The sequence below is a fragment of the Nicotiana tomentosiformis genome, chromosome 2, assembly GCF_000390325.3.
Source record: "Nicotiana tomentosiformis chromosome 2, ASM39032v3, whole genome shotgun sequence".
NCBI classification, from domain to species: domain Eukaryota; kingdom Viridiplantae; phylum Streptophyta; class Magnoliopsida; order Solanales; family Solanaceae; genus Nicotiana; species Nicotiana tomentosiformis.
The window spans coordinates 189,780,602-189,852,690 of NC_090813.1; the positions used below are offsets into that span (position 1 = coordinate 189,780,602).

At 39.0% G+C, this 72,089-nt stretch overlaps 2 protein-coding genes and 1 long non-coding RNA gene across 10 annotated transcripts; 1 reads left to right on the top strand and 2 right to left on the bottom strand.

Annotated features, from left to right (window-relative positions):
- Nucleotides 1-6,934: 6,934 nt before the first annotated feature.
- Nucleotides 6,935-29,224, bottom strand: LOC104104646 (cyanogenic beta-glucosidase-like). Of its 2 annotated transcripts, XM_070194363.1 has the most exons (7): nucleotides 28,927-29,224; nucleotides 23,402-23,471; nucleotides 23,193-23,251; nucleotides 22,998-23,073; nucleotides 18,095-18,172; nucleotides 17,921-18,008; nucleotides 6,935-7,170 (listed from the first exon to the last, which is right to left on the bottom strand). In XM_070194363.1, the coding sequence occupies exons 1-7, from the start codon at nucleotides 29,098-29,100 to the stop codon at nucleotides 7,164-7,166; spliced, it is 552 nt and encodes a 183-aa protein (XP_070050464.1). In that variant the 5' UTR covers nucleotides 29,101-29,224; the 3' UTR covers nucleotides 6,935-7,163. The 2 variants fall into 2 exon arrangements, with proteins under 2 accessions (XP_070050464.1, XP_070050465.1); XM_070194364.1 differs by lacking the exon at nucleotides 6,935-7,170 and having other exon boundaries at nucleotides 17,685-18,008.
- On the top strand, nucleotides 25,483-28,485 carry LOC104104654 (uncharacterized). 7 transcript variants are annotated; one of them, XR_011414461.1, is made up of 3 exons: nucleotides 25,483-27,393; nucleotides 27,943-28,010; nucleotides 28,235-28,485. It is a non-coding gene; the product is annotated as an uncharacterized lncRNA (long non-coding RNA). The 7 variants fall into 7 exon arrangements; XR_011414462.1 differs by having other exon boundaries at nucleotides 27,951-28,010; XR_011414456.1 differs by having other exon boundaries at nucleotides 25,483-28,010.
- Nucleotides 29,225-31,292: 2,068 nt separating the features above from the next.
- On the bottom strand, nucleotides 31,293-32,814 carry LOC104116233 (uncharacterized). The gene is made up of 4 exons (XM_009627046.3): nucleotides 32,725-32,814; nucleotides 31,786-32,064; nucleotides 31,580-31,699; nucleotides 31,293-31,499 (listed from the first exon to the last, which is right to left on the bottom strand). The coding sequence occupies exons 2-4, from the start codon at nucleotides 31,807-31,809 to the stop codon at nucleotides 31,293-31,295; spliced, it is 351 nt and encodes a 116-aa protein (XP_009625341.1). The 5' UTR covers nucleotides 31,810-32,064; nucleotides 32,725-32,814.
- Nucleotides 32,815-72,089: the final 39,275 nt, after the last annotated feature.

Genomic DNA, 72,089 nt, shown 5'->3' on the forward strand with positions numbered 1-72,089 from the left:
GCTTAGTGTATGAGTGATGAACTTTCTTGGAACGTCAAGTGATGATTCCAAATGGTTGAGAGATGACAAGCCAATACAACGTAAGGTATTTATAGCTACGAAATCTCAGTTATGAATTTAAAAATCGTGGCTAATACCGAACAATAGCCACAAAAATTAGAATTTTCTGTCTATTTACAAATTCGTAAAATTTTCTAGCCACGAAAATTAAATTGGTAAAGCCAATTCCTTATTTTTGTTATAATTGCTAAGAATCGTAGCAATAATTGCCTAAATAGCTACAAATTTATTGCTACAATAAAATTGCGTAGCTAATTCATACATTTTAGTCACACATTAAACGTTATTGTAGCAACTAGCAATAGTAACCTTTTAGCCACAATAAATTATTTGAAATAAAATATTGTAGCTAAAGAAATTACATTTGCTTTAAATTATAAAAACTTGTGGCAATAGGTAAATGGTCTAGCCACAAATTTATTGTTATGACAAAATATTGTAGCTAATTTTTAGTTTTTTCTACAAACTGAAAGTTATTGTATCAAAAGTAACCTTTCAACCATAATAAATTACTTAAAATAAAATATTATAGCTAGATAAATATTTTTGATTCAAGTTCTAAAAAATGATGACAATAATTGACTTAATAGCTATAATTATTTTTCATTACAGACTGACCTAGCCACAAATTTATTGCTCTGCTAAATTTTCGCAGCCAATCATTAGCTTTTGCCACAAGTTGAAACTTGCTATAGTAATAATAACCTTAAAGGCCTATGAAAATATTCGAAACAAAATCTTGTAGCTAATAATGAGTATTTTTACTTCAAACTAGAAAGAAAATGAAAATAGTTGGCTTTAAAAAATGAAAATGGTTGCCATGACAAAATAATGAATATTTTTGCTCGATTATGAAAATCATGACAAGAGTTGTCTAACACTATTAGGTAACAAAATATTAATGTTAAATGTAACAGTTGTATTTTTCTTATAAGATAGAAAAATAGTAATTGTATATGATTAAGGAAGAAAATAGTAGTTGTATATTAGATTAAATAATTATTTAAAATGCAAAATTAATCTTCATTCTCAAATAATATACCATTTGTTTATCTGCTTATAGCAGCAAAATTTATCAATTGACTTTTTAGACTTATCAAATTCATATTTTATATTATTGCAATGTTGTTAATTATATATTTTTTTATGTAAACTTTAATTTATTATTAATAGTTGTGGATATTTATGTATGCCATATACTCTATTACTTTTAAATAAGTGTACCTTTTTACTTCAAAAAAGTATTCATATTGAGGACTTTAATTGTTGTAGGATATTTATGTATATGTTCCTTAATAATTTTTAAATCACTTAATCATATATATATATATATATATATAAGAAGTCATTTTTAAATAAGTGCTCATATATTAAAGAGCTTTGTTGGGGGAGGGTTGGTACATTTAGTTTTGATAAATGACCAAAGGCGCCAATTATGTACAAGAAACATATTTAACACTACAAGAAAATAATAATCTTAATGAAATTGATATTTTGTAGCTACATAATTACGGATATACAATGAATTGATGGTTTCATCACTAATTAAAATTTTTATATTGAAATAATAAGTTTTGCAATGAAAAATAAAATTTATTGCTAATTTTTGCCCATATATATGATGAAAAATTAAATTTAAAAACAGGATCTTTATTGATAACATTATTATTTGTATTAACTTAATTTTTTATATCTAGTTACACTAAAATATCTAAGTCCATACAAAAATTAATTATACTGTTATTCTGGTTAAATTAGTATTAGTTGTAAGTTCTAATTTTATTAAAACTATTGAATTATATCTAATTAATGTGTGAATAACTAACTATCGAAAATTAAACAAATTAATATATTTATTCTAGACGATAAAATACATTATGATATGGTTTTTGCAATCTTAATAAATATCTTAAATCAAATTATACGCTGAATCTATAAATTAAAAATCTAATATCATTCTTATACATGAAAGAGATCTTGTCTTTCTTGTGAGTATTGTTTGCATTTAAGAATAGTCACATATTTTCACTATTCTTATGCTTATTTTTGAGTATTATTTGTATTTAAAAATAGTTACATATATTCTCTATTATTAAGTTTATTTCTGTAAAACAAATTAAGAACTTAATATGACTGATATAGGGGTGTATAATAATTTATTTTTTGGTAAATAATAAATATCATGATGCATATTAAACAAAGTATTACTTTAAAGTTGTTTACCCTAAAAACAGATAACAATTGAATTTATATGCGGTTTTAAGGATACATGATATAACTTGGCACAAATTGAGGAAATATATATATTAATGTTAAAATTGATTGTGAAAGAAATAAATGCAAACCAAACGAATCGAATAGCCTTTGCCCTCAAGTTCGATCACCCTCAAACCAAGTGAAGATTCAACTGATATAAGAACAGAGTAGCAATATATTGAAAGCCAGAAGAAGGCAGTATATTGCTTTGTATTGCATAAATGTGATGTGTCTTACAAATGATCAGATCCCCTTTATATAGTAGGGGAGTCCTAATCTTGATATAATTCTAAATAATGTAAGGAATCTCATGATAGGCTAATTAATCGGCCTCTTTTTGATACGTACCGGAATTTTTGTCGTGATTCTCGCCCGATTGCGGATATTTCGGCTTTCTGTTATTTGGCTCGGTAAGCTTCCCTTGGTCTTGTTCGATCTCTATCTTGCTCAGTCTCAATCTTGGCCGTTCTCGATCTTGATCGATCTCTGAGTTACGAGCTCGGCAATCTAACTTCGCACCATGGTTCGATATAACACGAGTTTGAACCTTTCCCTATCATGTTCTAGTCTCGATCAGTCATACGAAGGACAAGCCCAGTTTTGACCATATACAGATAGTCCCTTCGTTTTTCGGAGAGAAGATGACGAGAAACGATATGAATATCCGAGCTCCGTCTCAACGGGTAATGACATAAATGACGAACGCCACTAGTACACCCGATCATGACATAAGCAATGACTCGAAATATCCCGTCGGTCCAGTTATCAAGGTATTAAATGCATGTCAGTCGCTGGTCGACCACTACCGCTTTTGAACCGTCACCAGCAAGCTATAAGTACCCTAGCGTTTTCTCATTCAAACTTTTACGTTCAAAGCTCTTCCTACTCTTGCTTTTTCTTCAAAAATCCCTTTGCTTTACAACTTTTGCATCCAAATTTCTTGAATTCTCATCAATCCACATACTATCTTAATTCTCTTTTCTCCTGTTCTTCAATGGCGAAAACTTCTAAGACTGTACCGCAAAAGGAGGCTGCTTCTTCATCACGGCCCGTCGGCGGTGAGGCTGCGGTGGAACCCTACCCTGAGGAATTCGTTCCGGTAGGGCTCCCGACTGTTACTGATTTTAGGGTCGAAAAGGCCTCCTTGGTAACGGGCCAATGTGAGCTGGTCTCGTGGTACATATGCACAATCACCAAAAAACTCTTCGCTAGTGTTAAATAGGACTACAATTGGGTCAATAAGCATGTGGTGGTTCCTTCGCCCGAGGAATTGATCACTACCCACGTGGAGGGGTTTCTAAGTATTTACACTTACCCCTTTACGTTGGGTCCCTTAGACCCCATCATCATTGCCTTTTATAGGAGGTATAATGTGACCCTTGGCCAGATCCACCCCTCCTTCTGGAGAATAGTGATTCTCCTCCGATATTTTGTAAGCAAAATCGAGGGATGTCCCTTTACCCTCGACCACCTTATGTGCCTTTACAGTCCCCGACTCTATCGAGAGGGGCTGATCAAGCTTGCTTGCCGAGCCAGTAAGACTCTGTTCTCGAGCATAGATGAAGGTCGGGACCGAGGTTGGATGTGCTGATTTATTCGAGTAAGGACTTCGGACCTGATCCCTGCTGAAGACATGCCATTTCCCGAGAAATGGAACATGAAATGTAAGTAGTACTTCGCTTTGAAGGTTTAATCTTGTTGCTTTTCTTCGTATTTTTTCTTCATTGATATTTTTTGGCGTCGCAGCTGTGGCCCAGATGCCGGACCCAATTCCAGAACTTAAAAAATGGATCGAAGGCCTTGTTTTACAGAGGCCGTACTTAGAGCGTGCTTGGATGGAGTTATCAAAGGGTCGATGGGAGGCCCGCAATCATGGTAAGTTTCTTTCTTAGAACGATGATCATTTGGGATTCTTCTCGAGCTTACTCATCTTTTTTCCTTTGTAGGCCTCGGAAAGGATGTTACAATGAGGCCCCCATCTGGTGACGAAGAAGTCTTTCCCCACCCTCCTACTCCTAAGCAAGCCAAAGAGAAGAAGAGGAAAGGGGCTCCGAGTTCCCCAGGCTCGGAAAAGAAAAGACCGGCGAGGAGGTCTCGCAAGCCTAGGGGAACACCGGTGTTATGTCTTCAGATTCAATCTGCCAATTAAGGGACAATTCTGAAGAAGAAGAGGAAGATAATTCCAAATTGGTGGCTCGTGTATGGGTCGGCGTCACCATACAAGAATTTCTCGAACCGGCGAGCGCTGAAGTTGAAGCATCCCGACATGAGGAGGTCGGTGAGAGAGCTCTAGTTGAAGCTTCCAAGCCAGAAAAGGTCGAGCCTATTCTTCCCCAAGCTAGGGGGGTCGAGAGAGAGAGCGAGGAAAGTTCCCCAATAGACGAACTTGGAGAGGTCGAGCTCAGTGGGTCTTCTCAGATTTCGGATGCCATGATCCGTGAGGCCGGTATGTTGAGTCCTCATGGGGTGACCGATATCCACGGATTCTTGGATGGGGTTGAGTCCGCTGCTTTGGAAGACGTCACTATGCTCGGTGACCTACTATTATCAAGAAAGGAATCATCGTCGGGTGCCACTGGTCTATTCAATGAAGCCCGACAAGCATTAAATCTGGTAAATTGGAGTGTTTCTTTATCATATATTCTAACTTTTAAAGTTGTAAATAACCAAAACATCTTCCCTTATGCTTGTAGGCTTTGGTGCTGCATCACAAGGCTTTCCTCCGATGTCGGGAGGAATTGACTCATCATGAAGCCGAGGTCCGGGACCTCACTGAGAAAAGTGACACCTACAAGCTTCTCAGTGAGAAGCTTCAGGCCGATTTAGTAACGGCTCGAGACAAGCATGCCGAGATGACCGAGCAAGTATTTCGAGTGCTTCACGATAATGAAGATGAATTGGAGATAGTAACTAACAATCCGATCCTGCAGGTCCATCGGAGGCTCGAACATCCGGGGAGCTTCATAAATAAGTAGATATAATATGAGCCGAGGCTGAAAAGTTCAAGAAGAATATGGACATCTTAGCCTCGAAAAAGGAAACCATCCAAGCACAACTGGAGTCGGCCAAGACCCAGCTCCAAGCTGCAAAAGAGAAGGCCTCGGTGTAGGTCGAGAAAATAAAGGAGCTTCAATCTCGATTGGACTTGGTTGTTTCTGATAAGGTAAACTTGGCTAGCGAACTCGAAGTGGCCAGATCTGAGGTGGTCGTGGCCAACACCAAAGCTGATGCCAAAGTGGCCCATTTTAAGGTCGATGTCGAGGCCATCCAGGCAAAGGCTAAGAGCATGGTGGATCATGCAAAATGACAAGCTCGAAGGGAAGCCCTCGAGAGAGTTCATTCTCAGGGCTTTGATGTTATGGCCGAAATCGAGAACGCCAAAGCAGAGGAAACCAGGGCCCGAAAGCTGGCCTTTCCTGAGAAAGACTCCGACGACTTAAGCGAGTCCGAAGATGGGGAAGATCCCGAGGATGTAGATGTTACCCCCGATGAAGACCAGGCCACTTAGGCCTTTATATATATATATAAGGCTTTTCTTCCCATTTTGACTCTCAAATATTTCTTTTGCTTAATCACTTGTATTCACAAAGGTCGAAATGTGTTAGCATGAAATAATGAGGTTGTGTTCGAGGGTTCGAACAAATATTACTTTTATTGCCTTTCTGGGTTAAGGCGTTATTGGGGTTCGATGTTACCAAAGTCTTTTTCCCCGAAAATATCTTAAGTTTATGACTTTGCCGAGGGCAGCCTTTAGAATCAGCTGTAAATTATTTTCTCTATTTCGAAGGCCTGTTTTTTGTTATGGGTTTCGGACGTCTCCGAGCCGTGTTAAATTAGCCGTAGACTTTTAGTTCGAGAACTGCCCATTGGGCTTGTTTTCCCGAGTCATCCGGGCTTGTCTGAGATAACAGTCCCCGAGTGGGGTGGCCGTGGCCTTTAGAAACCGGGGAGTTGCCTAATAGGTCTTTTTCACCCGAGGCCCGATGACTTGGGCTGTTTGAGTTGGACGGCAGTCCCTAAGTGAGGGGTGGTGGTTCACATTCTGGTTATGTATTGCCCTTTGGCTTGTTATTTTCGAAAGTACGAAGCTCTTTAAGGGGATGTAAGGAGGAAATTGTTTTTTTAAACATAAGATGATTGCAAGGAAAGTACTTCTCTTTATTCTCAATCGAAACAATCATACATGCGTACATGTTTTATGCCGGGGCTCGAGCAATCTACATGGGCATGGTTCGTTTTGACCGTTTGGCCCTTATAATAAATTCTTTCTATCGAGACCCTCCCTTTATGAAGTAGTTTCTTTGCTAGAGTTAATATTTGAAGACAATGCATATCCGAGGATAGCCCCCCAATATTCGAGGTTGATTGCAAAGGAACCTCGGATTTTGTTGAGCTGATCTTCGGTACCGATTCGTAATTGGGCTTGATTCTAAGTTAGCACGATTCATTGTTGCCTCGTTAATGTCACGACCCGAAATTTTCCACCGACGGAATTGTGATGAAGCCTAACATTTCACTTGCTAGGCAAGCCAACGTTAGAAATTTTTTTAAACCAATTCCTTATTTCCATTCAGTAAATAACAATAATTAACTAAGATGAAATATAATAAATGCGAAATATTATAAAACTGTATTAATTACTACCACCCGGATCTGAAGTCACAATTCACGAGCATTCTAGAATTTACTACAAGTAATAATCTGAAAGAAATACAACTGTCTGAATGAAAGAAAATAGTAGAACATAAAAGATAGACGGGGACTTCAAGGTCTGTGAACGCTAACAGATCTACCTTGAGTCTCCGGACAGCGGACTAGTAGCAAATCTCGATTAACCTGAGCCGGTATCAAAATCTGCACAGAAAGTGCAGAGTGCAGCATCAGTACAACCGACCCCATATACTAGTAAGTGTCGAGTCTAACCTCGGCGAAGTAGTGACGAGGCTAGGACAAGACACCCACATATAACCTGAACAGTATAACCATGCTAGTGGCAACAATAGTAAATAAAGCAATAACGCAGAAATAATGGGAAGGGGACATACAGTGGGGGGGATACAACATAAAGAGTGAGAATAATAAAAAGACAAAATTAAACAGAAAATCCTTAAACGAATTGAGCAATTAAAATAGCAAAGGAAAACTGCACGGCATCACCCTTCGTGCTTTTACTCTCAACCTCACCAAATAAATAAATAGAACGGCACGGCATCACCCTTCGTACTTTTTACTCTTCCTCACAATATAAATAATGCATGCATGACATCACCCTTCGTGCTTTACACTCTTCCTTATAATATAAATAATGCATGCACGATATCACCCTTTGTGCTTTACACTCTTCCTCACAATATAAATAATGCATGCACGGCATCACCCTTCGTGCTTTACACTCCTCCTCAACAATCACAAAATCAATAACAATGGATAGATAAGAGTATCACAAAGAAACCAGTATTTTACCCATAATCAATAGCACAATGTAATCTCAACCTTGAATCAATATTCGAAAGTTACCAAATCTCAGTGAAACCAGATATGAGTCACCCATCATTTCAAATAACCCGATAAGCATGGATAGTAGAATTTAAGGCTACAAAATAGACAAGAATAGAATTTCACTCGCATGCTATGACTCGACAATGACGCATAGATGCTCATCACCTCACCTATACATCGTATTTAACAGCCAAACACGTAGCAAATGAACACATAATACCTACTCCCTCAAGCCAAAGTTAGACACGACACTTACTTCGCTCCGAAGGCCACTTAATTTTCAATCACAACATTCCCTTTGGAATTTACTTCCAAACCACTCGTATCTATTAAGAAATGACGACCTCACTGTTTTTTAGGCTTCGGTGCTCTATCCTGAAAGCTTCCTTAGGTCCCACATGGAAATCAGCCAGCTCGAGTTCGAGCTCAAAGATCAGATATAGAAGAAGGACATGTACATGGCTCTCAGTGAACAACAAGATGAGGCTCTTAAGGATCTCTCAACTTTCCGGGCCGAGCTGGAAAAGGCACAGAAAGAGGCCTCGTCTGTGAAATGGGAACATGCCGATCTGGTCGAGAAGGTAAGGATCTTTGAGGCTAAAAATGAGAAGCTACTCGTGATGACTAACGATGCAACTTTGCAAGTTCAAGAGAAGATAGACTTGATTGACTAACTTCGGGCCGAGATGGATGAGGTCAAAGCCATGACCGACGCATTGAGGGCAGGATAGACATGTTGGCTTCGGAAAAAGAGGCTACAAAAGAGGAGATGGCATCGGTCAAGGACTAGATCCGCATGGCAAAGGACAATGTCGACAAGTAGTCACAGTTAAATGATGAACTCCGGGCATAACTGAACTCATCCGTCACAGAACGGGATGCCCTCGGCTAGGAATACACTTCACTGAAGTCCAAATTAGAGGCAACTTCGATCGATTCCTTCGAAGTCAAGAAATGTTTGCCCAGTATAAGGCTGATATGGAAATAGCCGAGGCCCGCTTAAAGACGAAGACCGAGTATGTAAAATGTCTATCCAGGACGGAGACCCTCGAGGAGATTCACGGCCGAGGATTTGACCTGTCGGCCGAGATTGAAGAAGCCAAGAGGCTCGAGGCCGAGGCAAAGGAACTCTATGAGCCCGAAGGTCCCGAAGGCTCCGACGATTCTGATGCTGAGTCGAGCCCCGGTGAAGATTAGGCATAGGTGCCTTAGTTCTTTTTTGGTTTTCTCTTGTATATTTTCTTTCTTACTTATTTTGAGTCCGTTTTATCGTACCTTTGTAAATAATTTTTGAAATATATAAAATTTTCCCTTTGACAATACCATATTTCTACTTTTCATCATCTATTCGCAATCTTTTATTTGTGTATCGTTCTTAAAGCCTTAGCATAGAATCAAACGTAATCTAGAGCATCTATTCTTCGGAGGCCTGAATAGAGCCCAATTTCGATGGAAACTCTAGATTACTCGTGGCTTCGAGATTTCAATAAAATCGAAGGCCTTTAAGATGCTTAAATGTTTTAGTCATATACGACGATGTGTTTGCCGAGGGTAATCTTTTAATAGGTCTTATTATACGTAAGGGCCTTTCTTTTCGAGTACGAACGTCGGATGTCTCCGAGCTATTTTAGGGTTACTGTAGCCTTTCATATTCGAGCACTGCCTTATAGGCTAGGTGCCTCCGAGATTCGATGGCCCGAGCCATCCGATTTTTTATCGGACGACAGTCCCCAAGCCGGGGTAGCCCGTGGGCTTTAGGATCTAAGATCCGTTGTGAAGCATCGACGAAGCGAAATGCGAAATGTGAAATGCGTAATAATAAAGTATGTGGGAAGCAAAGTTTTCTTTCATTTTTTATATATAGGGTACATAATCGGAGGCGCATAAGCCTTGTGTTGTGGCTAGAGTGGGCTACATAGGCACGATTCGCATGGCCATTTGACCATTATAACGAATCGTAATCACCAAGCCTTGGCTTTCAACATACAAAATTTTCCCTTTCTAAGGATCTTAACCTAGGGGTAATGTCCCCCAGTATTTGAGGCCGAACTTGTGAGGGTTCAGATACTGTTGGCTCGGTGCAAACGATCAACGATTCGGGTTTAAGGTCGGTCTTCAAAACTAAGGTAGCACATTTTACTATTTCCTCATTAAAAACCTTGCCGAAAAACTCACTTCGGGACAAAATCAGTTCAAGGGAAAAAGAGTACAACCTATTCTTTCAAACCTAATAGTCACATTCGCCCTTGGCCGAGTACCTGCATACGTTAGTCCGTAATGTAACAAAATTAAAAAAGGAATTAAGTTCGTACCTTAGCAGTAGTAGCGCTTTAAGTTTGCCACGTTCCAGGTTCTTGGTAGTTATACATTGTTTCCCGATTCGAGTTTATACGAGCCTTTGTGAGTTATTCCGGTGACTCTATACGGTCCTTCCCAATTCGGGCCCAGTTTCCCTTCATTTGGGTTCCTGGTGTGTAGTGATACCTTTATCAATATCAATTACTCAACTTGAAAATGTCGGAGGTTGGCTCTTCGGTTATAGTACCTCCCTACTCATTGCTTCTGGGCGGCCAATCGGACCAGTGCGGTTTCCCATCTTTCGTCCAATAATTCTAGGCTTGTGGTCATGGCCTCGCCATTTGACTCTTCGGTAACATAGTGGAAGTTGAGGCTCTGTTCCCCTACCTCGACTGGTACTAAGGCTACCGCTCCATAGACTAGAGAGAATGGGGACGCCTCGGTACTCGACTCCGAAGTCGTACAATATGCCCACAAGACTCCATGCAAGATTTCCTTCCACTTTCCCTTCGAACCGGTCAATCTCTTTTTCAGGTTTTGGAGTATAGTTTTGTTCGTCGATTCTTCTTGCTCATTCCCACTAGGGTGGTAAGAAATTGATAATATCTTCTTGATCTTCTAGTCTTCGAAAAACTTACTTACCTTGCTGCCGGCGAATTGTTTTCCGTTATCGCAAATAATCTCGGCCGGTATCCCAAATCGACATATTATGTGATCCTAGATGAAGTTGATGACTTCTTTCTCCCGAAACTTCTCGAACGCCTGAGCCTCAACCCATTTGGAAAAATAATCGGTCATGAATAGTATGTATTGGACCTTACCCGACGCCCATGGAAGGGGACCGACGATGTCTATTCCTCACTTCATAAATGACCATAGTGACAGGACCGGGTGGAGCATCTCTCCCGGTTGATGAATCATCGGGGCGTGTCTTTGGCACTCGTTGCATTTTTGTACGAAGTCTTTCGCATCCTTCGCCATTTCATTCCACTAGTAGATGGCTCTGATTAGCTTCTGAACTAAGGATTGTGCCCATGAATGGTTCCCGCAAGTTCCCTCGTGGACTTCTCTCATGGCATATTTGGTCTCTCCCGGACCTAAGCATCTAGCAAGTGGGTCGAAGAAGGATCTTCTGAACAATACTCCTTCGACTAAGCTAAATCTGATAGCTTTGGTGTGTAGGGCTCTCGATTCCTTGGGACCCGATGGCGATTTTCCCATCTTCGGGTAGTCTATATATTTGTTTCTCCAAACCCAAGTCAAAATTATCGAGTTTATTTTGGCATGACCTTCTTCTACCACCGAGTTCATCACCTGCACCAATATTTCCCCCGAGCTGAATTCATCGGAGTCGACAGACGACCCAAGTTGGCCAGTGCATCGACCTCACTATTTTGATCTTGAGATACATGTTGCAGAGTCCATTCCTTGAATTGGTGTATAATTACCTACAATTTGTCCAAGTACCTCCTCATCCGTTCCTCTTTTACTTCGAACGTTCCGTTGACTTGATTTACGATAAGGAGGGAATCACATTTGGCTTAGATCACTTCGGCCCCGAGGCTCTTAGCCAATTCTAGACCTGCAATCATAGCTTCATACTCAGCTTCGTTATTAGTAAATTTTATAGTTTTAATAGATTGTCTAATTACGCTTCCCGTGGGAGATTCCAATACAATACCAAGCCCGGACCCCTTCACATTGGAGGCACCATCTGTGAATAGGGTCTAGACCCCCGAATTAGCCCCCGAAGTGAGCAGTAATTCCTTTTCAACTTCAGGTATCAAGGCCGGCGTAAAGCCGGCCACAAAGTTTGCCAAAATCTGAGATTTTATTGCAATTCGGGGTCGGTACTCGATATCGTACCTGCTAATCTCCACGACCCATTTGGTTAGGCAGTCTGAGAGCTCGGACTTATGCATGACATTCCTCAGCGGGTAAGAGGTCACGACGCATATGGGGTGGCATTGAAAGTACGGTTTAAGTTTCCTCGAAGATCTTAGTAAGGCGAGCGCTAGCTTTTCTAGGTGAGGATACCTTGTTTCGGCATTGCCTAGGGTTATACTAACATAACAGATAGGGAATTGTGTACATTCTTCCTCCCGGACTAGGATACCACTTACCGCCACCTCGAAAACTACAAAGTAAAGGTATAGTTGTTCGTCTGCCTTCAGAGTGTGCAACAAATGGGGGATCGATAGTTATCGCTTGAGTTTCCCCCAAAGCTTGCTGGCATTTCGGTATCCAAGAAAAACTATTCTTCTTTTTCAATAGTGAAAAGAACCGATGGCTCTTATCCGACGATCTCGAGATGAACCGACATAATGCGGCTATCCTCCCGGCCAGTCTTTGAACCGTCTTGAAGTTGTCGACTACAGTGATGTCCTCTATGTCCTTTATTTTGTCGGGTTTGGTCTCTATCCCTCGATTAGATACCATGAACCTAAGAAACTTGCCCGAACCGACCCCAAATGCACACTTCTCCTGGTTTAGCTTCATGTTGTACTTCCTTAATATGTCGAAGGTTTCCTGCAAATGTTTCAAATGATCCTCTACTCGCAGGGCCTTGACCAACATATCGTCAATATAAACTTCCATTGATTTTTCTATTTGTTCTTCAAACATACGGTTTACTAGGCATTGGTAGGTGGCACTACTATTCTTTAATCTGAGTGACATTATGTTATAGCAGTAGGTGCCGAATTTTGTTATGAAAGAAGTTTTTTCTTGATCGTCCGGGTCCATCCAAATTTGGTTGTACTCGGAGTAGGCATCGAGAAAATTGAGTATCTCGTACCCGACCATCGTGTCGATCATTCGATCGATGTTAGGCAAAGAGAAATAATTCTTTTGGCATGCTTTGTTTAGATCCATATAATCCACACACATCCTTAGTTTATTTCCCTTTTTAGGTACTACCACTACGTTAGCTAACCAATCCAGGTACTTAACTTCCCGGATGGATCCTATTTTTAGAAGTTTGGATACCTCATCCTTGATGTACGCGTGTTTGATCTCAGACTGTGGCCTTCTCTTCTGCTTAACCAGATGGAACTTCAGATCCAAAATCAGCTTGTGAGTGGTTACCTATGCTAGGATCCCTGTCATGTCAAGATGGGACCAAGCAAAACAGTCGACGTTAGCTTTAAGAAAATCAATAAGTTTTTTCCTCAACTCATGGGTTAACTACGTGCCCAGGTATACATTTTGATCCAGTAGATGCTCGATTAATATAACTTGCTCTAACTCTTCGACCGTTGATTTGGTGGTGTCGGTGTCATCGGGAGCTATGAATGATCTCGGGAAGCTGTAATCGTCCCCATCGTTCACCCCTTGTTCTTCCTGTTTATCCGGTTCGACTGAGGCCGTTATCATTGATTTCTATTTAGCCTCTTCTTTCTTGGTTGGTTCCGCGCTCTTGATGTTGAAACCACGGGCACCGGGATCACTTCATCGACGGAAAACATTTCCCTTGCGGGGGGGGGCTGTTATTTGTAGACCGTATTGACTCCCCCCGCTGTGGGAAATTTCAACGCCTGGTGTAAGGTTGAAGGTACCGCCCTCATGTTGTGGACCCATGGCCTTCCGAATAAAGCATTGTACCTCATATCCCCTTCGATCACGTAGAATTTCGTTTCTTGGGTTGTCCCGGCAGTGTTTACCGACAAAGTTATCTCTCCTTTCTTGGTCTCACACACCATGTTGAACCCATTAAATACCTAGATCGCGCTATGATTTGATCCCGTAACCCTAGTTGCTTTATGACCCTTGATCTGATGATGTTGGCTGAGCTAACTGGGTCGATCAAAATATGTTTAACCCGATATTTATTGATAAGTTCAGATATTACTAGTGCATCGTTGTGAGGCAGTACGATGCCCTTAGCATCTTTGTCGCTGAACGAAATAGCTCCCCCTAGAACGTAATCGCGGGTGCATTTTTCCCTCATAGTAGACACTTTAGTGCATTTTATCATTGTCCCTTGGGGGACATAGACTCTTCCAATGATCATGTTGATCATGTGCTGAGGCTCCTCTAGTTCGACCTGTTTATTGGTGTCCTTGTTTCTGAAGTGGTCTTTGGATCACTCGCTTAGGAATACTCGTAGGTGCCCATTGTTGAATAAACGAGCAACTTCTTCTCTTAACTTTTGCCAATCTTCGGTCCTATGACCGTGAGTACCGTGATACTTACACATCAAATTAGGATATCTCTCAGCTGGGTCGGACTACAATGGTCGGGGACACTTGGTCTATTTGATGTGCCCTATGGCCGACACGATGCTTGTAGTGTCTACATTGAAGTTATACTTCAATAATCTTGGCACTTCCCTACTCTCGAGCGACTTGTCGAACCCGTTCTTGCTCATCAAGCCCCGGCCGCTCGGCCCTCAATCGCTTCTCTTCTCATTCCTTACTGGGTGACGCTTGTATTCGTTTCCCCTCTGATCCACACTGTATGGTTGATATCGATCTTGGACCGGTATTGGCTCCTAATCAATGGCTCTCTTAGATCTATCATCGTTTTGATGGGGTAAACAGATCCAGAAGGGCCCCCAAGTTGTTCATCCTTGACCTTGATCTTCGACTGGTACCTGTTGTGGACGTGACGTCAGCTTATTTTACCATCGGGTACTCCACCAAATTTTGTTTTAGCTGTTGAGAGGTCACGTAAGTTCTAGGGTTGATCCCCTAAGTGAATGCCTGAATGACCCAATCATCCGCAACTGGTGGCAGATCCATCCGCTCCATCTGGAATCTTGACACGAACTCCCTAAGCATCTCGTTATCCCTTTGTTTGACCTTGAAAAGATCTGACTTTCTGGTCTCAACCTTGATGGCTCCGGCATGGCCTTTACAAAAATATCCGCAAGCATAGCAAATGAGTCAATGGAATTTGGAGGCAAGTTATGATACCATATCATTGCTCCCTTGGACAAAGTTTCCCAAACGTTTTCAGCAACACCGACTCGATTTCATCATCTTCCAAATCGTTCCCTTTGATCGTGCATGTATAGGAGGTTACATGCTCATTTGGATCCGTGGTCCCATTATATTTGGGAATGTCGGCCATTCGAAACTACTTCGGGATCGGCTTTGGTTCCATGCTCGGAGGAAAGGGCTTCTGAATAAATATTTTGGAGTCTGGTCCCTTCAATATTGGAGGTGCTCCTGGGATCTGATCGACCTTGGAGTTGTATGTTTCAACCTTCTTGTCGTTGGCCTCAATCTTTATCTCGCCTGACTCCGCCTGTTTTGTTAACGCTTCGAGTATCTTCATTACCTCTGAAGTTTCCCCGAGCTCGGCTTCACCCGGTCTCTCGCTAATTTGTTCGTCTCTCCGAGTACTTTCCCAAGATTGCTCGGGCTCGACCCTTTTAGGGGCGTGGCTTTGATTATGAAGTTGTGTTATCATCGCTTGGTGAGCCTGCAACATTTCAAAAATCAGTCGTAGGCTCACCCCATCACCTTCACCTTCGGGCGCTTCTCGAGCTATTGGTCGGGGTCCTCTGTGAACAGTGTATTTGAGATCAGTTGACAAATTGATGTTGATGGCCATCTGCGAGTTAACATCGATGGGTCGGCGGCTGGGACATCATTGGGATCGACAGGAAGCACATTATTACTGGACACCACATTATTATTTTTGCCATGATAGCCTGACTCAGCGTTAACGTTCATGTGAGAGTTTGACATTTTTAGGCTGGCCTGAAATTAAGATTTCAAAGAACAAGCATAAAATAGGGTGTGTTATGGAGATTCGTAGCAAATCACTTCTATTATCCTTAAGCCCCACGGTGAGTGTCAAACTGTTTACCCCAAAAATGAGTAACAATTACGTCAATTTGTACGCGGTTTAAAGGATACATGTTTTAATTTAATACGAACAATTAAGAATAAAAGATAGATGAATTAAAGACGAAATAAATGATCAAACCAATCGTAATATAGTGACCAAGTCTGATCTCAGATTGGACAATGCCACTCGTCCTCGATTGGACCCTGGTACAAAATATCTTGAATAGTAGCTAGAAGATAAAAGTAAACTTTTATTGCTTTGAATTGCATATTACAACGTGTCAGATTAAAGAAAAACTTTTCCTTTATATAGTAGGAGAATTTCAGTCCTAACACAAGTCTAAATAAGCTAAAAATCTTCTTTTTCCGGTAATTGTTGATCCATAATTGATACTGAACGGGATTCGCGCCGCAATATCCAGTTAGGGGCGAATATTACGGCCCCTATCCGTCATGCATAACCGTTCACCGTGTATCCCGAGGTCCAAAAGTTATACTCGGCTCGGAGTGCGCCGCTTTACCGTATCCGGTCTTAGATACATCGTTCATTACTCCCGGGTCTCGATATGAGGATTTTTTGGCCATGATTATTATCACGTCGATCCGTGCTTTCCCTTCGTTATGTCATCGAGGAACCGGGAAAAACTTTACTCCCGATTTTACCCGTAAATACTTTTCAACTTCAATTGTGTGTTTCTTTTTATATATGTTGGTGAAAATTCACAGTCAATTGAATTCACCATACAATGATATCCAATCTATCTCACAATTGTGTTGAGGGATTCTGCTCCTCGCTTGAAATTTTATAGAACTCTTCACGGAAGATCTTAGCACCAGAAGTCATGACTGTTACCGTATGAACTTGAAGTTTTTTGACTAAAAGAATTAAGCTAAAGTGTACAAAATGTAAGGAGAGCCGTGAAAGATGAAAAAATGACATTGTATACCCCTTGTAAAAATAATAGTCGAAAAATGTATAAAATTTGTTTACTTATTGTGTATATTTACATTCTGTATGTTATATACAAAAATTATACAAATTTTATATATTTTTTCGGTTACCAAATATAAATAATTTCTGGGGCGGACTAAAAGTGATAATACCCAAGAAAATAAGTAAATTCTTACAAATGAAGCTAAAGCACTAATTGGATTGAATTGAACAAATAAAAGAAAAAGAATAACCGGGTGTCCCTTTTTTGGTCACCATTTATATTTTGTACACTTTAAAAAAAAAAAAATCAAATGGTAACTTCCCACCTTACAGGCAATCACTCAACATCGTTGGGAACTTTAGACACGGTGGTCTACAATTTCTGGAATAACTACAAAAATCTATGACCAACTTTAGTTCCAAAATCAAATGGTACAAATTTCCCATTCTTTCTAACTCTGTAGCGCAAAGGTTATATTTGCAAATATTTTACATCAGGGCAAAATATAAACAATGATTCAAAAGGGGCTATTTGTGCACTTCCGCCCTTTCGCACAACTTAACCCATTTAAGATGGTATGTAAATGCCAACATACTCTATCTTTTTGGTAGTAAAGCCCCTTTTTGACTTGATCACAAGTGGGAACTCCAATGCTTTTTCCTATCTATATTGAAAATAGATTTCAGAGTTGACCTACCCCATTTGCAACTACAGATTGAGACCAAGGTAGATCCATCCATTGAGTCTTATGGATTTGGCATATATTTAGATGGTCCATTCTAAACAACTTAGAATTGGCTTTTGGTAGCCGATGTTTTATAATCTACTTAGGGAGAGCTCAAATCAAATTTTGGTTATAACATTTTTCTCTTACAACTTTTAGCAATTTGAGAATTCAAAGAGGTTAAAAAGTTGTACTAACAAAGAGGTACGGTTAGTAAGATTTTAGTACTAATAATACAATTTCTGAATCTGATAATTTCATTTTTATCAGAAATTAGAAACACACATAAAACTAAAAATTAATTGATTCAAGCATTGCCTTAGTAATGTAGCTAGGTGAGATTCACTTACACTATATGAGGGCTTAAAAAGCCAAGGTACTCATCTTCAAGGGCTTGCGGTGTATCCCAATGGAAGAGTGTGGCCAAAGGCTGTATTCCTGAGGTTCAGAGCGAAAAAAAAAATCTCAACTCATTCATTGGAAATAGAATTATTTATTGAAGAAGACTAGGAGAAAAATTTTACCATTTGTTAGGAGCTCATTGATGAGATTCTTGTAGAAGGTGATGCCCTCTTGGTTTACTCCCTTACTTTGCTTCCCATCTGATTTATATCACACATAAGAATTAGCGCAATGTAACTATTAAGAAGTGGAAATGTAAAAATAAATTATATAGTTTAAGTATTTAATTAGAAGCCTCTATAATTGAACAAGAACTACGCCAGGAAAATAAATAGCTAATCAGCAAAAAGAACGAAGAGAAAATTGCAGCGATACTAGACATTAATGGTTATCAAATGTAGAAAATATACGTAGTTGTTCTAAAAATATCATTCAATTGAATTTACTTTTAGCTGTTCTTAACACTACATTACAAGATCTTAACTGCAAGCACGTCAGATAGTATTAAACAAAAAAATAATTATGGGGCACGGACAAGATGTTCTTAGGGACTTAGTAGAGTATTCCAAATAGTTTAGTGTAATATTTTGATATAGTTAACATTCTTTTGAGTGAAACATCGAATTTTATCAATTCCCTGTCTGTTACTCATGTGCTAATAATATTTCTTTTCGCCGCCATTTTAATACTGGGGAGAGAGTTTCACACAAATTATCCCTTTTGCGAATCTAAAACGGAACCAAGGCCAGTTGAAAAGACAAAAACTCTAATATGACAACACGACTGATTGTGGTAGTAGTTCTCTTCATATAAGACGAAGGTTGTGTTTGGTAGGAAAGAAAATATTTTTCGGTTTTTAACTTTTCCAGTTTGATTGGCTTAAATGTTTTGAAAAATATTTTTAACTTAATGTTTTCCTATCAAGAGAAGGGAAAACATTTTCGAAAACTCTTTTTCAACCTTCCCCACCCTATTCCCTATCCCCACCAACCCACCCCCACCTACACACCCCACCCCACCCCTAACCCCCGTCCCCATCCTAAATAGAAATATTATTAATAGTACTTTCTTTTCACGTTACCTTTTTTTTTTTTTTTTCATTTCAACAAATGAGTATTTTCTTTTCATGATATAGAAAATACTGCAGGAGAGGAGGAGGAGAGGCGTGCATGGAGAGGTATAAGGTAGCCAGGAAGGAACCTAAGCTGGCGGTCACGGAGGCTAAGACTGCAGCTTATGGTCGTATGTACGAGGAACTAGGGGGAAAAGGTGGGGAGAAAAAGCTATTCCGGCTGGCTAAGTTGAGAGAGAGGAAGGCTCAGGATTTGGACCAAGTGAGATGCATCAAGGACGACGATGGTAGAGTATTGATGGAAGATTCCCAGATTAAGAAGAGATGGCAGACCTACTTTCATAAACTTCTGAATGAAGAAGGGGATCGGGATATCGTGCTAGGTGAATTGGAGCATTCCGAGAGTCACCGTGATTTTGGGTACTGCAGGCGCATCAAGGTTGAGGAGGTCGTGGGAGCTATGAGTAAGATGAGTAGAGGCAAAGCGACAGGGCCTGACGAGATTCCGGTGGAATTTTGAAAGTGTGTAGGGAGAGCAGGTTTGGAGTGGTTGACTGGGTTGTTCAATATTATTTTTAAGGCGAAGAGGATGTCGGATGAGTGGAGGTGGAGTACGGTGGTTCCATTATATAAGAACAAAGGTGATATCCAAAGTTGTAACAATTATAGGGGTATCAAATTATTGAGTCATACCATGAAAGTGTGGGAGAAGGTGGTTGAAGCGAGGGTGAGGATGTCGGTGTCTGTTTCCGACAATCAGTTCGGGTTCATGCCGGGTCGTTCTACTACAAAAGCTATACACCTTGTTAGCCGATTCGTGGAATAGTACAGAGATAGGAAGAAGGACATGCACATGATTTTTATTGACTTTGAGAAAGCATATGACAAGGTTTCTAGAGAAGTGTTTTGGAGATGCTTGGGGGCAAAAGGTGTGTCGGTTCCTTATATTATAGCGATTAAGAACATGAATGATGGGGCTAAGACTCGGGTAAGGATAGTAGGAGGCGACTCTGAGCATTTTTCAGTTATTATGGGGTTACACCAAGGCTCTGCGCTCAGTCCATTCTTATTTGCCCTGGTGATGGACGTGTTAACGCACCATATTCAAGGGGAGGTGCCATGGTGCATGCTATTCGCCGATGACATAGTTCTGATTGATGAAACATGAGCCGGTGTTAACGAGATGTTGGAGGTTTGGAGACAGGCTCTTGAGTCTAAGGGTTTCAAGCTGAGCAGGACGGAGACGGAATACCTGGAGTGTAAGTTCAGCGTTGAGCCGGGGGAAGTGGGCGTGGATGTGAGACTTGACTCACAGGTTATCCAAGTAGAGTCAGCTTCAAGTACCTTGGGTCATTTATCTAGGGGGAGGGGAGATCGACGAGGATGTCACACACCGTATTGGGGTAGGATGAATGAAGTGGAGGTTAGCATCTAGAGTCCTGTGTGACAAGAGGGTGCCACCAATACTCAAAGGTAAGTTCTATAAAGCGATGGTTAGACCGGCCATGATGTACGAGGCTGAGTGTTGGCCTGTTAAGAACTCACATATCCAGAAGATGAAAGTAGGAGAAATGATGATGTTGACGTGGATGTGCGGGAACACTCGGATGGATAAGATTATGAATGATGATATTCGGAAGAAGGTGCGCATGGCTCCCATTGATGACAAGATGCGGGAAGCGAGGCTCAGATGGTTCGGGCATGTACAGAGAAGGAGCCCAGATGCCCCGGTAAGGAGGTGTGAGTGTCTGGTTGTGGAGGGCACGAGAAGAGGTAGAGGGCGACCGAAGAAGTATTGGAGAGAGGTGATCAGGCAGGACATGGCAAGGTTTCAGAGTTTCGAGGACATAACACTTGATAGGAAGATGTGGAGGTCGAGTATTAAGATTGTAGGTTAGAAGGTAGTTGAGTCTTGCCTTACTTCGTACCATTGTGAGACTAGTCTGGTAGAATTTTTGTATAAGCTAGCTAGTGGCAATGTCGTGTCTTACTATTTTGCGTTTCAGTGCTGGACCTATTTACTAGCTATCGCTTTTGCTTTGCATCTTTCTTCTGGATTTCACGTTGTTCCTATTTTTTCTATGATTTCTGTGGTGATACTGATATTGTTTCCTTTTGTCTTTTTGTCCTCTTGAGCCGAGGGTCTTTCAGAAACAGTCTCTCTACCTCTTCGGGATAGGGGTAAGATCTGCGCACACACTACCCTCCCCATACTCCACTAGTGGGATTTTACTGGGTTATTGTTGTTATTTGTTGTTGATATAGAAAAGTATTTTTTTTCATTTTAACAAAAAAAAGTACTTTTTATTCATGATGTAGAAAACGTATTTTCTTTCATTTCAACAAAATGTAGTAAAAAAGTATTTTCTTTTCATTTTAACAAAATGATGTAGTAAAAGTATTTTCTTTCATTTCAACAAAAAGAATATTTTCTAATCATAATGTAGAAAAAGTATTTTTCTTTTAGTTCAATAAATTGAGTATTTTCTTTTTATGTTGTAGACAAAGTATTTTCTTTCATTTCAATAAAAGGAGTACTTTATTTTTATGTTGTAGAAATAGTACTTTCTTTTTTTCAACCAAAAAAAGAGTATTTTCTTTTTAGTTATGGAGCACAAATTTCAACGTTGTTTTTGTGTAAAAAAGTAAAGCAGTACATGAGTTCCTTTGGGTTTGTGTAAATTTTTAGAAGAATAATTAAATTCTTGAAGAAAATAGAGTACTAAAAACGTTAGGTATTTGGGGGTGGGGGAGGGGGGGGGGAGGGAAGGGAGCACAAAAAATATGGGTCTTGGGTGAAGGGGGTGAGGAGAGTAGCATAAAAAATTATTTTCCTAAAAAATATTTTCCACTCTCTAACCAAACACTTTGTAAATATTTTTCGAAAATTCTTTTCACTAACCATTTTTCTTCGTACAAAACACACCCGAAGTCTCCACTTCAGTAACTCCGTCAAAATTCTGTGTATGGAATGATGTCTTAGTTTGGCAGCGTACTAAACTGTTACTATAAAAAATTGCAACTGGCAATATTACATGCTAAACCATATTCCAAGTTGTTCCCTTCTTGTTCATTTTTGTATTTGGTTCCCAAGAGCCCCTTTGAGAAATCAGATTCTGCATATGCGCTTAATTTGTCAATAACCTAAAGAGTATAAGTTTAATTTTATACACTGACAGTAACACTAAAGTAATCACAAGTAAATATATATAATAAATATTAATTAATAATATAATAAAAATAATAATTAACGCATTATAACAAGTTACAATATACAAATATATTAAATTTGTTACAGTATCACTGTATATAATTTAAAACTTTACCCAAACATAAGACTTGCTCTATCCAACAGTGTATGCAAAATTTGACGTTCTCTGATCTCTAAAATAGCCAACTTCTGCATTTATTGATTAGTGTGTCAGGCCACGAGATGCTAGTACTTTGATTTAATAAATTTCTTTTGTTTTCTTTTTTCCTTTTTTTGGTCTGTGTATTATATTATTTTTATTGTTACTCTGAGTTTTGTACTTTTCCTAACAAGGCAAGCCGCAAAGCCAGATATAGGAATTAATTAAAAGAATTACTGTACTTCTTTTTAGCGAAAAAGAAAGATATTACTATTAATCACCACAAAAAAATATAATTAAAAACAGCAAAGGAAAACAAAAGAAAACTGCTATTTGCTATACAATATAGCATTCTAATTGTATAATTCTTCTATCCATACCTCGTCTCTACTAGGATTCAAACCTTCCCATTCCGATATTTACACTCCTTTATTTGACTGCATATAGCATGGGGGAAAGGGAAACCAAAAACCTAGACAACTGGTTTGCTACAAATTTTCAAAATCGTGCAACATAATTTAAATTTTTTACGATGACATGTAATATGCAATTAGTGGTAAGATGCTTTTGATATAACAGAAACTTGATAATAGGTAGTCTTACATGGTAAAATTCTTGACCATGAAATAGAAAATCTGAAACCATTTAGTCCTTCAGATTTCATTAGTTTTATGTCTTCCTACAGAACACATCATGTAATAAAAGAGGATTATCTCCGTGAGTAATAAAAGCTTCTACTTCATTGTGTTTTTGATTGACTATTACAATTAATAAAGTTTGAAGTAATAATAGTGATACCTTGTAACGATGGTAAAAATCTACAGCTACGTCACCATTGCTATGATCAGTTATTCTTTCTGCAAACATAAAAATGATTTGTTTTAGAAAAACAACCTTCACAAAACTTGCAATCAAAACAGTAACATATTATTTTTATAATTTCAAAGAGCAAATTAAAAGAACTTTTTATATTTTCACTGTTAAGGCTTGGACAGAAAGAGAGATACCAGATTGTTTGTGTGTATAGGTATCCCAGATACTTAGGCCTCTACCATCTTCATTCGCTGCTCCTTCATACTACAAACACTACAAGAAATAAGCCTAATTGTGGAGGTTTATTTGTGGGGATCATAAGAACCCCCACTGTAAGAATTTTCTATGGCGTTTCTTTTAATTGCCGCTGTATAATTCTTTTTGTGGCGGTCTTATTGTAGAGGTTTTTTATAACCTTCACAAATTGCAGCATATTGTGAAGGTTCGTAAAATACTGCAATTTAATACAATTTGTGGCAGTTATAACCTCCACAATTTAAGATGTCAACCAAAAATATGAACTTTGAAAAAATCTTCTATCTATATAGAATAGGAGAAGCAAATCACTGTGATGATGCCAAGTGTCACAATAAAAATTTAACAATTGTCAAATTTCGACAAAATTAGTTAAGTTGGTTAACAATTAGTTACTCTTTTTGAATTTACATTTAAAATAAATAAATATCTATATATTTTTTAAAAAACTATTAAAAAAAGATAAAAATTATATAAATATATAACTTCAATGTAGAGATATATTAAATGATAAGGCTAATTTATTTTTTGGAGATGAGAAGGTTTTTTGAATAATAATTCATATGGTCATGCTATATGCTATATGGATATAAGATAAAACTAAGGACAGACGTGTGAATCCTTCTTGGCGAACGCGCGAATCCCTTCACGTCCGCGAAGAAGAAAACCAGACACCAGCACCATCAATTGCAAATCAACCAAACTTGGTCTGAAACTACTCCGGAACACACCCGAGGCCCCCGGGACCCCGTCTAAATCATACCGACCAGTCCCAAAATATTTTTAAAGTAAGAAAATTTATATATCTATGTTCTATTAAAAAAAGTAGTATCAAAATATTAAGCCAATTGACAAGTTAATAAAAAGGTGCATTAGTAAATGTATAGTACTAAGTACTTGCTAATTTAATAAAGAATAAACAAGGAACAAATAATTTATTTGATTACGATATGATGTGTATCCTTTGATTTGGTATAGATTTTGTTATATTTCTATACACTATATTAAATAATAAAATAACAACTAATATCTATTAAAATAATATGATATATTAGATCATAATTTTATATAATTAATATTCTGTCAAATTATTTACGTATCGCGCGGGTTCAAACATTAATATTTTAGATAGCAAGGGTTTTAGGATACGCAGAAGTAAGACTAAATGTATGCACTTCAAGTTTAGTCAGTATGCGTAGAGCGAATTTGAGATAAGACCAGAAAGAGTTGCGGTACCAAAATTCAAACAATTTAGATATCTAGGCTCGTTATTTCAAGAGAATGAATGTAAACGACGATGTTACTCATTGAATTATAATTAAATGTTAAAATAGAAAAAGTTCTATTAGATGTTATGTGATGGAAGGATGGCTATCAAAGTGAACGGTACGTTTACATAACAATTATAAGAATGACAATGTTATGTGGTAAAGAGTGTTTTATGGTCGAGAGCGTTGGACCGCTAACATTTAACATATCCAAAAGACGAGTGTTGTAGATATACAAATGCTAATATGGATGTGTGGTTATAGGAGATTAAATAAGATAAAAAATTATCATATTCGCTAGAGGTGCAAGTAACACGTATTGAGAATAAAATGAGAGGTCAGTTGAGATGGCTTGGTAATAACCTGTGTCAACCTACAGATATACCGGTCTATATGTGTGAAAGAAAAAAGTAAATTGCAAAATATATGGACATAAATTTCTTTTTTTTTCATAATATTAGGGTTTTGAATTTCAACAAATAATGTTAGTAATTATACAAATGTGTTATATTTTATCTAATCAAGGATATTTAGCAATTTGAATATTAAATGGATTATTTTAATAACTTTATTTGAATTTGTTCAATTATGTTTAAGTATGTTTTATTGTTAAATTAGTTCTATTTCCCAAATTTTCTTTTATTTAAATGGTTAAAAGGAAATATAAAAGAGAAAATAGAGAAAAGAAAAATATTAAAAAGACAATATTGGCCACCATCTTCCTTGGTTTTCAACTCCACACTAGGGGGCAATTTCGATATTAGATTGAAAATTATAGAACCGGGCAAAATGCCCTCTCTTTTTTCCCCTTGTTTCAAATGGTACAATTAGTTCCCGCTCTCACAAATCTTTTTGCAGGGCTCGATCCTCTCTTCATCTTCTCTATGGAGCCAGTGGGGCGCAATCCGAAGAACAACGGTTCATACTTTTTCATACTCTTTCTTACTTCTATATGCTCTATATCGTCTTTGCTTACTTTCCGATATAGGGTTCCTAACCAGAATTGTTTTCGATATGTTTTTGGATCTATATATTTACAAGTATTGAGTTATATTTTGTTTCAATTGTTGTGTACATTCCTTTATTTCGAGGTCCAATTGAAAATCTTACTCTTTTAAGAGTCATTGTTTTTGGGGAAATGAGTGTGTTTTTGAGAAAAAGAGTCTAAAGATTGTCTATTTGTATTAGGTGGCTTTCGACAAATCTCTTGTCTTTTATGGTTGACGGGGGTTGTCTGTAAGTAATTGGACGGATTATGTGCTTAGGATGTCGGCTACAACGCAATGCACTCTTTCTATTTTGTCTGTCTTGTTATTTTCCCCCTTTTATGGGGTTTGACGATTATATTCTTTGGATGGCTAATTTTATACACTGCAAGAAGATTCTAAGTAATTACTTTGTAAATTTTGAGAATATATTGTTCTTTAATTAGAAAAGACATCATATGAGTTCTATTGTATGTGTGCAACTACTGTATCCTTATACATCAGGGACAGCTGGAAATATGAGTACAATTACATGAACTTTAGGTGATTGTTGTAGATATTTACCCACTGAATCAAAGGGCATTCTAACGCAATGAACCGATCATCCAGGATTTGAGCTAATCGCCATGGTAAGGCACCCCTTGTGGTTTGTTTACTTCTACAAATGTATTTGGAGTTTGTTTATCAAAAGTTGTTTTAATAGTACTTTTGAGCAACTTTAACTATGAATTGATTGCTGGACCAATATTAACAAAGATTATTGGACCGATAATTGTAACAATTTTTTATAAGTTACAACACATATCTCTTGTCACTCTTATCCTGTAACAGACCAACTTCTTTCTATCCTTGTGCGCAACTATCTTTTATTTTAGAAAACAAGCTTGGCGAGTAATTACCGTCTTACATTAAGAAAAGTACTACATTAAACTTTGGCTAGCAGTTCCTTCTTTGTCTTTTCGGAACCTTATCTAATGTATCTAAACATGTCTTGTCATTATAAAAGCTATTCGATGACTAGTTAGAGTAAGTGCCACAGATCATATTAATAAGTAACTTTGTCATATCACACATGACCTGTTTGGCTCAAAGAAGTATGGTGATTCTGTATCCATTCATGTAATGGATATATTTATAGGATTTTACCCTGTGAGTTCTAGTTTAGTACTTTTCATTTGCACATTTTTGCTTTTTTTGTTTTTGCAACTTTTGCTAGTTCTAGGTTTTTGATATTGTATGCCCCACTCTTCAGTTTTGCTTTATATAGTTGAATTTAATAACAAGAAAGCATGTATTTAATTACAAGCAAACTAAACTTTTATGATTCTTATTTTATCGGTTAGCAATTTTCTTCGTTTGTACCTTACATTCAATTTAATTATAATGTCAAGGTGATGTAAATCCATCGAGGGATAAATCCTCTACCAGTGCAAAGGTTTTAGCATTGATGGGCTGTTTTTATAGCATTGAGGAGTAAGTTATGCTTCTTACCTCATTTCTTGGCTAGGCACTTTTTTCAGAGAACTTAATATTTATATAACATGCTTCTTATTATTGGAAGCTGCACCAATTGAAGAACATTTGCAGCTTTGAATATCAGTTGGATTGAAGCAAAGAAGTGGTAGCCTTGAGAACAATAAACATGGTTGGCTCAATGACAACTGCTATATGACTCAGGTAGGTATAAACTTGAGATACAACTTTAAACTCATAGCTTACATAAATTGATGGTTTTAGTTATAAATTGATTGCTTATTTATTTTCTTATTCATAGGACTATTGTTTACAGAAATATCAGTACAATAATATACAGAAATAGTAAGGGTCCTTGGCATTCTTATTGTAAGAGGTGATTCTCTTGCAGTTCTTACTGGATATAGATACTAGTGGAATACATGCCTTAAAATTTTTGATTAAGTACCTCAAGAAATGAGATGAAGTAAGCTGATAGTATATAAATTCTATTTTTTCGGTTCAAGTTTTGGCACTTTCTTGTTGCTTCTTTTGCTTGAAATTAGCTCCAGAAGATTATGGGCGCTGGCTTGGTTTATTTAACTAATTATTAGTTTATATTTTATAGTTCATTACCTCTACTTCACTTTTCAGTATTGTTATTAGCTTTCAGCTGGTGCAAGTTTAACTTCTGCGAATCATTGGGCTGGATTGCAATTCATACTTTATTTATATAACTAGAAAGCTTATAGAGGCTGACGTATACTTTAATAGTTATGTAGGTGATTTTTTTCATGAATATATGGCTAGATTTTATGCTGCCAAGTAGAAATGTTTTGGAGGTAAGTTTTATGATGATATACGAGGAAATAACTTTGTACTTTAGTTCTTATTCATGTGAGAATATTCAGTAACTTCTGTTCAATGCTATTAAACCAAGTGAGATTTATTTATAAGGAGATTTGTAGCATTCTTTTATTTATGTAACTAGATTTGTCCTTTTAACCTGTCAAAATGCTAGTTGTTTATAAGTTTTTCATCAAATGCTTTTGTTTCATTATTTCAGCATAGTGATGTGGAGATCGAGTGTGTTTCACCCATGGATGTAAGAGTATCATTAAGTGACAGCAATTCAAATCACCAAGCAAGCACTTTCTACTTTTGTATATTTATTTGTTGAGGAAACTCTAGTCTCTAGATTGTCTAGTGTTTAAGTTATCATATATGTGTTTGTATAATTTGGTTTGTAATGTTTGTTAGTATAGATATTTGTAATGGAATTTGAGTTACTAATTTAGTAAACAATTATTTATTGAATCCTAGAATTAATATTTTTAAATAGGTATTGTGGCAGTTTATAACTGCCACTGTTTAATTTTTTATAAAAGATAGAGATCAAATTGTGGGGGTTATAAACCCCCATAAATTACTTTTTTAAGCGTTAAAGATCATATTATGGGGGTTAAGAATTGCCGCTAATTACTTTTTAAAACTGTCACAAATTAATATTTATTTTGTGACGGTCGTCAAGGAGGTTTTAAAAAAGTGCCGCAAAAATGCTTGTGGCGAACATAAATGTGGCGTTTTTTCAAACCCCCACAATTCATTTTGTGGAGGGCGAAAACTGCCACTAATCGACCAAAAAATCCACATAAAATGAGGTTTTTTTTGTAGTGAAATAATTAATAACAAGCACTGCCATTCATTAAATTATGTTTATTAAGATCAGCTATTATTAATTAGGATTCAATTCCAAACCTGATAAGCAGATGAGGCTGTTACAAATATGAAATCCACTGGGAAACTGCTACGATTACATGGAACAGATATCTTATGACCTGGAAAATCTGCAGTTACAGTGAGCTCAATCTGAGCAAAGAAACTGAAAACTAGAACTGAGAGAAATAGCAAGAAAGATTTATGATGATCCATATAGCTAAAATAAAATTGATTAATATATTCACAAGGGCTCAAAGAATCAGCCTTTTAAACAGATCTAGATTCCGTGGTTAATTAATTCGGTTTCAAACAATAAGATAAAGGGCTATTGATAACTACTTGTCTGTCCAAAATAAGAAATGAAAACCAACTTTGTCTTGTTTCACCACTCTTCTGTGTAGAAAAACTTATCCAACTTGTCTTACTGATGACTATTGACTAAGGACTAATGACCTAATCAAAATTTTATGATTATTGTTTATGGCTGCTTGAAAGCTCATTTCTAACTTTTTATCTTAGATTAGGACATGGAAGAACATTAATATATAATGATGAATCAGAATATTCAAACATAAGCGTTGGTTTTGGGCCACCAAATGCCAAGTGCGTCTATGAGGCTTAAGAAGCAGAACGTAAATCATCACAAAGTATGGGGGAGACCAAAAAAAGGAGAGTAGATTGGCTGGTTTTTCCAGTCAAGTCAAGCATAGTTGATAATCCCATTTTCTAATATGAATTTGAATAGATTCTCCTTATTATTATAAATATAACTTTTTTATCTTCCACCTTGTCACCCTTTCCTTTCCTCTTTTTTTTTTCGTTTAAAGCATGGACCTAAGCCACAAATTAAATTCGACGCTCACATTCAAAGATGGAAAATCGAAATTGGCCCTGGGGAAGGAAAGCTATATCTCCTTTTACAACTCCTTCTCCAGAAGTCATGGAAGCTTATACATTAAATGAATGTGGAATCAAAATGGTTAATCGACAAAAAAACTTACTGAGAACTAATTCAGCCCAACCTAGCTGAAGAATCTCTCAATTTAGCCGAGCGCCAATGTCACGACCCGAACTCCCAACCGCGGGGCCTTGATGGTGCCTAACGTCCACTTGCTAGGCAAACCAACATTAGTACACAACTAATCATTTTTATACAAACATTACTAGAAAACTGTCAAAAATCGTCCAAGAAAACCGACAGAAATCGATCGGAATTAAATATAGAAAAATCGACCGATTTTAATTCGTCGAAATAATAGTGGCCGCTAAGGTATGGCGACCGAAGACGGTCACAATTTTCCGACTGAAGTCGGTCGGTTAATTCAACTTTTGGTTGACCACATTAACTGACAATTTTTGTTGGAAAAATAAATATACCGACGGTAATATGTAAATTATTTTTTATTTATTTTTAAAATAGCAACCGATTTCGGTCGGAAATATAATTATTTGATAATTTTACATTTCTTTTTAAATTTTAACAGACCGACCGAAAACGGTCGGAATAATTTAAAAAAAAAAGTTATTTTCGATCGACTTCGGTCAGTAATTTCAAATTTCTGCAGATTGCACATTGAAATTACCAACCGAAGTCGGTCGAAAATTAAGAATTTCTGGGTTTTAATATGAGAATTCCGACCGAAATAGGTCAGCTTTCTATGTAAAAACCTGGCAGAATATGACTGCTTTTAAGCTACACCACCTGCTAATTACAACCAATAACTATCTTATAATGGCAGCATTACATTGCTGCCATTCAACCACAATTAATCAACAAAAATCATAATTAACCAACAACAACAATTAACCAACAACAACGCTAATAACAATCACAACAACAACGCTAATAACAACCACAACAACAATGCCAACCACAACAACAACGCTAATAACAACCACAACAACAACGCCAACCACAACAACAACGCTAATAACAACAACAACAACAACAACGCCAACTACAACAACAATATTACAAATGTTCAATAACAAAATAATATCAACAATACAATCATCATTCAAAACTATTTCAACTAAATACTCACAAGTTCAAGACTTTATTTAGCAATACACACCATTCAATGAGTATTTTGTATTGCATCATCTCTATCTTCACTACTAGAAGCTTCATCATCGACATGGTTCAAAGGATCACGATGAGAAGGATTAGCATTTGGGGAAGGCTCACGAGACCGGGGAATGGGCAAAGCACCACTAGCAAGAAGATTGGCCAGCTGACCTTGAAGGAGATTAAATTGTTGGTCCCTCTTTTCTAGCTGAACTTGAAGGGTATCAAATTGTTTATCTCTCTTTTGTTCTTTAGCCTTTGTCTCTTCAAGCTCTGCTGTCAGCTTTGGGATCTTCTTCTCCATAGACGAGAGAGTCAACCTATCAATTGCCTCGCCCTAGGTGGAAGTACTTATACCTTGCAATCCAGCCCTGTAGCGCCAAAATGATCTCTCTGAAAGGCCGCATGATATCCCCTTTTTTGGACCATCGACAACATCCAACCATATCTTCTGCGCTTCTTCGTCTGAAAGGGGTGGTCGCTCACCTTTCTCATTCGGTGGCAAGCTCTGAGTGTACTCCTCCACATTAATCTTGTAGCGACCCTTTATTTAGAAGATAGAAAATTATTAAGTATATAATATTATAAACATTAATTTCAAGTTATAGTAGTTATGAAACTTACATATGTAGTCTCCGCCCGGTCCTCGACCCATCTAGTTGGATCTATCGGTGCCTTCTTCTTCCTGATGTGAGTCTCCATGAAGAACTCATCACGAGTCATCTTTCTCCCATATGTTTTTTCCTACAAATATAATAAAACATGTTAACTAAATTAAAATATATAAATATAGTTCGATAAAAATAGAATTAAATATTTTAAGGAATTACCAGTAGTCTCCTCACAGTTCCCATGATCCTTGCATCCACACAGTGTAAGGAGCCACCCTTCTCAGATGCTCGGGCCTTCTTTCCCGGTTTACTTCTCTTCTCGAACTTCTCAGTAGTCCACTACCTCAGCAGATCCTCCCATATGTGTGGTAGAACCCATGAAGGCTTCTTGCTCTTCTTTCGAGCAGAACAGAAGGAATCGAATAGTCTCTTAGGACATTTGAACTCAAAATTTACAAGAATGGCACTGTTATGCCGGTCCTCCCAGGCACACTTAGTCTGTGAATGAAGTGTGTAATGTTAGATGAAAATATTGTTGATATAATGCTTAAATATATAAGAATTATATTAAAAACTTAAATTGGTTGAAAATTTGCTCCACGTGCTCCGGTAAAAATTCACTCCAAGTCGCATAGAGTGCATCATACAACCGGCCAAGAGCTTCAGTGATTATCTTTGTAGTCCGATGATTAGGTATGAACTTGCAACACAGCAATTACATTAAATAAACAAGACTAGCTATTATAATTCAGCAAAAATAAAGAAGTAATAAATAAATCTTACCCTAAATAAGTTTTTTTAAATTTTAATTAAAAGAAGTAATTTGAAAGTTCATATATATTCCTAAATAAATTCTATTAAAATTCAATTAAAAGAAGTAATTTGAAAGTTCACATATTCCCCTAAATAAATTATACTTTTAAAGGATTTACAATCAAATTATCTTTGTTCTTAAAATAAAAATTAAAAATTAAAATATTTAACAAAATCTATCATAAGTTATAACCTTAGCATAATCTTAATCTTCTAACATAGAAATTCAAGCATAAACATAATCAATAGGAGTAAACACTAAAATTAATTAAATATTAACTAAACCCTAATTTATACAATTAACATAATTAAAATAACTTAAATTCAAAAATATAGATAACTAACCTTGAAATGCTAGGATAGGGGGTTTGATTTTGGGTGGCGAAGGAGGCAGTGGTGGTGGAGGAGGTAGTGGGGTCGGCGGAACAGTGGCGGGGGAGGGGAGTGGCAGGGGAGGGGAGGGAGACTTCTAGGTGCTTTGTTTTTGGGCGATGAGGGAGATAAGAGTTGATTTTGGGTGGGGATTTGGGGGAATTGCAACTGTAGGGAGGAGAAGAAGAGAGATGGAAGAGAGATAGAGAATTGTCAAGTTATCGCCGTTCAAAATGTGCGGACCGCAGTTGGAAATGTGCGGACCGCAGTTGGAAATGTGCGGACCGCAGAAATCCTCATGCGGCCGCAGAAAGGGGAATCTGCAGGTTTGATGGTTTGACTTCGGTAGCTTATATCTTTTAATCTATAAGGAATTTGGAGATGCTCCTAAAATAAAAGTTGTAGCCCTTTGAATCTAGTTTCCAGAAAGTTAAACCATTCATCATTTGGATCATTTGTACCAAACGTTATGGTCAATTTACTGAAACCTGGTAGTGTAGTGGCTGCTGAAGTACGGCCGCACAATTTGGATCGCGGCCACGGAACTTGGAATGTGAGGACCGCACAAAAAATGTGCGGTCAACACAATGGGAGATCAGATTGTTGTACTTTATAAACGAGGGTTAGAGCATTATTTTATATTTGGACTTTGGGAGCTCGGTTTGTGGCGATATTTCATGGGATTTTCAAGAAATTCATCGGGGTAAGTGATTCTAACTCGAATTTGGTTAATATAGATGAATATATTATTATTTTCATCATTTAATTAGTATTTTGAGATGAAAATTTCGAGAAAATTATGGAAATTTCATAAAACGAATTTTTGGGATTTGAATGTCGATTCGGAGTCGGATATGAGTGAAACTATTACGATTGGACTCATAATTGAATGAGTTATCGGATTTTATAAGTTTTTTCGGATTCCAAGGTGTGGGCCCCACTACCGACTTTTCGAGCAGAGTTGGAAATTTTTATAAATTATTAAATTTTAAGCATTGGATTATATTTTTATAAATTTGCACGTTGTTTGACTAGTTTCAAATCGTTTGGCTTGGAATTCAGGAGATAGGAAGGCGTTTGGAGGTTGATACAGAGTGGAATTTTGGGGGTATTTTTTAGCTTGCTCGGCATCGGATTTGGCTTGTTCAAGATAAGTAACATTTCTAAACTTGGATATGAGAGTATGAACCCTGAATATACGTATTATGTGATTTGTTTGAAGGTAACGCACATGCTAGGTTACGGGCGTGTTGGCGTGCACCGTAGAAATTGAGACTCAGTCGATTCCGTAGAGTTGTATAGTCAATTAACTTGTATTTTTCCATGTATTTTTCATCTGTTAGAAAAACTGAATTGTGACTCATGTTAGAAATCATGCTTAGGCAAATGCTGGTATTATTGGGACCCACTGAGGTCATTTCTGCTGTCGAATTATATGTTTAAATTGTAATTTCATACTCAGTCATATTCATTCATTGCATATTATATCTCAGTCTCTGTTGCTATTTATTGATTCATCTTATCATCATTTTGGGCTAGTTTTATGACATTGTGAGCCCGAGAGACTGGAGAGATTGGTGACTGAGCGAGGCCGAGGACCTGATTGTGAGGATATTTATGGGATCAGGCTGCACGCCGCAGCAGGCTAGATTGGCTTATTATAGCGCTTGGGCTGAAGGAGCCCCTCCGCAGTCTGCACCCCCCAGAATGAGCGAAAATGATTTTTATTCGGATGGACTTCCCAGGGCACGGACTTGCCTTATTTATTTATAATTTTCCTGGGCATGGATCTTGCCCGAATCATTTATTATATTTGGGATAGAGTTCCCTGGGCTGGATTGGTCCTGTACAGTACTGAGTGATTGAATGTCAGTTATTATGTATATATGGGGGATGGATCTTCCCTGGGCTGGATTGGCCATATATAGTACTGAGTGATTGAGCACTCTGAGAGTGTGAGTACATGAGTTCATCTTTGTACTGCATTGCATTAGACATGTATACTTGATATGTAAGCATAAAGAAGTATTTTTCCTCATGCTATCTGATAATGAAATTTCTTATCTGTCGTTAAAGTTTTTCAGAAAAATCACAGATCTCAGACCTACTCATATTTTGGTGACTTTCGGCAAAAAAATTGAGTTTTACTGTTATACTTGAAAAGAAAAATATTTATTTTTCTGAACTGTATACGAGCTGAGCATGTTATTATTGAGTTATTACTTGTGCCGCTTTAAATTGTATTGTTATGAGATGTTATTGGTTATTGGTGTGGACTCTGACCTTGGTACAAGCTCGTCACTACTTTCAACCTAAGGTTAGGTTTGTTACTTATTGAGTACATGGGGTCGGTTGTACTCATACTACACTTCTGCACCTTGTGTGCGGATTTTTGATGCTCATGTTGTTGCGTATGGCGGGAGCTAGATTTGAAGATGTACCTACATTTCAGTCATTGCTGCCTCTTGTTCATGATAGCTTTAGAATTATTTTTATCTGTTCATGTATATTTCAGACAGATGACGTATTTTTATTTCACACCAGTTTTGTAAATTCTAATCTTAGAAGCTCATGATTTGTACTAACATTCCTTGGAGAGTGTATTAGAGTCACTTAAATATTAATTGAATCGGATTGTTGTTATTTGGTTTACCTAGCGGATAAGGTTAGGTGCCATCACGACTGGTTGAATTTTGGATCATAACATTTGACCACGACCATTCCGACCGAAAATCGGTTGGTAATTTAATGATAAATTTTAAAAACAATTTATTTAATTAAAATACCAACCGAAGTCGGTTAGTAATTTAATTTTAAATTTTAAAAATAAATTATTTAATTATTTAATTTAAAAAAGAAATATATACATACTTGTGTATGTATATATATGTATATATTCACACCCCCCAAATATATATATATATATATATATATATATATATATATATATATATATGTGTGTGTGTGTGTGTGTGTGTGTGTGTGTGTGTGTGTGTGTGTATATATTCTCCAATCGTATGATTTGACCGAGTATATATTGTTGTTGTTATTACAACTTAAGTTTTAATATAGCACTACATTTTATAACACTATACATTTTATTTTTAAATGAATTATAGCGTGTTGGATGCCGATACTTAGACTCGATCGCTCCAACATTAAAACTCAATATATATTTAATTTACTAAGGCCGTTAGTACGCCCGAAATCGGTCGGTTTCAGCCAAGATCCAAATTATAGGTACTATTTAATATTTAATTATATATACATATCGTATGATTTGACCGAGTATATGTTGTTGTAGCTACAACTTATGTTTTAATATAGCACTACATTTTATAAGACTATACATTTTGTTTTTAAATGAATTATAGCGTGTTGGATGCCGATACTTAGACTCGATCGCTCCAATATTAAAACTCAATATATATTTAATTTACTAAGGCCGTTAGTATGCCCGAAGTCGGTCGGTTTCAGCCAAGATCTAAATTATAGGTACTATTTAATATTTAATTATTTTTGTATGTTTATACATACACACACAATATATGTATATATATATATATATATATATATATATATATATATATATATATATATATATATATATATATATATATATATATATATATATATATATATATCACACACACTCCAATCGTGTGGTTTGACCGAGTATATGTTGTTGTTGCCACAACTTAAGTTTTAATATAACACTACATCTTATAGCACTATGCATTTTGTTTTTAAATATGTTATAGCGTGTTGGATGCCGATAATTAGACTCGACCGCTCGAACATTAAAACTCAATATATGTTTAATTTACTAAGGCCGTCAGTATGGCCGAAATCGGTCGGTTTTAGCCAAGATCTAAATTATAGGTACTATTTAATATTTAATTATTTTTTATGTACACACACACACACACACACACACACATATATATATATATATATATATATATATATATATATATATATATATATATATATATATATATATATATATATATATATATATATATTTTTTCAATCGTGTGATTAGGCCGAGTATATGTTGTTGTTGCTACAACTTAAGTTTTAATATAGCACTACTTCTTATAGCACTATACATTTTATTTTTAAATGTGTTATAGTGTGTTGGATGCTGATTCTGTGTCAACTGATCCACTGATGAAGTATCCGAAAAAAATACTAATAATTATATAAGGTGATCGAGAATAAAACATTTAAGACTGTGTCGATTGTACACATCTTGGAGCATCTAGTCACTCATTATATCAGAGCATCTAGTAACTTAAACTTCAAGATTTATTTTCTTATTTAGTCACCGATCAAGCATTCGAGTATGAATAGTTAAAAATAAATCATCAACACTAGTCATATGTATGTAAGTGTAAATTATCATTAATGAAATAAAATCATGCACTCTATTAGAATCTATTACACGTATACGGATATGAAGTGTAATTTATATGAAAGCACACCGATGATAAACATTATATATATATATATATAATTGATCACGTTTAATTGATATATTCGTTGTATCCAACATGCTATATATATATATATATATATATATATATATATATATATATATATATATATATATAAAATACACAAACACATATACCGAAGTGGTTGATGATTTTTAAATATATTTTTAAATATATATATAACAATAATTTATAAGTGGTTGACGATTTTTGACTTTTAAAAACTTATTTTTGTTATGGGAAAAGATAGTTGAGCCTGGGCGGGAAAAATTAAATCAAAATTTCTGACCGAATTCGATTGGTATACTTGAAGTTTTTTAATTAAACTTTTTTTGGTAGATAATATGCAAGTCTGACCATGACTTGGTCAAATTTTGACTAATTTTCGACCGAAATCGGTCAAAATTTTTATATGTGTCAGACAAAAAACTGTTTCTTTATTGTGGGATCACTTTTTCCGACTGAAAGTGGTCGGTATTTTTTAGTAAAAAAGATTTATTTGACTTTGGCGACCAATCTAGATAGTTTCTGATCGATTTCGGTCGGTTTCCTCTTCCGACCGATTTCGATCGGTATGGTTTAAACGGATATTGGTAGATTTCTAGTAGTAAATTGAAAGCAATATAATAAGGATTAGAGCTGTAAAATCTCAAAATAAATATAAAACTTCAAACGCTAACTAGCCAAATCCCGGAATGTGGCATCACGAGTACATGATCATACTAGAATTTACTGCAACCAATGTCTAGAATAAAATACAACTGTTCGAAACCGAAATAAACAATAAAAGTATATAAGGAAAGGGGGACTTCAAGGACTGCGATCTCCGAGCAAAAGCACCGCTAGACACCGCTGGGACCAACACCAGAATCTGCATAAGAAGTGCAGAAGTATAGCATGAGTAAAACCAACCCAATGTACTTCGTAAGTGTCGAGCCTAACCTCGACAAGGTAGTGACGAGGTTATGACAAGACACCTACTAAAATCCTGTGCAGATGTGATGACCTAAAATGTCATCTTTAAATTTAATAAGTAATTCTATGTTCTAAGACCTTGAAAAGCATCATTTATCCTTTCTCGACTTGCGTGCACAATCCGTAAAATTTTTTGGAAAGTTTTTATGTGAAATATGAATTAAAATATGAAATAGAGCTTTAAAATTCAAGTGAGTTGACTTTGGTCAACATTTTTAGCAAACGGACCCGGATTAGTATTTTGACAGTTCTAGTAGCTCCGTATCGTGATTTGGGACTTGGGCGCATGCTCGGAATTTAATTTGGAGGTCCCTAGCTTAAATTATGACCATTTAACGGAGCTAGCAATTTAAAGGCTAAAGATTTCCAAGTTTGACCACGGGGTTGACTTTTTGATATCGGGGTCGGAATCCGATTTGGAAAATTAGAATTGCTCCGTTATGTCATTTATGATTTGTGTGCCAAATTTAAAGTCATTCCGGATTCATTTAACATGTTTTGGCACAAGATTTGTAAATTGAAAAGTTTTGAAACTCAAAAGATCGAATCGAGGTGTGAATTATAATTTCAGCATCGTTTGACGTGATATGAGACCCTGAGTAAGTCCGTATAATGTTTTAGGACTTGTTGGTATATTTGGTTGAGATCCCGAGGGCCTCGGTTGGATTTCGGGTGGTCAACGGAATTTAATTTTGGCATTTCAAGAATGTTCGACGTCGTTTCTTCAAGAATAAGTGGTATCCCATTAAGCAAATGAATTCCAAATTCAGTTTTGATCGAAGCATTAGATCCATATTGAAATTTTGGAGCCATAGCAAAAAAAATCGTCGAATTCGAAAATCGTATGAGAGAGTTATGTCCATTTTCGTGTCGGAAAAGATTTTTCGTAGCCGCCAGCGCCCAGGGTAGCGTGGGGCGCTAGCCCTGGCGCTGGGAATTATTGGTGTACTGGAAAGTGCGCCACAGACAGCGCCCCACGCTACCTGTGGCGCTCGAAAATGCCGCTGTCTGTGGCGCTCGAAAATGCCAGAAACCCCATAAAACGGGGAGTTTGGCCATTTTACTCATTTTTGAGTTTGGGGAGCTCGATTTAGGCGATTTTTGGGCGATTTTTATGGGGAAAAATTGGGGTAAGTGTTCCTTATCCTATATTGATTATATTTCATGATTCCATACTCATTTACATCATGAATCCATGAATTTATAGAAGAAAAATCAGATTTTTATAAAACCTTCCCAAAATGTAAAACGAAGATTCGAAGGTCAATCCGATGTCGGAATTTGATAATTTTTGTATGGTTGGACTCGTCTCGGAATGGGTGTTTGGATTTCGTATGTTTTTCCAAGATTTGAGGTGTGGACCCCACTATCAATTTTTAAAGTAAATTCTGGATTTTTATCCGAAAAATTAGTAAATTCATATGGAATTAATTCCTACGATTTGTATTGAGTATATCGAATTATTTGTGAATAGATTTGAAGCTTTTGGAGACAAATTTAAAAGAAAGCTGTGGTCGAGTAATTTATTGAAATTTGCATAACGAGGTAAGTGTCGTGTTTAACCTTGACTTGAGGGAATAGAACCCTTAAATTATTTGTTATGTGAAATGCATGTGAACGACGTATAGGCGAGGTGACGAGTGTCTATACGTCGTCAAATTAATTATTTGCATAATTATTTGAAAATCATAAATTGTTCCAAGACACGAATTAATTGTTATAATAATTATTTCTTTCCTATTCCTTGACAAATATTAATTCTTGAATTCCTGCAATAATTGTTACATGCTATTTGATTTATGTGTATTAATTGCTACTTGACATTTGGCATATTAAATATTAAACTGTCTATTTTCTCCCCGATTTTCATAATGAATTGCTAATTGTCATTGCTTGTTTCATAATTAAATCATAACTATTGAATGCTTGTTGTTTTAAAATTTTATATTAACTGTTGCATTTATTGGGGCAATTTATTCTATAAGAATTGGTAAATGAATATATTGGAGGATCGGGTTGCACGCCGCAACAGACTTGTTTAAAAGTCCATATTCCATATTGGAGGATCGGGTTGCATGCCGCAACAGACTTGTTTAAAAGTTCATATTGGAGGATCGGGTTGCACGCCGCAACAGACTTGTTTAAAAGTTCATATTGGAGGATCGGGTTGCACGCCGCAACAGACTTGTTTAAAAGTTAATATTGGAGGATCGGGTTGCACGCCGCAACAGACTTGTTAAAAAGTTAATATTGGAGGATCGGGTTGCACGCCGCAATAGACTTATTGAAAAGTCAATATTGGGGGATCAGATTGCACGCCACAGCAGACTTATTTAAAAGTCTATATATATACTTGATTGAAATAAATATATGACATACTTGATTAAAAGAAAAATATTGGGAGAGCGGGTTGCACGCTGCAACATAATTGAATGTGAATATATTGTGAGAGCGGGTTGCACGCTGCAATAGAATTTATGGAAATGATAATTGGTTATAACTGCTGAGTTGGCTTCGACCATTATAAATGAGTTACCTGATTTATTTCTATTATTGATGTTGTTACTAATATTGTGTACAGGTTAATGTAAGTGAACCGCCTTAGCCTCGTCACTACTTCGTCGAGGTTAGGCTCAGCACTTACCAGTACATGGTGTCGGTTGTACTGATACTACACTCTGCACTTCTTGTGCAGATTTCGGAGTTGGTTCCAGCCGCATACCATAGACTTGCTCGGATTTCAGCTACTCAGAGGAGACTTGAGGTATAACTGCACGGCGTTCGTAGTTCTGAAGTCCCCGTCTATTGTACCTTAGCTGTATGTTTATTTCCAGACAGCTTTATTTTATTCAGACCTTTATTTTTATTATTCTAGAAGCTCGTGAACTTGTGACACCAATTCTGGGATGGTATTTAGACGCCGTTATTTTTATGGATTATTCACTATATTTTAGACCTTACTTCCGCATTTATTTTTTTATTATTAATAAATTTAAAAATTGTTTTAAAATGGATAATATTATTTTAACGTTGGCTTGCCTAGCAAGTGAAATGTTAGGCGCCATCACGGTCCGAAGGTGGAAAATTCGGGTCGTGACAGTTGGTATCAGAGCACTAGGTTACATAGGTCTCACGAGCCACGAGCAAGCTTAGTAGAGTCTGAAGGATCGGTACGGAGACGTCTGTACTTATCTCTCAGAGGCTATGAAGTTTAGGAACAATATCACTTCTTTCTTATTCTGTCGTGCGATTTTATTCTATCATCAATGATTGAACCATTCTACTCTTATTCACTCGTAGATGGTGAGAACGCATAATACCTCTACCGATGGACACGGACCAGAACCCCCGGTGGCAACTATGGCCAGGGGTAGAGGTCGAGGCCGAGGTCGTGCTAGAGGCCGAGGTAGATCTCAGTCTAGAGCTCGAGCAACTGCACCTGTTGAAGAACCTCAGGTAGACCTTCAGGAGGAGGTCCCAGTTCAGAATGTACCAATTGGACCATTTTAGGTCCCGGAAGGATTCATAGCCACTTCAGTGCTTCAGGATGCTCTAGTCCGATTGGTGAGTCTTATAGAGGGTGTGGCTCAGAATGGTACATCTCTAGTGGCACCAGCCGTCTCACAGGCTGGGGGAGGAGCACAAACTCCCACTACTCCCGCCCCGGAGCAGATGGCTCCCCAGAATCAAGCTCCAGCAGCCCCGCCAATTGGGGTAGTTCAGCCAGTTATTACGGCACAGACCGGTGATAGGCCCGCCATGTCTTTTGAGGCCTTATTGAGACTGGATAAGTTTACTAAGCTCTTTCCAGTTCACTTCAGTGGTACACCTTCTAAGGACCCACAGGATTATCTTGAACGCTGCCACGAGGTGCTGCAAAACATGGGTATAGTTGAGACCAATAGAGTTGATTTTGCCGTATTCCAGATGACGGGTTCCGCCAAGAGGTGGTGGAGAGATTATACATTGACCCGACCAGTCGGATCACCTACACTTACCTGGGAGCAGTTCTCTCAGCTATTTCTGGAGAAGTTCCTCCCTATCACACTGAGAGAGGAATTTCGCAAGCAATTTGAGCGTCTACAGCAGGGCAGTATGACTGTTACTCAATATGAGTCCCGTTTTGTGGATTTGGCCCGTCATGCTCTCCTTTTACTACCTACGGAGGGAGAGAGAGTGAGGAGGTTCATTGAGGGACTCACTCACCCTATCAGACTTCAGATGGCCAAGGAGACCGGAAGTGAGATTTCTTTTCAGGCGGCTGCTAATGTCGCAAGGAGGATCAAGATGGTCCTTGCACAGGAAAGAGGGAAGAGGTCCGATAAGAGGCCTCGTCAGTTCGGTGGTTACAGTGGTGCCTCATCTGGAGGCAGGGGTAATTTTGGTAGGGGTCATCCTCCCAGACCGTTTCATTCAGCACTCAATGTATCTCCCAGTGCTTCAGGGAGTAACGGTCCTATTATGCCTTACTCTGGGCAACCAGTATTCAGTGCACATTCAGCTCCTATCAGTGCACCACCACTCCAGAGTTACTACAGTGGTTATCCGCCCTATCTGGGTCAGCTTCACCTTTAGTAGCCACGACATCAGGATGGGTGTTATGAGTGTGGGAACATTGGTCACATCAGGAGGTATTACCCTAGATTGGCGAGTAGTAGATCTCGGCAAGATTCTTATGCTATCATACCGGCACCGGTTGCTTTACCACCTGCTCAGCTAGCTAGAGGTAGGGGTCAGACAGTTAGAGGTGGAGGTCATGCCATTAGAGGTGGAGGTCAGGCCATTAGAGGTGGAGGTCAGACCGTTAGAGGTGGAGGCTAGCCAGTTAGAGGCCGTCCCAGAGATGCAGTTCAGAGTGGTGGGGCCCAGCCCCGATTTTATGCTTTTCCAGCTAGGCCTGAGGCCGAGTCATCTGATGCTGTGATCACAGGTATTATTCCAGTTTGCCATAGAGATGCTTCAGTTTTATTTGATCCAGGATCTACTTATTCCTATGTGTCCTCCTATTTTGCTTCATATTTGGTTATGCGTTGTGATTCTCTGAGTGCTTCTGTGTGTGTATCTACACCGGTGGGAGACTCTGTGGTAGTAAATCATGTCTATCATTCGTGTGTGGTTACTATTGGTAATCTTGAAACTAGTGTGGATCTTCAACTTCTTGATATGGTAGATTTTGATGTCATCTTGGGTATGGATTGGCTGTCTCCTTATCATGCTATATTGGACTGTCATGCCAAGACAGTGACCCTAGATATGTTGGGGTTACCTCGATTAGAGTGGAAAGGAATTCCTGGCCATTCTGCCAGCAGAGTTATTTCTTATATGAAATCTCGGCGTATGGTAGAGAAAGGGTGTCTAGCCTATTTGGATTATATTCGCGATCCCAGTGTGGATGTCCCTTCTATGGACTCAGTACCAGTTGTTCGTAAATTTTCGGAAGTATTTCCTGCAGATCTGCCGGGGATGCCACCCGATAGAGATATTGACTTCTGTATTGATTTGGCTCCGAGCACTCAACCCATTTCTATTCCACCATACCGTATGGCCCCACCAGAGTTGAAAGAATTGAAAGAGTAGTTACAAGCCTTGCTTGATCAGGGATTCATTAGACCCAGTGTCTCGCCCTGAGGTGCACCAATATTATTTATAAAGAAGAAATATGGCTCGATGCGGATGTGTATAGATTATCGGCAGTTAAACAAGGCCACTATCAAAAACAAATATTCGCTGCCAAGAATTGATGACTTATTTAATTAGCTTCAGGGTGCCAATGTATTTTCGAAAATTGATTTGAGATCTGGTTACCATCAGTTGAAGATTAGGGCATCTGATGTCCCTAAGACAGCTTTTCGGACTCGGTATGGGCATTACGAGTTCCTAGTGATGTCATTTGGGTTGACAAATGCTCCAGCAGCATTTATGGATTTGATGAATCGGGTGTTCAAGCCTTATTTGGATTCTTTTGTGGTTGTATTCATTGATGATATCTTGATTTACTCCAGCAGTCGAGAGGAGCATGAGCGGCATCTTCGAAGTGTGCTTCACACCTTGAAGAATAATCAGTTATATGCCAAATTTTCAAAATGTGAGTTTTGGTTAGACTCAGTTGCCTTTTTGGGACATGTTGTATCAGCAGAAGGCATAAAGGTGGATCCTAAGAAGATTGAGGCTATTCAGAATTGGCCTAGACCTACTTCGGTTACAGAGATCCGGAGTTTCCTAGGTTTGGCAGGTTATTATCGTCGGTTCGTGGAAGGGTTTTCATCTATAGCAAGCACCTTGACCAGACTAACCCAGAAGGGTGTTCCATTCAGATGGTCAGACGAGTGTGAGTTGAGCTTTCAGAAGCTCAAGACCGCCTTGACTACGGCGCCAGTATTGGTATTACCCACTGGTTTAGGATCGTATATGGTATATTGTGACGTATCTCACATTGGGCTTGGTGCAGTATTAATGCAAGATGGCAAGGTAATTGCATATGCGTCACGACAGTTGAAAGTTCACGAGAATAATTATCCTGTTCATGACTTAGAATTGGCAGCCATTGTTCATGCACTGAAAATTTGGAGGCATTACCTCTACGATGTCTTATGTGAGGTATTTACTGATCATCGCAGCCTTCAGTACCTGTTCAAACAAAAGGATCTTAATTTGAGGCAAAGAAGATGGATGGAGTTGTTGAAAGACTATGATATCACCATTTTGTATCACCCCGGAAAGGCCAATGTGGTGGCCGATGATTTGAGTAGAAAGGCTGTGAGTATGGGCAGTCTTGCGTATATTCCGGTTGGTAAGAAGCCATTAGCTGCAGATGTTCAAACTTTGGCTAATCAGTTCGTAAGGTTAGATGTTCAGAACCTAGTCGGGTTCTAGCTTGTACAGTCGCTCGGTCTTCTTTATATGAGCGCATCAGAGAGAGGCAGTATGATGATCCTCACTTACTTGTCCTTAAGGACACGGTGTGGCACGGTGATGCCAAACGGGTTGATGTGGGGGAAGATGGAATTCTGCGAATGCAGGGCCGTATTTGTGTGCCTAATGTGGATGGGCTTCGTGAATTAATTCTTGAAGAGGCACACAGTTCCAGGTATTCTATTCATCCAGGTGCCGCAAAAATGTATCAAGATTTGTGGCAACATTATTGGTGGAGGAGAATGAAAAAGGATATAGTTGCACATGTAACTCGGTGTCTGAATTGTCAGCAAGTTAAGTACGAGCATCAGAGACCTGGTGGTTTGTTTCAGAAGTTAGAAATTCCTGAGTGGAAGTGGGAGCATATCACAATGGATTTTGTTGTTGGGCTTCCACGGAGTCAGAGAAAATTTGACGCAGTTTGGGTCATTGTGGACAAGTTGACCAAGTCAGCCCATTTCATTCCTATGGCAGTTACCTATTCTTCAGAGAGGTTAGCTGAAATTTACATTGGTGAGATTGTCCGCTTTCATGGTGTGCCCATGTCTATTATTTCAATCGAGGTACGCAGTTTACCTCACATTTGTGGAGGGCTGTACAACGTGAGTTAGGCACGCGGGTGGAGTTGAGTACATCATTTCATCCACCGACAGACGGACAGTCAGAGCGCACTATTCAGATATTGGAAGATATGCTTCGCGCTTGGGTTATAGACTTTGGAGGTTCTTGGGATCATTTCTTGCCACTTGCGGAGTTTGCTTATAATAACAGCTACCAGTCGAGCATTCAGATGGCTCCATATGAGGCATTATACGGAAGGCGATACCGATCGCCAGTTGGTTGGTTTGAACCGGGAGAGGCTCGGTTTTTGGGTACCGATTTGGTACAGGATGCCTTGGATAAGGTCAAGATTATTCAGGATCGACTTCACACAGCTCAGTCTAGGCAAAAGAGTTATGCCGACCATAAAGTTTGTGATATTGCATTTATGGTTGGAGAACGAATATTGCTTCGGGTTTCACCTATGAAAGGTGTAATGAGGTTCGGAAAGAAGGGCAAGTTGAGCCCTAGGTATATCGGACCCTTTGAAATTCTTGAAAGGGTGGGTAAAGTAGCCTACAGGCTTGCATTACCACCTAGTTTACCAGCGGTTCATCCGGTGTTCCATGTGTCTATGCTTCGGAAATATCATGGTGATCCATCCCATGTGTTAGATTTCAACTCAGTCCAATTGGACAAAGATTTGACTTACGAGGAGGAGCCGGTGGCTATTCTAGCCCGACAGGTCCGACAATTGAGGTCTAAGAGTTATCCTTCAGTTCGAGTGCAATGGAGAGGTCAGTCGGTAGAGGCATCTACCTGGGAGTCCGAGTTGGAAATGCGGAGTAAATATCCACACCTTTTTTCCAGCTCAGGTATTTGTTTTTTTTCTAATTCCGTTCGAGGACGAACGTTTGTTTTAAAGGTGGAGAATGTGATGACCCAAAATGTCATCTTTAAATTTAATAAGTAATTCTATGTTCTAAGACCTTGAAAAGCACCATTTATCCTTCCTCAACTTGCGTGCACAATCCGTAAAATTTTCTGGAAAGTTTTTATGTGAAATATGAATTAAAATATGAAATAGAGCTTTAAAATTCAAGTGAGTTGACTTTGGTCAATATTTTTAGCAAACGGACCCGGATTAGTGTTTTGACAGTTCCGGTAGCTCCGTATCGTGATTTGGGACTTGGGCGTATGCCCGAAATTTAATTTGGAGGTCCCTAGCTTAAGTTATGACCATTTAACGGAACTAGCAATTTAAAGGCTAAAGATTTCCAAGTTTGACCACGGGGTTGACTTTTTGATATCGGGGTCGGAATCCGATTCGGAAAATTGGAATAGCTCCGTTATGTTATTTATGACTTGTGTGCCAAATTTAAAGTCATTCCGGATTCATTTAACATGTTTTGGCACAAGATTTGTAAATTGAAAAGTTTGGAAACTTAAAAGATCGAATCGAGGTGTGAATTATAATTTCAGCATCGTTTGACGTGATATGAGACCCCGAGTAAGTCCGTATAATGTTGTAGGACTTTTTGGTATATTTGGTTGAGATCCCGAGGGCCTCGGGTGGATTTCGGGTGGTCAACGAAATTTAATTTTGGCATTTCAAGAACGTTCGACGTCGTCTCTTCAAGAATAAGTTGTATCCTATTAAGAAAATGAATTCTAAATTCAGTTTTGATGGAAGCATTAGATCCATATTGAAATTTTGGAGCCATAGCAAAAAGAATCGTCGAATTCGGAAATCGTATGAGAGAGTTATGCCCATTTTCGTGTCGGGAAAGATTTTTCTTAGCCGCCAGCGCCCAGGGTAGCGTGGGGCGCTAGCCCTGGCGCTGGGAATTATTGGTGTACTGGAAAGTGCTCGAAAACGCCAGGAACCCCATAAAATGGGGAGTTTAGCCATTTTACTCATTTTTTAGTTTGGGGAGCTCGATTTAGGCGATTTTTGGGCGATTTGCACGGGAAAAAATTGGGGTAAGTGTTCCTTATCCTATATTGATTATATTTCATGATTCCATACTCATTTACATCATGAATCCATGAATTTATGGAAGAAAAATCAGATTTTTACAAAACATTCCAAAAATATAAAACGAAGATTCGAAGGTCAATTCGATGTCGGAATTTGATAATTTTAGTATGGTTGGACTCGTCTCGGAATGGGTGTTTGAGTTTCGTAAGTTTTTCCGAGATTTGAGATGTGGGCCCCACTGTCAATTTTTAAAGTGAATTTCGGATTTTTATCCGAAAAATTACTAAATTCATATGGAATTAAGTCCTACGATTTGTATTGAGTATATCGAATTATTTGTGAATAGATTTGAAGGTTTTTGAGACAAATTTAAAATTAAAAGCTGTGGTCGAGTAGTTTATTGGAATTTGCATAGCGAGGTAAGTATCGTGTTTAACCTTGACTTGAGGGAATAGAACCCTTAAATTATTTGTTATGTGAAATGCATGTGAACGACGTATAGGCAAGGTGACGAGTGTCTATACGTCGTCAAATTAATTATTTGCATAATTATTTGAAAATCATAAATTGTTCCAAGACACGAATTAATTGTTATAATAATTATTTCTTTCCTATTCCTTGACAAATATTAATTCTTGAATTCCTGCAATAATTGTTACATGCTATTTGATATATGTGTATTAATTGCTACTTGACATTTAGCATATTAAATATTAAACTGTCTATTTTCTCCCCGATTTTCATAATAAATTACTAATTGTCATTGCTTGTTTCATAATTAAATCATAACTATTGAATGCTTGTTGTTTTAAAATTTTATATTAATTGTTGCATTTATTGGGGTAATTTATTCTATAAGAATTGGTAAATAAATATATTGGAGGATCGGGTGCACGCCGCAACAGACTTGTTTAAAAGTCCATATTGGAGGATCGGGTTGCACGCCGCAACAGACTTGTTTCAAAGTCCATATTGGAGGATCCGGTTGCACGCCGCAATAGACTTATTTAAAAGTCCATATTGGAGGATCGGGTTGCACGCCGCAATAGACTTATTGAAAAGTCAATATTGGGGGATCGGATTGCACGCCGCAACAGACTTATTTAAAAGTCTATATATATACTTGATTGAAATAAATATATGACATACTTGATTAAAAGGAAAATATTGGGAGAGTGGGTTGCACGCTGACATGCTTGATTAAAAGAAAAATATTGGGAGAGCGGGTTGCACGCTGCAACAGAATTTATGGAAATGATAATTGGTTATAACTGCTGAGTTGGCTTCAACCATTATAAATGAGTTACCTGATTTATTTCTATTATTGATGTTGTTACTAATATTGCGTACAGGTTAATGTAAGTGAACCGCCTTAGCCTCGTCACTACTTCGTCGAGGTTAGGCTCAGCACTTACCAGTACATGGGGTCGGTTGTACTGATACTACACTCTGCACTTCTTGTGTAGATTTCGGAGTTGGTCCCAGCTGCGTCCCATAGACTTGCTCGGATTTCAGCTACTCAGAGGAGACTTGAGGTATAACTGCACGACGTTCGCAGTTCTGAAGTCCCTGTCTACTGTACCTTAGCTGTGTGTTTATTTCCAGACAGCTTTATTTTATTCAGACCTTTATTTTTATTATTCTAGAAGCTCGTGCACTTGTGACACCAATTCTTGGATGGTATTTAGACGCCGTTATTTTTATGGATTATTCACTATATTTCAGACCTTACTTCCGCATTTGTTTCTTTATTATTAATAAATTTAAAAATTGTTTTAAAATGGATAATATTATTTTAATGTTGTCTTGCCTAGCAAGTAAAATGTTAGACGCCATCACGGTCCGAAGGTGGGAAATTCGGGTCGTGACAGCAGATATATACATAAAGTAGCAGATATAACAAGTAGAGCATTTAAAATAATAACGGTCAAGGTACATGTAAAAAGGGTGTAAGATAAGAATTGATAACTACGAAGTCACCAAGTAACCTTTTTCTGAAATAAACAACAACACAATCAAATAATTCACAAATCCGGAAATCAAATATGTAATGAAATCATCAATGACACGGCATCACCCTTCACCTTTTTCTGAAATAAACAACAACACAATCAAATAATTCACAAATCCGGAAATCAAATATGTAATGAAATCATCAATGACACGGCATCACCCTTCGTGCTTTTACTCTCATCCTCACCGTATGATAATGATATGATAAATGTAATGGCGCGACATCACCCTTCGTGCTTTACTCTCATCCTCACATGATATAATAAATGACAATAAAGAAATCAAGTGCACGACATCAACCTTCGTGCTTTAATCCTCATATTCGCTCATTCAATATAACAATATGCAAATATGGCATGTCAACACCCTTCGTGCTATTCACTCTTCCTCACCAAGCAACAACAATAATCCAATTTATCAAGCAAGGTGGGAAACCAATTTCAACTTCAATCGTGGTGTTATGATACACAAATTCAACTTGAGATATCCCAACAACTTCAAATTTATTAATAAACATGAAGCGAACTATCAAAGAATAACAATCTTGCTAAAGCATAGAAGACATAGTAAAAGAAGCAACATGGTGCAATATATCAATTTTCACCCGCATGCTTTCCAGATTCATTGGTAAGCAACTATAATTCATTTTCTATCAAAATTTTAATTATATTTCATGAGTTGGTAACATCAAATCTATAAATTTCATGGTAGAAATTAGGGATTTTAGATAGAAATTAGGGATTTTGTAAAATTGAGATTTAGACCTCAAATTGAGGTCACATTTCGAAATAAATCACAAAACCGGGCTTGGGGGTGAATCGTTAATTGGGTTTTGGTCAGAATCTCGGATTTCGACCAAATGAGTCTAGGGTTGTGTTACAACCCAAATTCGCATACCATAGATCACGCCGTAAGTTAGTCGACGTAAATCCAAGAAGAGATTATCTTTGAGATGATAAGAAGTTAATCCTATTGGTCTTAAACGATACAAGAGTGTATAAGAGTGGTTAACAAGTATTAGAAGTTAAACGAATCAAGGATGTTGTAACCCGTATTTTCGGGTAACACTAGAGGTGATTAACTGTCCCAAGAGGTCTTGTTTTAATGTATTTGAATCATATAATATCCGCATCATAAGTCTTGAAGTCAAGCGAGTTATGAAACAAAAGTCGATAAAAGTTGTCGCAACTTAGGTTTATAATTTTACTTAAACTTTAGGTCAAATGTTACTGCATTTTTCTCCCAATGTGCTTGGAATTATGGGATTATCTACCTATCAAATTGAATATCTATGAGTCTAGTTTCCAACGCATAAAACCGTTCATCGATACGATCTCGGAATAGAGAGATATTCGCGTTTTCGCGAGAGTGCGCCAAGTTGCTCTCTATGGGGCCCATAAAGGCGGTTTAAGACATATGGACATATATAACATACCTCAACCCCGTTTTAAGTCATTATTTTTCAGTATATTCAGACCTTATAACCCTAAAAACAGTCTCTCAAGGTTCTCTCATGATCCAAGACCCAAACAAAGGGCAAACAACATAGATCAAATGTCAGGAATCCCGTGGCGCTAGTAAGTTTCTTGTTTTTCTTGTTGTTGCTGATTTTTGTGTTGTTCAAGCTCGTGTGGGAGGTTTTTTAAAGTGTTTTATGTTCTGTAAATACTCCTTCAAGTTTTTAATATCAGCCCTAGGTGATTTCAAGTCTTCTAAAGTAATTCTAGTGCCGAAAAACCCGAATTGATTGCTAGTTTCGCTTCCTTGTTCTTGTGGCAGAATTGGAGAGATATTTCGTGGAAAATTAAGGTCAAATTGGAGTTGTTATTTCTCTTTAAAGTTAAGGAACCTCTTACTTATATATATATATATATATATATATATATATATATATATATATATATATATATATATATATATATATATATATATATATATATTTAAGATTATCCAAGTTGCGGCTAAGTCGTTGAAGCTAAAACTTGTGAAATATATATCGAAAGGCTTGGTAGTAATGTTGTTGGTTGGTGGACTGTTTTGGGAGGCTCAATATGATTATTAATGATGTTGTTTGGGCTGTTTGGTGATTGTATTGACTTGTGTGAAGTCATATAAATAAGGGAGGTGCTGTCTGTTTCATCGTATAATAGGTTGCGGTCGATACATAATAGTTACGACGCTTAAACGATAATGATAGTGTCATTTCTCTTATTGTAGACTAAGGAGTCATAACATTTGCATAGCTTGAGGTTTGGCAGTATATAAAAGGTATGTGAGGCTATCCCCTTCATTCTTTTGCATGACTCCGATTGTACATAATTTAATGAACGAGCTCCCAAAGATACTCTACTCTTAGAAGCTAGCAGTACTTACATTGCTGCCCTTCTTATGAAACGATTGATACTGATGTTACTTCTCTTATTCTTATATTATCAATGTTGTTGGTAATTCCTGATTCTTATAAGATTCTTGATGAAGATTTAATCCTAATAACATGTACAAAGGATACCGACCTTACGTCACTCTGAAAGGTTCAAAATGTGATTTCAATGAGTCCAGCATGCATCATATATATGTATCTATTTTACTCTACCGAGCCGCGCTATAGTTGGCCGGGTACGACACCTATTGTGCAACCACTGATCAGTAGGGTTTTACCGAGCTCCACGTGGCCGGGTATGATTCTACCGAGCCCTATGATGGCCGGGTACGTTTTACCGAGCCTATTACGGCCGGGTACGATATGATGATGGTGATGCCCACAAAGGCGTATGTTTTAAAAGTTTATGTATATATATGTATGTATCATGTGTTTCATGTCAGTAGCCCTCAGAGGTACCCAGATGTCACAGGTTGTATATTCCCTATCCCTGTTTACATTACTGTTCTTACTTATGCTTTCCTGCCTTACATACTCAGTACTTTATTCGTACTGACGTCCCTTTTATTTGTGGACGCTGCATGTCGTGCTGCAGGTCCTGATAGACGGGTAGACGCAGCTCCCCCACCACAGTAGGCTGTCCAGTTCAGCGGTTATTGGCGAGATCCGTTCTCCGGACTTGCCGTGGTCTTGGTATGCATTTTTGTTATGGACATTATGGGTATGTCGGGGCCCTGTTCTGGCAATGTTGTAGAACTTATGTTCCTTTAGAGGCTCATAGACAGGTGTCGACTCATGGTAGCTCGTACCTTATATATAGTTTCTTGACAGTCTTGTCGTCCCATGTTATGTATGTTCATGACATTATCTTTCATTGTTGGATGTTCATGATCCATGTCTACCATTTATATTGATCTTGTCGGCCCTTAAAGATAATAAGGAAGGTTAGATAAAATGTACGTTGGTGCTCGGCAAGTATGGCCCGGGTGCTAGTCATGACCCTCCAGTTGGGTCGTGACAAACTTGGTATCAGAGCAAGTCTGTCCTAGGGGTTGTCTATGAGCCGTGTCTAGTAGAGTTTTGATTATGGATGTGTAGCGCGCCACATTTATAATCAGGAGGCTACGTGACATCTAGGGTTGTTACCTTCTTCCTGAATCTAGATCGTGCGTAGAGTTGAGTAGTAAGTGTTCATATCTAATATTCACCTTGTTTTCTTTTAGCGATGCCTTCGACTAGGAAGCAAGCGATTAGTAAATGGCTTGATACAGCTGTGGGAGAGGGTAACATTCAGGTGCCTCCAGCCATAGTAGGCCAAAGTGAGCCTCAGAGTGAGATGCCGTCTCATACCTCTCTATCTCCTCCAGAGGATATTAGGAGGCACCCAGTACATCCAGTTCCTCCGTCTGGCACTACAGACCACGATATGCGCAGTGCGGTGCAGTTGTTGACTAGCTTGGTAGCTGCTCAGGCTCAGAGGCAGAATACCGGTGCTGCTGATAAACCGGTTAGTGCGAGAGTTCGTGATTTTATTAATCTAGACCCTCCAGTGTTTACCGGATCAGACCCCAAGGAGGACCCGCAAACATTTATTGATCAAGTTCATTGTACATTGCAGGTTATGCATGCTAGTTATACGGAGGCAGTAGAGTTGGCTTCTTATCGGTTACGGGATTTAGTGATTTTATGGTATGATAGTTGGGAGAGATCTAGGTGTCCGAATGCTCCTCCAGCCATGTGGAAGGAATTTTCTGAGGCCTTTCTTCGTCACTACTTGCCAGCTGAGATACGACGAGTTAGAGCTGATAAGTTCTTGAACCTTCGACAGGGTAATATGAGTGTACGAGAGTATAGTATACAGTTTGATTCTTTAGCAAGGTATACTCCCCATATGGTGGCCGAGATGAGTGATAGGGTGTACCTGTTCGTGAACGGGTTGGGACCACATCTGACAAATGAGTGCACAACAACCTCCTTGGTAGAGGGCATGGATATTTCCCGTATTCAGGCTTATGCCCAGACCCTTTAGGATCATAAGTTATATGCTAAGCTCTCTAAATGTGAATTCTTGCTGAACTCAGTAGCATTCCTTGGCCATGTGATATCTGATGAGGGTATTAGTGTCGACACTCAGAAGATCGATCCAGTAAAGAATTGGCCGAGACCTATAACACCTTCAGAAGTCCGCAGCTTCCTGGGGCTAGCAGGATATTATAGGCAGTTTGTAGAAGAGTTTTCCTCTATATCAGCACCATTGACTAAGTTAACACAGAAAACTACCAAGTTCCAGTGGTCTGATGCTTGTGAACATAGTTTTCAGGAGCTAAAGAATCGATTGACATCTGCGCCAGTGTTCACTCTCCCAGAAGGAATAGAAGGTTATGTGGTATATTGTGATGCCTCAGGTATAGGTTTGGGGTGCGTATTGATGCAACGTGGGAAGGTGATTGCTTATGCATCAAGACAATTAAAGAAGCATGAAAAGAATTACCCGACTCATGATTTGGAATTGGCTGCAGTAATATATGCTTTAAAGATATGGCGACACTACTTATACGGCGTCCATGTTGACATCTACACAGATCACAAGAGTTTACAATACATCTTCAAGCAGAAGGAGTTGAATTTGAGGCAGCGTAGGTGGCTTGAATTACTGAAAGACTATGACGTCGAGATATTGTACCATCCCGGTAAAGCCAATGTTGTGGCAGACGCTCTCAGCCGTAAGTCAATGGGAAGCTTAATACATATTGAGGCAGGTAGACAAGGGTTGACCAAAGAGCTTCACCAGCTGGCCAATATGAGAATCAGATTGTTGGACTCTGATGACGGAGGTGTTACTGTACAGAATACAGCAGAATCATCTTTGGTAGCCGAGGTAAAAGCACGGCAATATGAAGATCCTACCTTAGTAAGATTGAGAGAGGGAATTCAGCAGTGTAAGATTACAGCTTTCAAGATCGGAGGAGATGTGACACTGAGATACCAGGGCCGATTATGTGTGCCTAGTGTGGCAGGGTTGCGAGAGAAGATTATGATTGAGATTCATCAGTCCCGATATTCTATCCATCCCGGCTCGACAAAGTTGTATCATGATGTTAAGGAGCAGTATTTGTGGGATAACATGAAGGAGTCTATTGTAGAATTTGTAGCTCAGTGTCCTAATTGTCAACAAGTAAAGATCGAGCATCAGAAACCCAGTGGATTGATTCAGAATATAGAGATTCCGACCTGGAAATAGGAGGTGATTAATATGGACTTCATTATTGGATTACCTCGTTCTTATCATAAGTTTGACTCCATCTGGGTGATAGTTCATCGACTTACAAAATCTGCCCATTTTCTGCCAGTTAAGACAACTTACACGACTGAAGATTATGCGAAGTTGTATATCAAGGAGATTGTTAGGCTTCATGGTGTGCCAGTATCTATTATATCAGACCGAGGAGCTCAATTTACGGCTAACTTTTGGAGGTCTTTTCAGAAGGGTTTAGGCACACAAGTAAATCTCAGCACTGCATTCCATCCGCAGACTGACGGACAGGCTGAACGTACCATTCAGACGCTTGAAGATATGCTACGAGCATATGTTCTAGATTTCAAGGGGAATTGGGATGACCATCTGGCACTTATAGAATTCGCCTACTAAACTGGCCCCGTATGAGGCACTGTACGTGAGGAGATGTAGATCACCAGTTGGATGGTTCGAAGTCGGTGAGACAGAATTATATGGGCAAGATTTGATTCACCAAGCCATTGAGAAGTTAAAAGTGATACAAGAGCGACTGAGGACGGCACAAAGCAGGCAAAAGTCTTATTCCGATGTCCGATGTCGTGATCTGGAATTTGAGGTTGGTGATTGGGTTTTCCTGAAGATCTCACCGATGAAGGGTGTTATGCATTTAGGGAAGAAGGGTAAGTTGAGTCCGCGGTATATTGGGCCGTACAAAATTCTTCGACGAATTGGACAGGTTTCTTACGAGTTAGAATTGCCATCTGAATTGGAATTTGTCCACCTGGTATTCCATGTATCTATGTTGAGGAAATGTATTGGAGACCCTTCTTGGGTCGTCCCTATCAAAGATGTACAAGTTACAGAGGATCTATCATATGATGAAGTGCCAGTGGCTATATTAGATCGACAAGTCCGCAAGCTGAGAATAAAGGATGTAGCTTCCGTCAAAGTATTATGGAGGAACAAGAATATAGAAGAAATGACATGGGAAGCAGAAAAAGAGATGAAGTCTAAATAACCTTACCTATTCCAGAGTGAAGATAACGAGGATGCCGGGGGAAAGAAGGACGCATTATAAGGTGGAACGGCTCTATGAGGTAAGCAATAGCTTGTGAATACTTTTTTTTAAATACAAAATGGTGATATGCAGATAATGTATATATCCATAATGCTTTGTATAGTCTTGTAAGGCCATGGGTTGGGTTTAACTGCTTGCAAGTTTGGCTAGTGTCAATTTTATAGGGGAAACTCAGTCGGAAATCTCCGTCGGAATCCACGATGAATTAGACACCCCATAAACCCTTACATTCGAGGACGAATGTTCCTAAGGGGGAGAGGGTGTTACAACCCAAATTCGCATACCATAGATCACGCCGTAAGTTAGTCGACATAAATCCAAGAATAGATTATCTTTGAGATGATAAGAAGTTAATCCTATTGGTCTTAAACGATACAAGGGTGTATAAGAGTGGTTAACAAGTATTAGAAGTTAAACGAATCAAGGATGTTGTAACCCATATTTTCGGGTAACACTAGAGGTGATTAACTATCCCAAGAGGTCTTGTTTTAATGTATTTGAATCATATAATATCCGTATCATAAGTCTTGAAGTCAAGCGAGTTATGAAACAAAAGTCGATAAAAGTTGTCGCAACTTAGGTTTATAATTTTACTTAAACTTTAGGTAAAATGTTACTGCATTGTTCTCCCAATGTGCTTGGAATTATGGGATGATCTACCTATAAAATTGAATATCTATGAGTCTAGTTTCTAACGCACTAAACCGTTCGTCGATATGATCTCAGAATAGAGAGATATTCACATTTTTGCGAGAGTGCGCCAAGCTGCTCTCTATGGGGCCCATAAAGGCGGTTTAAGACATATGGACATATATAAGATACCTCAACCCCGTTTTAAGTCATTATTTTTCAGTATATTCAGACCTTATAACCCTAAAAACAGTCTCTCAAGGTTCTCTCATGATCCAATACCCAAACAAAGGGCAAACAACACAAATCAAATGTCAGGAATCCCGTGGCGCTAGTAAGTTTCTTGTTCTTCTTGTTGTTGCTGATTTTTGTGTTGTTCAAGCTCGTGTGGGAGGTTGTTTTAAGTGTTTTATGTTCTGTAAATACTCCTTCAAGTTTTTAATATCAACCCTAGGTGATTTCAAGTCTTCTAAAGTAATTCTAGTGCCGAAAAACCCGAATTGATTGCTAGTTTCGCTTCCTTGTTCTTGTGGCAGAATTGGAGAGATATTTCGTGGAAAATTAAGGTCAAATTGGAGTTGTTATTTCTGTTTAAAGGTAAGGAACCTCTTACTCTCTATATATATATATATTTAAGATTATCCAAGTTGCGGCTAAGTCGTTGAAGCTAGAACTTGTGAAATATATATCGAAAGGCTTGGTAGTAATGTTGTTGGTTGGTGGACTGTTTTGGGAGGCTCAATATGATTATTAATGATGTTGTTTGGGCTGTTTGGTGATTGTATTGACTTGTGTGAAGTCATATAAATAGGGGAGGTGCTGTCCGTTTCATCGTAAAATAGGTTGCGGTCGATACATAATAGTTACGACGCTTAAACGATAATGATAGTGTCATTTCTTTTATTGTAGACTAAGGAGTCGTGACATTTGCATAGCTTGAGGTTGGGCAGTATATACAAGGTATGTGAGGCTATCCCCTTCATTCTTTTGCACGACTCCGATTGTACATAATGTAATGAACGAGCTCCCAAAGATACTCTACTCTTAGAAGCTAGCAGTACTTACATTGCTGCCCTTCTTATGAAACGATTGATATTGATGTTACTTCTCTTATTCTTATATTATCAATGTTGTTGGTAGTTCCTGATTCTTATAAGATTCTTGATGAAGAGTTAATCCTAATAACATGTACGAAGGATACCGACCTTACGTCACTCCGAAAGGTTCAAAATGTGATTTCAATGAGTCTAGCATGCATCATATATATGTATCTATTTTACTCTACCGAGCCGTGCTATAGTTGGCTGGGTACGGCACCTATTGTGCAACCACTGATCAGTTAGGTTTTACCGAGCTCCACGTGGCCGGGTATGATTCTACCGAGCCCTATGATGGCCCGGTACGTTTTATCGAGCCTATTACGGCCGGGTACGATATGATGATGGTGATGCCCAAAAAGGCGTATGTTTTAAAAGTTTATGTATATATATGTATGTATCATGTGTTTCATGTCAGTAGCCCTCAGAGGTACCTAGATGTCACAGGTTGTATATTCTCTATCCCTGTTTACATTACTATTCTTACTTATGCTTTCCTGCCTTACATACTCAGTACTTTATTCGTACTGATGTCCCTTTTATTTGTGGATGCTGCATGTCGTGCTGCAGGTCTTGATAGACGGGTAGACGCAGCTCCCCCACCACAGTAGGCTGTCCAGTTCAGCGGTTATTGGCGAGATCCCTTCTCCGGACTTGCCGTGGTCTTGGTATGCATTTTTGTTATAGACATTATGGGTATGTCGGGGCCCTGTTCCGGCAATGTTGTAGAACTTATGTTCCTTTAGAGGCTCATAGACAGGTGTCGACTCATGGTAGCTCGTACCTTATATATAGTTTCTTGACAGTCTTGTCGTCCCATGTTATGTATGTTCATGACATTATCTTTCATTGTTGGATGTTCATGATCCATGTCTACCATTTATATTGATCTTGTCGGCCCTTAAAGATAATAAGGAAGGTTAGATAAAATGTACGTTGGTGCTCGGCAAGTATGGCCCGGGTGCTAGTCATGACCCTCCAGTTGGGTCGTGACAGGCTATTTGTTAAAAAACATATTTTTTTTACCTTCGTGGATAGTTTCTAAAGCTTATCTTGAATTGTTTGATTGATAGTTGGCTAGGTTCAGTTGGTTTGGAGGCTTGTTCGAATGGCAAGGTCGTGGTTGATTGATTGACTTGGGTGCGGAGTGAGGTAAGTATCGTGTTTAACTTTCACTTGAGGGAATTAGGGCTAGTTGGTCTATTTTCTATGTGAATTATGTGTGGGGATGACGTATATGCAAGTTGACGAGTATATATGTGTCTTCACGGGGAAACAGTTCTTCACAAATCGCCTCTAGAGTGTTTGGGGTTGAGAAATAGTGTCAAATGAGCTAAGTCCCATTTCCATCCTCGTTTACTCAGTTGCAGGTGTCGCATTTGCAAACACTCCTACAAATGCGAGATATTAATCGCAAATGTAATCAGTGCATTAGACCACCAAACGTCGCAAATGCGACAAAAACCTTACAAATGCGATATGCCCATTTATCACAAATGAGAGTTTAGCTTCGCATTTGTGAAGTTGCCAAAAACACACAGAGTTCGTAAAAACGGCTAAATGTTCACAAAAGTGAACCTCACTCGGTCAAATGCGAAGTTTCCTTCGCAAATGCGGTGATCAGCCCCTATTTCATAAATGTGATCTAGTGATCATAATATCGGGCTTGCAAATGCGAGCTAGACCTCGCATTTGCGAGATCTACAGGTTGGCACCAGAACTAGCATTGCACCAGCAATTCTTAAACCAACCTAACTCATACGTAACACACCCAAAACTCACCCGAGCCCCTCGGGCTCTAAACCGAATATGCACACAACTGTAATAACATTATATAAACTTCTTTCTACCTTAAATCATTAAAATAACAAGAATCAATCATCAAAACTCAAGAATTTTCAACTTAAACTCAATTTTCAAAATTTCACACATAATGCGCTGAAACGTGTTCGGGTCACTCCGGACCCTAACCAAACGTGTGTGCAAGTCCAATAATATCATACAAACCTACCAGAATCATCAAAATACCGATATAAGATCGTTTACCCAAAATATTGACCGTGGTCAACTCTAGCGTTATTTTTAGTCAAAATTTTCATTTTCACATAAATGTTTTCCGAAAAGCAACATGGACCACGCAGTCAAATCAAGAAGCATCAAATGATGCAATGGGAGGTTCGAAACATGAAAATTAAGGCTAGTACTCAAAACGACCTATCGGGTCGTCATATTCTCCACCTCTAAAAGAAAGGTTCATTGCCAAACGGACATAGAAAAGTACCTGGACTAGTAAAAAGGTGGGGCTATCTACTCCACATAACAGACTCATACTCACACGTAGCCACCTCGATCGGCTGACCTCTCCACTGCACTTTCATAGAAGGAAAAATCTTGGATCTCAACTTGCGAACCTGTCAGTCTAGAATAGCTACCGGCTCTTCCTTATAGGTCAGATTTTCATCAAGCTGCACCATGATGCAGTCCAAAATAGGTGAGTTTTCCTCATGGTACTTCCAAAGTATCGAAACGTGAAGTACCGGATGTATCCCTACTAGGATAGGAGACAATGCAAGCCTATAAGCAACCTTCTCAACTCTCTACAAGATCTCAAACGGGTCAATAAACCTCGGGCTCAACTTTCCTTTATTTCCAAACTGCATCACGCCCTTTATAGGCGATACTTGGAGAAGAACCTTTTCACCCACTATGTAAGCTACATCTCAAACTTTCTGTCTGTATAACTCTTTTTCCTTAACTGAGCTGTACGAAGTCGTTCCTGAATCATCTTAAAGTTTTTCATAGCATCATGGATCAGTGCCCAATAATCTAACCTCTCCAGGATCAAACCAACCAATCGGCAAATGACATCGCCGCCCATATAAGGCCTCGTACAAAGCCATCTTGTTACCCCCATATTTCGTACGTAAAACTGCGTCGTAAGCAAACTAAAGTAGGTCCAAAAATGAAATCATCTTTGAAAGTATATAAAGTAAGTTAATCATGTTAACTAAGAGTTTACAAATATTTAAGATCATGAACAACAAGTACAAAGGGGGTTGGAAGGTTAAGAAGCTAAAGGAATTGAAGAAAATAATATTTCCTCGAAAGTCGACAAGTTGAAAATGTTATAACATATATTTTTGGGGTGAGACTAGGGTTCTTAATACGATAAGGAGTTTATGTTATGCGTTACGTTAGTCGTATGATAGTCGCATGTTATGTTTTGAAGTCAAGCGAGTTGTGGAACAAAAGTCGATGAAAGTCATCACAAGTTACGTTCATTAGTTTTACTGAAATTGGGGTCAAATGTCACTGCGCTTTCCTCCCAATATATTTAGATTTACGGGGTGATCCAACCATCAAAATGAATAACTATGAGTCTATTTTCTAGCACGTTAAATGGTTTGTCAATATAATATTGGAGTAGAGAGATATATGTATTTTTTCGAGACTGCACAGACTGCTAGGTGACAAGTAGGTATGTCACCTACTTGCTTAAATGAGAGGATTAAATATTTCCAAACATGGGCTACTTCGGGTCGGTTAAACAGACATTTTAAGGGCTTATTTCTTGTAAATATAACACTCATTGTATAACAAAATAACCAGAGATAAGCCCCTGAAAAAATCCTCCCAAAAATTGAATACAAACCCTAATTGATTTTCTCTCCTTTTCAAGTTCTAGGTGGTGGAAAAATCTAGGGTTTAAAGAACCAAGATAGGAGCTGAGCTAGTCAACAAATAAGGTAAGTTTAATTCTCTCTTTCATCCATTTGTTCTGCTAGAAATGTATGAAAATTCATTCTATAATTGTAAGAACTCACGGGACGGTGATTGGAAATCATGAGTTCGAGTTATTCAACTTGTAGTGGACTGTTTTGTGTTGCTGTTGGATTGCGTGTTTTGCTATTGTTTTAGGGCGTTTTGGAGAAGAAAGGTTGTGGATAAATACCACATAAATACAAGGTGGTGGGCTGGTCGTTCTTCGTAATATTTTCGGGTTGTTTGACACTACTACGGTGGTCGTTTTGCATATGAAGAAATTGGGGTATGTTGGGCTGTTTTGTGGTAATTTGTGATGGATATAATGTTGAAACTGATGTATATATGTTGTTATTGTGGGGTTCTTGTTTTGTTGGTGTTGTCTCGAATTGGGAGGAAGTAAAGATTATAGGGGAAATGCTGCCAGTTTTAATATAGAATAACTTTGTCGTTCATTATGCGATAGTTGTACCTTTCGTAACTTAATAATAGTATTATTATCGTTGTTATAGATTAAGGTGAGAAGAGACAAGTTCAATTTGGTTATTGGAAATATTGTAATAAGGTATGTTAAAGCTAAACCTTTCCTTCATTTTGGCATGATCTCATAACTACATGTGTTTGATAACGAGACATAAAGAGAATTTCGTATTCCTGAATTTATTCACATTATCCTAGTCTCAGAAGTTACAGTATTCTCCCTTATTGGGACTTTCTATTCAGTTAGGTATTATTTTCTTTCATTCAAGAGGGTAGAGGGTCTATCTATCTATCTATCTATATATATATATATATATATATATATATATATATATATATATATATATATATATATATATATATATACAGTATTACAGTATTTTCACCAATACCGAGCTATAATCGGTGGGCAGGCCCCTATTGGGAAACCTCTAATCAGATGGTAAGTTATATACCGAGCCTAGTGTGGCTGAGCGCTTATGAGCGAGCTTACTATGGCCGAGCAGTTACACGTACCGAGCCTTATAAGGACGAAAAGATATTTTACTAATTATATTGAGAGAGTTGAGCCAATATTTGCAGGTAAGTATATCTTCAGATCATATTTGACTCCCCGTTACTTTTAGTTATTATATTATCAGCTCAGTTTTAGCTTTCAGTTATTCTATTTCCTTACATACTCGGTACATTATTTCGTACTGACATCCCTTTCCTGGGGACGCTGCATTTCATGCATGCAGGTTCGGATAGACAGACTGGTCGACCTCCTCCGTAGGTGCTGTTCGTGTTCAGCTTGATCGGTAAGCTCCACGTCCTTTGGAGTTGCTGAGTCTAGGGTTTTGAGTACATATTGTGTATATATGTATATATATTATGGGTAGGTCGGGGCCCTGTTCCGACCATAGTACATCCATCAGTAGATGCTTGTAGACATATCTTGTTAATCAGTGCAATATGTTGGGCTTGTAGGCCTTGTATGTAGATTTTTGTTGGTTTGTCAGCTGTAGTAGTTATGACGACCTTGTCGGCCCAACTTTATATTGATGTTCAACTAGAGCTAGTTTTCGTTCAGTTTTATATTTTGTTTCACAAATTGTCTAGCAATGTGGCCCTACGACCAAAGTATGACATTGTATATTGAGAGTCCCTTAGTCTCAAGTTGGTACGCTCGGTTAAGTAAGGCACCAGGTGCCGGTCTCGCCTCCAAGGTTTGGGGCGTGACACATCTGGATGCTCGACTAATAGCTATTGTTGTAGGCGAACTCTGCTAGATGTAAGAACTGGTCCCATGAACCTCCGAAATCAAAAACATATGCACGTGTCATATTTTCCAAGATCTGAATAGTGTGCTCAGACTGTCCGTTCATTTGAGGATGAAATGTTGTGCTCAATTCGACCAACGTGCCCAACTCACACTACATGGCTTTCCAAAAATTGATGTGAACTACGTGCCACGGTCAGAAATGATAGAAATTGGCATGCCGTGCAGGCGGATAATATCCTAGATGTAATTTGAGCCAACTGCTCTGAAGAATAGGAAGTGTCATGACCCGGAATTTCCACCTTCGTGACCATGATGGTGCCTAACATTTCACATGCTAGGCAAGCCAACATTAGAGAACCAAGACATTAAGTGAATTATTATTCAATTCAATAGATACAGTCAATTAAACCAAAATGAAATAAAACTGAGTGCGGAATAACATAAAGCACATAATATCCAAGACAATTCGGATCTGGAGTCACAACTCACGAGCTTCTAAGATTTTCTACAAACAGAGTCTGAAAGAAATACAACTGTTCTGAATGAAAAGAAATAGTAAAATAGGAGAGATAGAAGGGGACTCCAAGGTCTGCGGACACCACCAAGTCTACCTTGAGTCTCCAATAAGCAAATCCAAACTGCTAAGCCTCACGATCAGCTAGGGCCGGTACCAAAATTTACATAAGAAGTGCAGAGTGTAGTATGAGTACAACCGACCCCATATACTCGTAAGGCGTCGAGCCTAACCTCGACGAAGTAGTGACAAGGCTATGACAAGACACTCACATAATAAACTTGTGCAGATAACAGTATATATATAAGAAAAAAATAGTAACAGCTAAACATGTATTATTGGGAGGGGGACATGCTAAAAGGGCACAAGATATAAAAGATACAGCAGAAATGATAACCAGAACAATCAGCATGATTTTAACCAGTGAAAACAACTAAAAACAATGAAGAACATTTGCACGGCATCACCCATTCGTGCTTTTACTCTGAACCTCACAATATAAATCATTAGATACGGCACAGTATCACCCTTCGTGCATTAGCTCTCATAACATGGCACGTCATCACCCTTCGTGCATTAACACTCACAATATGGCATAACATCACCCTTCTTGAATTAACACTCATAATATGGCACGACATCACCCTTCCTGTATTAACACTCATAACATAGCACGACATCACCCTTCGTGCATTAACACTTGCAATATGGCACGACATCACCCTTCATACATTAACACTCATAATATGGCACGACATCACCCTTCGTGCATTAACACTCATAATATGGCACGACATCACCCTTCATGCATTAGCACTCTCCCTTACCACATAACAATGAACAAGTAATAGCAGGGAGATAGAATTAACAAGAACAAGCCTTACTTCAACAATGGTTCCGCAATACCAATCTCAACTTTTGAATCAATACTCAATTATCACAAAAGCCCATAAACACGATAAGAATGATCAATTTAGTTAGTAAGTAGTCTAAGCATGGTAACATCAAAGTAAGCAATAAACTACAAGGAACAAGTCCCACCCACATGCTTTAACCTAACAACAATGCATAAGTACTCGTCACCTCACATATACGTTGTACCCATCATCTAAACATGTAGCAAATAGGAAAACAAGTCCTAATCCCTCGAGTCAAGGTTAACCACGACACTTACCCTGATCCAAAGGTCCCCTCAAAGCTCAATCACAACTTTGCCTTTCAAACAAGCCTCCAAACTAATATAATCTAGCAAATTACCAACCAAATGATTCAAATTAAGCCTTAGGAATTACCCATGATTGCAAAGGATTCAACTTAGGTCATTATTGAAAAGGTCAACAAAAGTTAACTCCCGGGCCCTTTTGGTCCAAACCCGAAATTCGTACCAAAACCCGATTACCCATTCGCCTCCGAGCCCGGTTATGTAATTTATTTTGGAATCCGACATCAATTTAAGGTCTAAATCCCCATTTTATAAAAATCCCTAATTTTACTCAAACCCCCAATTTCCACCATGAAAATACTAGATTTTAGGTTGAAATCTTATGAAATTTAGTGAAAGATTGAAAGAAACTTGTTTAGAATCACTTACCAATGATTTGGGGGAGAAGAGTTCTTTGAAAATTAGCCTCTAGGGTTCTAGGTTTTGAAAATTTGATGAATGAGAGAAAAATTCGGTCTAACTTATGTTTTACACAGCTACAGATGTCACAAATGCGACTAGGGGTTCGCAATTGCAAACCCCACAAATGCGAGAAATGCTTCGAAAATGCGAAGCTCCCCCCATCTCTGCTGCCTTCGCAAATGCGAACAGGATGTTCGCAAATGCGGACTGTGAGGATCGCAAATGCGACCCAAAACTTCGCAAATGCAACCCAACACTTCGCAAATGTGAAGGTCTACCCCTACCCCACTGCTCGCAAATGCGAGGCTCGTATTTGCGAGCCAGACATCGCAAATGCGAAGTCTGCAGATCTGATACACCAGCTATGATTTTCTAAGTTCAAACCCCTCCGTTGCCAATCCAAAACTCACCCGATTCCTCGGGGCTCTAAACCAATCATGCACCTAAGTCTAAAAATATCATACGAACTTGCTCGCATGATCAAATCGCCAAAATAACACCTAGAACTATGAATCGGAGACCAAAATCCAATGAAATTTTCAAGAAACTTTAGAATTGCTATATTAAAAACCGGACGTCCGAATCACGTCAAACAAACTCTGTTTCTCACCAATTTTTATAGACAAGTCATAAATATAGTCTGGACCTATACCGGGTTCCAGAACCAAAATACGGACCCGATATCTAAAAAGTCAAACATCGGTCAAATATTTCAAAATCATTAAGCCTTAAACTTTCAAATTTCAACAAAGTCCTATAACTCGGGCTAGGGACTTCCGAATTCAATTCTGAGCATATGCCCAAGTCCCAAATCACGATACGGACCCACCGGGAACATCAAAACATGAATTCGGGTCCGTTTTCTCAAAATGTTAACCGAAGTCAACTCAAATGGATTTTAAGGCAAACAATTTCATATTTTCTCAGTTTTTACATAAAAGCTTTCCGAAAAAACACTCGGACTGCGCATGCAAATCGAGAAAGGTTAAAATGAGGTATTTAAGTCTTCAAAGCACATAATTAGATTCTAAAACATAAGATGACCTATCGGGTCATCATATTCTCCACCTCTAAAATAAAAGTTCGTCCTCGAACAGACATAGAAAAGTACCTGGGCTGGTGAAAAAGTAGGGATATCTACTCCGCATTTCTGACTCGGACTCCCAAGTAGGTGCCTCGATGGGCTGACCTCTCCACTACACTCAGACTGAAGGATAACTCTTCGACCTCAACTGACGAGCCTGCCAGGCTAGAATTGCCACCGGGTCCTCCTCGTAAGTCAAATCCTTGTCCAATTGGACAGATCTAAAATCTAACACGTGGGACGGATCGTCGTGATACTTCCAGAGCATGGACACATGGAACACCAGATGAACTGCTGATAAGCCGGGTGGCAATGCAAGCCTGTAAGCCACCTTTCCCACTCTCTCAAGAATCTCGAAAGGTCCGATATACTGAGGGCTCAACTTGCCCGTCTTCCCGAATCTTATCACACCCTTCATGGGTGATACCCAGAGCAACACTCTCTCTCCGACCATGAATGCAACATCACAAACTCTATGGTCGGCATAACTCTTCTGCCTGGACTGAGCTGTGCGAAGTCGATCTTGAATAATCTTGACCTTATCCAAGGCATCCTGTACTAAATATGTACCCAACAACCGACCCTCCCCCGACTCGAACCATCCAACTGGCGATCGAAACCGCCTACTATATAATGCCTCATAGGGATCCATCTGAATGCTCGACTTGTAGCTGTTGTTGTAAGCAATCTCTGCAAGTTGTAAGAAGTGATCCCACGACCCTCCGAAGTCTATAACACATGTGCAGAGCATATCCTCTAATATTTGAATAGTGCGCTCTGACTGTCCGTCCGTATGAGGATGAAACGTTATGCTCAACTCAACCCGCGTGCCCAATTCACGCTGTACTGCTCTCCAAAAATGCGAGGTGAACTGCGTACCTCGATTAGAAATGATAGACACTGGCACCCCGTGAAGGCGGACGATCTCACGAATGTAAATCTCTGCCAACCGCTCTGAAGAATAGGTAACTGCCACTGGAATGAAATGAGCTGCCTTGATCAGCCTGTCCATAATGACCTAAACTGCATCGAACTTTCTCTGAGTCCATGGGAGTCCAACAACGAAATCCATAGTGATACGCTCCCACTTCTACTTGGGAATCTCTATCTTTTGAAGCAAACCACCAGGTCTCTAATGCTCATACTTTACTTGCTGACAATTTAGACACCGAACTACATATGCAATTATATCTTTCTTCATCCTCCTCTACTAATAATGCTACCGCAAGTCCTGATACATCTTGGCGACGCCCGGATGAATAGAATATCAGGAACTCTGGGCCTCCTCAAGAATCAACTCACGAAGTCCATCCACTTTAGGCACACAAACATGAACCTGCATCCTCAAAACTCCGTCATCTCCAACAGTAACCTGCTTGGCACCACCGTGCCGCACTGTGTCCCTAAGGACCAACAAATGAGGGTCGTTATATTGCCGATCTCTAATGCACTCAAACAAAGAATACTGAGAGACTGTACAAGCTAGAACATGGATGGGCTCTGAAATATCCAACCTCACAAACTGGTTGGCTAAAGTCTGAACATCTGATGCAAGCGGCCTTTCACCGACTGGAATGAATGCAAGGCTGCCCATACTCGTTGCCTTTCTAGTCAAGGCATCGGCCACCACATTGGCCTTTCCGGGATGATACAAGATGGTGATATCATAGTCTTTCAATAGCTCCAACCACATCCTTTGTCTCAAATTGAGATCCTTTTGCTTGAATAAATACTAAAGGCTCCGATGATCCGTGAAAACCTCACACGACACGCTGTAAAGATAGTGCCTCCAAATCTTCAGTGCATGAACAATGGCTGCCAGCTCAAAGTCATGAATAGGGTAATTCTTCTCATGGACCTTCAACTGCCGCGATGCATATGCAATCACCCTGCCTTCCTGCATCAATACTACACCGACCCCAATAAGGGATGCATCACAATATACCGTATAAGATCCTGAACCTATGGGCAACACCAACACCGACGCTGTAGTCAAAGCAGTCTTGAGCTTCTGAAAGCTCACCTCACACTCATTTGACCATCTGAATGGGGCACCCTTTTGGGTCAACCTGGTCAGTAGGGCTGCTATAGATGAAAAACCCTCCACAAACCGACGGTAATAACCCACCGATCCCAAGAAACTACGGATCTCCATGGCTGAAGTGGGCCTAGGCTAGTTCTGAACTGTCTCAATCTTCTTTGGATCCACCTGAATTCCCTCTGTTGATACAATGTGCCCCAAGAAGGCGACCGAGTCTAACCAAAATTCATATTTTGAAAATTTTGCATATAATTGATTATTTTTCAAATCCCGAAGCATAATCCGAAGAATGCTGCTCATGCTCCTCTCGACTCTGGGAGTAGATCAAGATATCATTAATAAACACAATCACAAAGGAATCCATATAGGGCTTGAACACCCAGTTCATCAAATCCATAAACGCTGCTGGGACATTTGTCAACCTAAAGGACATCACAAGAAACTCATAATGCCCGTACCGAGTCCGAAAAGTTGTCTTAGGGACATTAGACGCCCTAATCCTCAACGGATGGTAGCTAGACCTGAAATCGATCTTCAAAAACACTTTGCACCCTGTAGCTGATCAAATAAGTCATCAATCCTCGGCAATGGATACTTGTTCTTGATGGTGACCTTATTCAACTGCCGGTAATATATGCACATCCTTATTAATCCATCCTTCTTCTTCACTAACAACACAGGCGCACCCCAGGGCGAGACACTAGGTCTAATGAAGCCCTTATCAAGTAGATCCTGCAACTGCTCCTTCAATTCTTTCAACTCTGGCGGGGCCATATGGTATGGAGGAATAGAAATGGGTTGAGTGCCCGGAGCCAAATCAATACAGAAATCAATGTCCCTGTCGGGTGGCATCCCTGGCAGGTCTGCAGGAAACACATTTGGAAACTCACGAACAACTGGTACCGAATCCATGGTAGGAACCTCCGCACTAGAATCGCGGACATAAGACAAATAAGCTAGACACCCCTTCTCGACCATACACTGACCCTTCATGTAATAGATAACCCTACTAATAGAATGGCCGGGAGTCCCTCTCCACTCTAATCGAGGCAACCCTGGCAAGGCTAAGGTCATCGTCTAGGCGTGACAATCCAATATAGCGTGATAAGGTGACAACAAATCCATACCTAAGATAATATCGAAATCTACTATATCGAGAAGTAGAAGATCTACACTGGTCTCAAGACTCCCAACGGTAACCACACACGAGTGATAAACATGATCTAAAACAATAGCATCTCCCACAGGTATGGACAAATACACAGGAGCACTCGAAGAACCACGAGGCACAACCAAATATGAAGCAAAATAGGATGACACATAAGAGTAGGTTAACCCGGATCAAATAAAATTGAAGCATCTCTACTGCAAACTAAAACGGTACCTATTATAACAACGTCAGATGACTCATCCTCAAGCCTGGGCCCCACCACTCTGAACTACATCTCTAGGCCGGGCCCTAGCTGGCTGGCCTCGACCTCGAGCGCCCTGACCTCCACCACTAATGGCCTGACCACCGCCTCTAGCTGCCGACCCCTACCTCTAGCTGGTTGAGCGGGCGGTGAAGCACCCGGTGCTGGAACCATGGCACGAGAACCCTGATGCTGTGAACTGCTCAATGCACGAGGGAAAAATCTAGCAATGTGCCTCAGATCACCATAAGTATAACAGGACCTCGGCTGCTGTGACTGCTGATCTTGGAACTGACCCTGTCGACTTGAGTAACCACCCTGAAAACTCTGGAGTGGAGGTGAACTAATAGGAGTTAGTGGTGTACTATAGGCTAGCTGGTCAGAACAAGGCATATGAGGGCCACGACCACCTGAAGCACCGTAGGATGCCTGGAGTGCTAAATGAAATGGCCTGGGAGGATGGCCTCTACCAAAAGTACCCCTGCCTCCAGACGAAGCACTACTAAACCCACCGGAATGATGAGGCCTCTTGTCAGACCCCTGACCTCGCTTCTGTGCAAGAACCATTTCGATCCTTCTCGCAACATTAGCAGCCGCCTGAAAGGAAATCTCACTTCCGGTCTCCTTGGCCATCTGTAGCCTGATAGGGTGAGTGAGTCGCTCAATAAACCTCCTCACCCTATCTCTCTCAGTAGGAAGAAGAAGAATAGCATGGCGAGCTAGATCTACAAAATGGGTCTCATACTGAGTGACGGACATACTGCCCTGTTGGAGACGCTCGAACTGCTCGAACTAAAAAAAAAACTTCTCAAGAATTATCTCAGAGAACTGGTCCCAAGTAAGAGCAGGCGACCCCGCTGGTCTGGTCAATACAAAATCCTTCCACCATCTCTTGGTGGAACCCGTCATCTGAAACCCGGCAAAATCGACCCCATTAGTCTCAACTATCCCCATGTTCCGCAGAACCTCATGGCAGCGGTCAAAATAATCATGTGGATCCTCAGAAGTTACACCACTAAAGTGAACTGGGAAGAGATTGGTGAACTTGTCCAATCTTAATAAACCCTCAGAAGACATAACTGCTCCATCACCAGCCTGTGCTGAAATAACCGGTTGAACTACTCCGACTGGCTGAGCTGCTGGAGTCTGATACTAGGGAGCCATCTTCTCTGGAGTATGAGTAGCAGGAGTCTGTGCTCCTCCTCCAGCCTGAGAGACATCTGGTGCCATGGGAAATGTACCAGTCTGGCCACACTCTCCATAAGGCCCACCAAACGGACCAAAGTATCCTGAAGCACTGGGGTGGCGACGAACCCCTCCGGGACCTGAGCTGGTCTGACAGGAACAGTCTGGGCTGGAACCTCCTCGTCAAACTCTACCTGAGGCTCTACTGCTGGTACTACTGCTCGAGCTCTGGGCTCAGCTCTTCCCCTGCCTCGGCCTCTGGAACGGCCTTGGCCTCGAACTCTACCCCTCGTAGGAGCTGCCACTGGGGGCTCTGGCTGCTGCTAAGCTGAAGATGCGGTATGCGTTCTCACCATCTTCGAGAGAATAAGAGTAGAAGAGTTCAATTAGTAATGAGAGAACAAAATCACATGACAGAGAAGAATGGAAGTGAAATCTATTCCTAAACTTCATAGCCTGTGGATGATACCAACTTGTCACGACCCGGAATTCCCACCTTCGGGACAGTGATGGCGCATAATATTTCACTTGCTAGCATGCTAACATTATAGAACCGTTAAGTCAATTATTATTCAATTCAATAGATACAGTCAATTAAACCAAAATGAAATAAAATCAAGTGCGGAATAATA

Bases quoted from the DNA above. Each gene is read 5' to 3' on its own strand.
- LOC104116233 (XM_009627046.3), bottom strand. From the start codon at position 31,809: ATGGGAACTGTGAGGAGACTACTG. The intron at 31,700-31,785 runs GTAATTCCTTAA...TTATATTTGTAG, and splicing joins GAACTGTGAGGAGACTACTG to GAAAAAACATATGGGAGAAA. The intron at 31,500-31,579 runs GTAAGTTTCATA...TTCTAAATAAAG, and splicing joins ACCGGGCGGAGACTACATAT to GGTCGCTACAAGATTAATGT.
- LOC104104646 (XM_070194363.1), bottom strand. From the start codon at position 29,100: ATGGATCATCATAAATCTTTCTTGCTATTTCTCTCAGTTCTAGTTTTC. The intron at 23,472-28,926 runs GTTTGGAATTGA...TAGTGTTTGTAG, and splicing joins CAGCCTCATCTGCTTATCAG to TATGAAGGAGCAGCGAATGA. The intron at 23,074-23,192 runs GTATCACTATTA...TGTGTTCTGTAG, and splicing joins ATTTTTACCATCGTTACAAG to GAAGACATAAAACTAATGAA.